Genomic DNA, 72,089 nt, shown 5'->3' on the forward strand with positions numbered 1-72,089 from the left:
TGGAACTCGGAAAACAAATAAAGCTGCAGATGCTGGAATCAGACACAAGAACAGAAATGCTGGAAGAGCTCAGCCAATCTGGCAGTGAAGCAATAGAGTTGCTGCCTTACAGCGACAGAGACCCGGGTTCAATCCTGACTATGGGTGCTGACTGCGCTATGGATTCCAGCATCTGCAGTTTTGTACATTGTCCCTGTGAGCGAATGAGTTTCCTCCAGGTGCTCTGGTTTCTTCCCACTCTCCAAAGACGTGCAGATGTGACGTTTAATTGGCTTCTGTAAGTTGTAAATTGTCCCAAGTGTGTGGGATAGCGCCAGTGTGTGGGGTGATTTCACATCAAATGACCTTTCAACAGAAATGGTTAACATCGTTGCTTGGATTTGAGAAGCAGCACAGTTGAGGGGCTTGCTGCGGGAACACAAGTGGACGCTTTCCAGCGGCTGGGCGGAGGTCCACGAAAGAATTAAGCAGAAAGGAGGTTGTAGAGGCCGGGTTGAAATGTGGCTTGAATGGAGTTTGGGAATGGGGTGCACCTCAAGGACCCAAACAAATAACATGAATGAAAAATAATTTGGGTAGCAGAGTTGGGGGATCCTGTCACCCACACCGTAACGCAGTTTTCTATATTTCGGCAAACTTACGGGGCAAGTCTTAAATTGGAATTATGCTCCTGGGAGAGCCACAGAAATTAAATTTCACCGTGCATTTATGCATGGGGTATTGCAAGAAAGTGACGCTTAGGCAAAGGATCAGTTGCGATCTCTTTTAGTGGCGGAAGAGGCAAACATGGACAAAAGGCCTTCTCTTGCATCTTATGTTCTTTTGTAGAAACAAGGAACTTCCCATACTTGTTTACCAAAGAAAGACATAACATGCTGGAGTAACTGAGAGGGTCTGGCAGCATAATTGCTAATCAGCAGGAGTCCAGCAGTACTTGGGAGACTTTGGCAGACCTAGTCTCTGCTTGGTCTCACTGATGTAAAGGAGGCCACATGGCGAACACAGAATGTAGTAGATGAGGGTAGAGGAGGTGTTCGGTGAAGCAGTCACCTAGTCTATGCTTGGTCTTGCCATTTGTACAGGTTGATACAAGAACCTAAGATAGACACAAATAGCTGGAGTAACTTAGCGGATCAGACAGCATCTCTGGAGAAAAGGAATAGGTGATGTTTCGGGTTGATATCCTTTTCAGATTCAGGAGGTTTTTTTGTCTATCTTCGGTTTAAACCCGCATCTGCAGGTCCTTCCTACACATGGTTCAAGAAACTGTCGGAAGGTAATGTTCCTGAGCCTGGTGGTCTGGGACTTTAGACATCCTTCCCACCTGCCTGATGGTGGCAGTGAGAAGAGACCATGGGAAGGATGGTGGAGATCCATAATGATAGATGTTGACTTCTTTAGGCAACACCTAGTGTAGATGCTGTCAATGGAGGGGAGAGCTCTACCTGTGATGGACCATGCTAGGTCCCCCACTGTCTGTAGCCTCTGGCATGCCTGTGTGTTGGAATTGCCCTACCAGGCCATGAAGCAACCAATCAGGATACTTTCTACAATCCAGATTTTGTTAAGGTATTGAATTGAATTGAATTGAATTGAATCCCTTTATTGTCATTCAGACCTTACGGTCTGAACGAAATTTCGTGCCTGCAGTCATACATACATCATACAATAATAAACAACAGTAAACACAAATTAACACCACCACAGTGTATCCACCAAGCACCTCCTCACTGTGGTGGAGGCAAAAAATCTTAGGGTTACTGTCTCTTCCCTCCTCTTCTCCCTCTGCGCTGAGGCGATTCCCCACCGGGCGATGGCAAACAGTCCCGCGGCTCACCGAACCCCGCAACGGGCCGGCTCAAACACCGCGGCCCGGGGGGTGGTCGAAGCTGCCGCCCTCCAGTCCAGCATACGCAGCCGCTGGCCCGCGGCTGAACCCAGGACTCACGTCACCGCCGCCAGAACGCCGTCCCAGCCACCGGAGCACCGTTCCAGCCCCGAGCCGGATCGCCCTCACGTGAGTGGCGTTCCTCCCTCGAGCTGGGCCACTCCGACGGGAGTGCCGTTCCTCCCTCGGGCTGCGCCACTCCGACGGGAGTGCCGTTCTCCCTCGGGCTGGGCCACTCCGACGGGAGTGCCGTTCCTCCCTCGGGCTGGGCCACTCCGACGGGAGTGCCGTTCTCCCTCGGGCTGGGCCACTCCGACGGGAGTGCCATTCCTCCCTCGGGCTGGGTCACTCCGACGGGAGTGCCGTTCTCCCTCGGGCTGGGCCACTCCGACGGGAGTGCCGTTCCTCCCTCGGGCTGGGCCACTCCGACGGGAGTGCCGTTCCTCCCTCGGGCTGGGCCACTCCGACGGGAGTGCCGTTCCTCCCTCGGGCTGGGCCACTCCGACGGGAGTGCCGTTCTCTCTCAGGCTGGGCCACTCCGACGGGAGTGCCGTTCCTCCCTCGGGCTGGGTCACTCCGACGGGAGTGCCGTTCTCCCTCGGGCTGGGCCACTCCGACGGGAGTGCCGTTCCTCCCTCGGGCTGGGCCACTCCGACGGGAGTGCCGTTCCTCCCTCGGGCTGGGCCACTCCGACGGGAGTGCCACAGCCCCTCGCAGGAGAGTCTCGGCCCCTCGCCAGGCCGTCCTCACGGGGGCGCAGTTCCAGCCCCGAGCGGGGCCGCTCTCACGGGAGCGAGCCCAGGGCGAGTCCTGACAGGCTGCCTCCGGAATCCCGAGGTCGCCAGCTCCGCCATTAGGCCTCAGCGCAGACGGAGGCAGAGAGGGGGGATACGACGAAAAAGTCGTATTCCCCCCAAGGGAGAGACAGCAAACCCCGTTTCAACCCCCCACCACCCCCCCCCCCCCACATAAACACAACCTAAAAACCAAAAACGCAACTACACAAAACGAAAAAAAACAACACAAAAAAGTAAAGACAAACGGACTGCAGGCGAGCCGCAGCCATTCCCAGCGCCGCCACTTCCGGTATTCAAAGACATGCAAGCTCTTTAATCTTATAAGAAAGTAGAGGTGCTGGCACACCTTCTTCATCACTGTATCCATGTGCCTAGGACAGGTCATCCGTGATATTAACATCCAGGAATTTGAACTTGTTGACTATCTCCATCACCAACCCACTGATGTAAAACCTAGTTCTTTAAGCTACATTGGGATATCGTACACTAGCCTATTACCTGCACCTTTGAATTTAAAAAAAATGCTGCAGATGCGAGGAACCTAAAATAGAAATAAAACATGCTGAAAAAGCTAGCATCTGTGGGAAGAGAAGTAGAATTAACTTGTCCAGTTCCGGCAAAGATTCTTCAACCTTAACTATTACCTCTTCCCACAGATGCAGCAATTATTTCCCGTATTTTATGTTTTAATTCAGCATCAACATTTTCGGGATGTTTAGTTTAGTTTAGTTTAGAGATACAGCACGGATACAGGCCCTTCGGCCCACCGAGTCCGCACCGACCAACGATCCCCACACTCTAACACTATCCTACACACACTAGGGAGAATTTACATTTGTACCAAACCATTTAACCAACTAACCTACACACCTTTGGAGTGCGGGAGGAAACCGAAGATCTCGGAGAAAACCCACACGGTCACGGGGAGAACGTACAAACTCCGTACAGACAGCACCTGTAGTCGGGATCGAACCCGGGTCTCCAGCACTGCAAGCGCTGTAAGATAGCAACAGTACCGCTGCGGCACCCAATGAGATAAACTACCCAAGGCCAGGATCGAACTCCAGTCTCTGTAGCTCTGAGGCAGAAGCACTAACAGCTGTGCCACCATTTCAGCCTTCCCTTTCCTCCCCTCCCTCCCCTTCCAGGTACGTAACTCCCGTGGCTTTCACACAACAATATCTTTATTTATTTAGTATCCATAACATCCCAAAAGGCCGAACAAGACGATAATCAAAAAAAACAAACAAAAACCCAAAGTAAGATATTTGTCGGTTGTATAAAGCAGTAAGAATGAGAATAAATGTTAGAGCAACACAGAGACTGCAAGGAGCAAAACAAGTTCAAGTGAATGAATTCAGCCGATGGCAAAGTTGGACTAAATCACTAATATTGGGACAGAAATATATGCTGTTAGCCCCCAATACTCAATTTGGTACCATAGTTGACAGTCATCACTAACTCAAACCACAAATTGTTTGTGCAGTTCAGAAACCGAAGTGTTACATTGTTATGTTTCTATCTTTGGGGTATTTGAAGTGTATACTTCTGTTTTATAGCTCAAGTCATATTTCTCTTCAAGAGCCAAGCTGTGAAAGTTGTCACCCTCAGACAATGCTGCACTATTTTTCAATTCTTGGGATGTGGTTATTTTTAACGTAACAATTTATTGCCTACCCTTCATTAACCCTTGAGAAGATGGTTACGACCCTTTTCTTGAACTCCTGCCATCCCGTGTGATGGAGTGCTCTTGGTCTGAACCCAGCGACATTAATTTTGACAGGGCTTTGATACAACTGGATGGCTTGCGAGGCCATTTCATGGGACAATTAAGAGCCGATCACATCTCACTGGGTCTGACAATACCACGTTCTCCCTGTTACTTACGATCAGAAACCAGATTTGTTACTTTTCTTTAAAGTAAGGAGACAATCTGTGTACATTTGAACGATCTCTACGTGCTCTTGGTCAAGATGAAAAAAGAAATCCCTGATACATCAATTCTCGTTGTTAATAGCAGCAATTTAGAAATGGTCATATTCTAAATATACTCCGTTCCAAGCTTCAATCACACTTATCCTCTCGGCATTTTGATTTGACCTTTCTCAGAGCTGATGCTGATGATGGTTAAAGAATGAATTCTCCCCTGAGAATGTGGGGCCCATTTAAAACCCCGAAATTCTAGTGTGTTGCTTGCTGCAGCATCTACCAGGTAGACAGAACAAACCATACATCTTGTGGGGCATTCACAGTATTTTAGTTGTTGCCTGGCAACTCTTGAGGTTAACTCTTCAGTGAACAATTGCTGCCAATGGACTGTTCAGATGAGACGGTAACACCCTGACAGTTTGCCACATAAAGACAAAAGTGCTGGGGTAACTCAACATGTCAGGCAGCACACCTGGAGAACATGGATATGCGACATTTTGGGTTGGGACCCTTATTCATTCTGAAGAAACGCCCCACCCAGAACTACATATCCGTGTTCTCCAAGGATGCTGTGTTGCTCCAGCACTTTTGTCGTTTGTCGTAAACCAGCATCTTGCTTTTAAGGGCCGGTCCCACTTGGACGACCTAATCCACGAGTTTAGAAGACCCTAGACAAGTTGAAAAAAATGTCACGGTCGTGTTGACTCGCCGAAGTAAAAGACCTCCTACGACTATATCTACGACCTCCTACAACCCCCCTCGACCTCAGTCTTCCACACCTAAGACCAACTACGACTAGCTACGAGTGGAAAATTATCACATGATAAAATGATGTCATGTTTGCATTTTTTTCTCGGGCCAGTTTCCGACCTACGACTACCCACGACTACCCACAACTATCTACGACCTACATACGACCTACCTACGAGTAAAAAGTATCAATTTTTTCCATGCCGACCTTTTTTTTACTCGTGGACATTTTTTATCAGGCTGGAAAAATGCCGCGATCTACTTGAGGCCACGAGTACGCGGAGACCACTCACGAGCATGAGGAAGAGTTACGAAGACCTCCTACGACCTCGTGGTGACCATGCTGCAAGTATGAGTCAAGGGGAAACTCGGCAGAGGTCGCCAATTAGGTCGTGAAAGTGGGACAGGGGCTTTAGTTTAGTTTAGTTTAGTTTAGAAATACAGCGTGGAAACAGACCCTTTGATCCAGTGTCCACGACCACCAGCAATCAGCTGTATACTAGTTCTATCCTACAGGGTACACAAAAATGCTGGAGAAACTCAGCGTGTGCAGCAGCATGTATGGAGCGAAGGAAATAGGCAACGTTTCGGGCCGAAACCCTACACACTGGAGCAGATTTACAGAAGCCAATTAACTAACAAACCTGCCCGTCTTTGGAATGTGGGAGGAAACCAGAGCGCCTAGAGAAAACCCACGCGGTCACACGTGCAAACTCCAGACAGACAGCACCTGCAGTCGGGGTCGAACCTGGGCCTCTGGTGCTGTAAGGCAACAAGCCTACCTCTGCGCCACTGTGCTGCCCTCTTCAATAAATCTGATACTTTTGGATTTATTTAGCTGATCGTCTCCCACTAGGAAGTTACCTGTAATTTATTTAATTCTGACTTGCTCTTCCTTATGACAGAAGCTGCAAGTCCAGGGAGAACATACAAACTACGTACAGACAGCATCTGTAGTTAGGATCAAACCCGGGTGTCAGGCATTGCAATGTGGAAACTCTACCACTGTGCCACTCTATCTACCATCTGTCTGCCAGACACTTGTTGCTGTTGTGATATTTCTTCCTTTCCCCTCCACTCTCCAGCTCTGCTGCCCTACAAATTCTCTAATCCTGGCATCTTATGCAGCAGCTCTCTCAATCATCTCATCATTGTGGTGCCTGTGCCTTTAGTTAACCAAGCCTAGAGTATTAACATTCTTTCCCAGTGCATTTCTCTCTATCCCACTCTTTTAAAACTTACGTCTGTAAGACAACCTTTGGCCACCTTTCTTCAATCGTCTCCTCACGTGTTTGTTAACAACTTTGTGAGCAGCCTTCAGACATTTTACTACAATGATTGTTACATAAAACAGGGACATTCCCCTGAATTTTTGGGCAAATGTTTCATCCTCAGCTGGCATAGCCAGAAATTACAATTTATCTGGGCTAATGCCATTTTTTAAAAAATGTTTCTGGGACTTTTTCAATGCATAAAATCGAACATTTGGCTGAAATCACAGAAATTCGGAAGCAAAACCCATGCCTTTTTTACACTGGACTTGATCTGTTCCTGACTTTGGTCTCTCACAAGGCGTTTGCGATTGTGCTGACCCTTTGCTTTTGTTGTCCTGTGACCATTCAATGAGCCAGAGATGTCTGCAACGGGCAACAGGGCTGTAAGCTAAGACCCTGCCCACAAATTACCCCATGAAACAACTGGCGAGAGGCACAGTCAATAAGCACAAAAATAATAACAAATATTAAAACCAGCTACAACTTATAGAAATTAATCTAACATTTTTTAATATTATTTAAAGTAAAACATAAAGTCTTGGCTTCATCCACCTTTTTAGTGAAAATCAACAACACCATTTAAATGAATGGTGTTTTAAAAAAAAGCTGAGAGGCCAGATGTAAAGAAAGCCCATAGACTCGCTGATGAGTGTAAGAGCAGAATAAAAGGCCAGATGTGCCAAATCGGACCCCTGGTGCATTCTGTGCGTTCACAGTGCATTGCATAGAGTTGGGAGGTGTGGAAGACACTGTAGCTAGCCAGCAACGCTCTCTCTGTGGATAGACACAAAATGCTGGAGTAACTCAGCGGGACAGGCAGCATCTCTGGAGAGAATGAATGGGTGACGTTTCGGGTCGAGACCCTTTTTCAGACACCAGATCCACGCACTCAACAAACGCACTTGCTCTGACTCTCCCGCAGCTCTGGGCCTCACTCATCCAGACATGCAATGGACCCCAACTGCACTTCATTCGACACCAGAACCACGCCCTCAACAAACGCACTTCTCTCCAGAGATGCTGCCTGTCCCGCTGAGTTATTCCAGCTACGGTTGAAACCAGCATCTGCTGTTCCTTCTCACACAATCCTCTCTCTGCGATCTGTACGGAGCCAGTTTGAATGAATTTTCTACACAAGACCTTGTCTTTGTTCCTTTAACAAAATGAAGGAAGTTATATAAAAAAAATACAATTAAAGTCAAAGGAGCAAAGGAGAAAATCTGTGACCCCAGAACATGGTATTAATTTGAGCCTTTCATCTAACATTACTGGATTCAATATTTTAGTGTAGGTGATGTACCAGAACTGAGGGAAATGCTGACAGCAAATCATTACTAACACACACAGCTACTCTTTGCAAGTTTTAGCTTATATTTATTTCTACGGTCATCAATCTCTGGTAACAACAATTTAATTTATTGGTTTATTAGTAGACATGGACAGGTGATTAAAAAAAAAACTCTTCTTGAAGTGTTGATGCAAGCATGGTGGTTGTGTTAGGTATGTAATGCTTCTATTGCTATTAGTTTATATTGGCATGTATACAGAGATACACTGAAAAAAAAAGTTCTGCATGCTATCCAACCATATCATACTGTACATGATGGAACCTGGTTAAGAAACAGAGTGCAGAATATTGTGCAACAGCTACAGAGATTGTGCAGATTAATAAAGTGCAAGAGTCATAGTAAGGTAGATTGGAGGATTAGGAAGTCATTCTTAGGAAATGAGAAATCCATTCAAAAGTCTGATAACAAAGTCGATAGAAGAAGATGTTTAGAATCATTGAGTGATACAGTGTGGAAACAGGCCCTTCAGCCCAACTTGCCCACATGGGCCAACATGTCGCAGCTACACTAGTCTCACCTGCCTGCACTTGGTCCATATCCCTCCAAACCTGTCCTATCCATGTGCCTGTCTAACTGTTTCTTAAATGTTGGGATAGTCCCAGCCTCAACTACCTCCTCTGGCAGCTTGTTCCATACACCCACCACTCTTTGTGTGAAAACTCTTTGTGTCAAGAACTCTTAGTGTTCTTGAATTTGGTGATATGTTCTTTCAAGCTATATTTTCTGCCCCACAGGAGGGGGTGGAAAGAACGATGAGGGTAAGCTTCCCAGTGGCAGCATTAAATTATGGAGTCACTGGGGGGAGAAGTTGGTTCATTCACAGCTATGCAATTTCATGCTGTCTTGGGCAGAGCAGTTACCATGCCAAGCTATGAATGATTGGGTTAGGATACCTTGTATGTTGTATGTGTAGACATTGGTAAGAGTCATTGGAGACAAGTTGAATGTCCTTCTCCTTCTGAGGGAGTAGAGGTGCTGGTATGGTTTTTGACCTCAAATTAATCAAGACATTAGTGGGACTTGCAGAATCAAACTAAAAATGATGCATCGCCATCTTGATTTCATTGCTGCTTTGGTAGAAGTAAAGTATACCCAGAAGGGTTTACGCATAATTAGTTCTCGTAGTGCAGCAGTCAGAAGCCCTTGTGGTTTAATGTAGCCTTTAGCTATGTAGCACAGAGCACTTGATGCAAGGCAGTTTGGACAGGTAGAACAGATCAATGAGCAGCTCCCAGCTGGTTGGAATGAACATGGAATATTTTCGTACAGTACTACAGACACACCAGACTAACAATAAGGGAGAGGAACTGCACGGTTGACTCCAGCATTTCAGATTAGTTTGTAGACATCTGAAGAAGTGAAGCTTTTGAGTACATAGGGATGATATTGAAGAACAATAATGAAAAGGCACAGTGTGTCAGAGGTTCCTGGTCTTTGCGACAATACCAATGCAATTTTAATCAGGAGATCCATTCAACATTGGGGGGGCATGGTGGCGCAGCGGTGGAGTAGCTGATTTACAGCGCCGGGCACCTGAGTTTGATCCTGACTACAGGTGCTGTCTGTACGAAGTTTGTACGTTCTCCCCGTGACCGCGTGGGTTTTCTCCGCGATCTTCAGTTTCTTCAAAGACGTACAGGTTTGTAGGTTAATTGGCTTGGTATAAGTGTAAAATTGTCCCTAGTGTGTATAGGGTAGCGTTAATGTGTGGGGATCGCCGGTTGGTGTGGACTCGGTGGGCCGAAGGGCCTGTTTCCGCTCTGTATCTCTCAACTAAACTGCTCACAGATTGAAAAGCAAGAGCGATTGAATCTCCCATTGTTAAGGTTGAAAGGAAAAGTGCATTCATAATGTTAAAAGTTATGCAATGGAAATGCCAAAATGTGCTTGTTCAAGGTGCCATTTGAACAGAGCCTGCAATGTCTTAGTTTTCAATTTAGTTTAGCCGAAGATCTCAGCGAAAATCCACGCAGGTCATGGGGAGAATGTACATACTCTGTCCAGACAGCACCCAAGGTCAGCATCGAACCTGGATTTCCAGCACTGTAAGGCAGCAACTCCTACCGCTGCACCACCGTGAAGCCCCTTCAAGGAAATCTAATGCTAAATATTTCCTATTCTTTCATCGTGGTCCACCCCCCAAGTTGATGTTCTTCCCACCTATCGCGAGTGTGTTGACTGTAATTAACACTGACAACCCTCCAGAAAGTACTGAGACATCTAGCCTAATCCTGCCACAATGTAGCGTTCAAACGAAAGAGAGTCAGATTGGCAACGGTAGACTCAGATCTGTGATTAGAAATTAACTCATGCACAAATGATATAAGATTACTGGGAAGATCTTGATGGGAAAGAGTTGCCTTAAGCATTTATATGGTATTCAGATCATCTATTCAAAATGAATTACAATTTCTTTCACAGATCATCATTAGCTATGGTTCCACAGATTTGTGGCATACACACCTCTCCATGATTTGTCCTTTCAATCAAGTACATTTAATTTATTTAATCTGATGACATTATTAGTGTACCAAGATGGCTTAGTTGTTCTTAAATTTTCATATACCTTCTTGACGTAGTAAAGTGGCTGTCCCACTGCGGCGACCTAATTGGCGAGTTTAGAAGAGTTTAGGAGAGTTTAAAAAAGTGTCATGTAGAAGACCTCCTTCGACCTGCTTCGACAATGTTGAAGACTAGCTTCATCTAGCTTTGGAAAAATTGGACAACGAATAGTGGAGAGTGAAGACGACCTCCTTCTACCTCCCTTCGACTATGTTGAAGACTATCTACGACTACCTTCGACTACCCTCGACTACCCTCGATTACCTACGAATAATAGGCCGACCTACTACGACCTACTTCGACTAAACCTATGAGTAAAAAAATATCGATTTTTTTCCATGGCGACCTTTTTTTACTCATGGGCATTTTTCAGCATGTTGAAAAATACGCCGCGACCTAGCTGAGGCCTCATGTACGCGGGGACTACTCTTGAGCATGAAGGAGAGTTACAGAGATCTCCTAGGACCTCGTGTCGACCATGCTGCGTATATGAGTCGGGGGCAGCTCTTCCAAACTTGCCAATTAGGTCGCCGCAGTGGGACAGCACCTTTAGAGGCCAAATGGCCCATCAAGTCAATGCCGGTTCATGGAACAATCCCAACAATACTCTCCCCTCATTTATTTCTTTGTAGTCCACCTTCTCACATATGCCCATTGACACCCCTCTGATTCTTTTGCCACCCACCAACATCATGAGGTAATTTACAGTTGGCAATTAACCTGCCACCCTTCATGTTTTTTGGGATAAATTCATAGATTCTAGGAGCATAATTAGGCCATTCGGCCCATCAAGTCAACTCCGCCATTCAATCATTGCTGATCAATCTCTCCCTCGTAATCCCATTCTCCTGCCTTCTCCCCATATCCCCTGACACCCGTACTAATCAAGAATCAATTTATCTCTGCCTTAAAAATATCCATTGACTTGGCCTCCACAGCCTTCTGTGGCCTTCTACAGTTTACTGAAGAAATTCCACCTCATCTCCTTTCTAAAGGAAAGTCCTTATTCTGAGGCTGTAACCTTTAGTCCTACACTCTCCCACTAGTGTAAACATACTCTCCATATTCTCCCTATCCAAGCCTTTCACCATTCGATACGTTTCAATGAGATCCCCCTCTTTCTTCTAATCTCCAGCAAATACAGGCCCATTGTCGTCAAACGCTCATCATCTGTGGCAAAACTGCTCTCATTGAGGTTTATCATATTGTTTACAGAGCACTATGTGTCCAGATTCAGCTGCGCTGCTGCAAGTAAAGGCCCTGTCCCACTTTCCTGAGTGACTCACAAACTCTCCCGAGTTTTCCCTTTGATTCGAACTCGGGGAATGTCGGGTAATGTTGGTAGCGAGCTCGTAGGAGCCCGTAGGAGTCCATAGATGTTTCGTAGTGGCTCGTAATGCCAACCGTAGGAACTCAGGGCATCAGGTAAGTCGGGACGTTTTTTTTCAACATGTTGAAAAATGTCCACGAGTTAGAAAAATAGCCCCAAGTACCTACGAATGGCTATTACCGTAATTCTCCGAGTTCAAATCAAGGGGAAAACCCGGGAGAGTTCGTGAGTAACTCGGGAAAGTGGGACAGGGCCTTAAGAATTTCATTGTTCTGTTTGGAACATATGACAATGAAGCACTCTTGGCTCTTGACACAAGGTCCTCTCTCAGACAGATGTGAGGGATGTCGTTCAAACTATTTTCAAGAGCAGGAGATTTTCAAGAGCAGGAAATCAGATTTTCAGGTGTTATCTCCAATTCAAAGAGAGTTTTCTTTGTAGAAATTAGTTGCCAAGTTTACACCATTACAGCGGTGACTATACATCAAGAAGTTTTTCATTAACTGCTAAGTGCTTTGAGACAACCTCGAGACACTGAAAGGCACTGTGGAAATACAAGTCTTTCTTTAACACTATAGAAATAGGGCAGAGAAAAATAATGGGTTTTTGCTGCATTAATTTGAGGTATTGAATAAAAAATAGAAAAAAAAACATTATCACATTAATCAACATGATGCTAGCGGGCAGCTATTTTTCCCTAATGTCAATGCTTGGAAAGGAAACGTAGTTTGCTAATCGGTACAGAGTGTTCTGCAGGATTTACCAGACTGGAGTAAGGTAAGGGATTCTGGCTGACCTTATTCCAGCCCTCTCTAGCCATCTGAGTCCAACGGAGCATGGTGTAAACCAGCATCTGAGTTACTCCAGCATTTTGTGTGTATCTTCGGAGCATGGAGAAGCTGTTTTATCGGCAACGGTCTACAAATAAAACATAGATCTATCGCGGGGTTTTAGTATTGAGCTCTGCCCATTATATTGTGGGTGGGATTTAGGACGTATGTTAGGGCGTGTTTGGAGCTAAGTTTCTTGCGCAGAAGCTTAGCTTTCAGTTTAGTTTTGGACCAGCATGGGGAAGGCATACCCTTTGACCATGCAAAGTGCAACGGATGACTAATTTCCTTTTCTAAAGCACAATAATGAGCTTCGCCGAACACCTCCGTTCGGTCCGCAATAACCAACCTGATCTCCCGGTGGCTCAGCACTTCAACTCCCCCTCCCATTCCGAATCCGACCTTTCTGTCCCAGGCCTCCATGGCCAGAGTGAGCACCACCGGAAATTGGAGGAGCAGCACCTCATATTTCGCATGGGTAGTTTATACCCCAGCTGCATGAACATTGACTTCTCCAATTTCAGGTAGCCCTCACTGTCTCCTCCCCTTCTCAGCTCTCCCTCAGCCCTCTGGCTCCTCCTCTTCCTTTCTTCGTCTCACCCCCACCCCACATCAGTCTGAAGAAGGATTTCGGCCCAAAACGTTGCCTATTTCCTTCGCTCCATAGATGCTGCTGCACCCACTGAGTTTCTCCAGCACTTTTGTCTGCCTACAATAATGAGCCCATTGGGTTTTTACAACAATATCAGTGTTTTCTCGATCACCATTATTTTATTTAATTGAATTTTGATTCAGGTGATGATGATTAGTGGTGCAGGCCTCGAAATGTTAATCCGGTGATGTGCAACATAGCTGCTCTAGTTTAAAAAAAAGACACAACTCAGCGCGTCAGACAGCATCTGTGGATAAGTGATGTTTTGGGTTGAGGCACTTTGTCAGATTGATTGTAGTGGGGTGGGGGGGGGGGGGAAGAAATGCTGAAAGAAGGGGCAGGACAAAGCCTGTCAGGTAATACGTAGGGGGGTGGGGGGCTTGTGATTGGCAGGTGTTTGGACAAATGCCAGAGTTAAAGGACAGAAGGTGTGAGACAAAATGATTGAAGTTGTGAATTGTGAATCTGTAGGAAGGAATGTTGGTGGAAGGGAAGGGGATGGGTACGAGTCTAGGTGTGGCACAGAGGTGGGAGAGGGAGAGAATTTTGTAGTTACCTAAGTTTGGAGAATTCTATGTTCATATTGTTGGGTTGTAATCCCCCCAAACAGAATGCTCATGTATTCTAGTTAACACTGTGTACCATTACGTTTTGAATGATACCTGCAATCTCGGCAGAGATGACCACGATTTCACTTTGTACAATGCACTTGCCTCCGCTGGGATGAGGAGGTATTAGCAGGACATTCTGATGGAGATCCAGTCACTGGCAGTGGACCAGCATAGGATAGTTATGGCTCTGTTGCACTTCCAATGTGTTCAAGAACAACTTTGGAATGAGATGCATTTCTGCAGAGAGGAAGGGAAAAAAACACATCCAGATGAGAACTAAGGGAAAACCGAAGATCGACACTAAATGCTGGAGTAACTCAGCGGGACAGGCAGCATCTCTAGATAGAAGGAATGGGTGACGTTTCAGGTCAAGACCCTTCTTCAGCCCAAGCAGCTTGAAGTTACTTAAAGTTAAAAATAGAATGAATTATGTAACCTCCGATCTAACATTGACCTCTTCTTGGTTTGTTATTCTTATGGTATTGACTTTCTGATGCTGACTGAGCGAGAGAATTGTGCTTTCACTTGTCAGCTGATAACATTCCAGGAACTTTTAAGTTTAATCATGATTCAGGTCAATAACAATGTTAAATCCCTGTTGCATTTGGATCGACTATAAAGAATAAGCAGAGTGAGTGGATTTACAGTCCAAAGCTGTGGTAGCTTCTGCGATTCTCGTGACTTGAGGGGAAATTTGGTTTGGTTGTTTGTTTACATGATATTGCAATGTGAACAGAGTGCTCCAAGTGGGGCAGCACGGTGGCGCAGTGGTAGAGTTGCTGCCTCACAGCGACAGAGGTCCGGGTTCAATCCTGACCAAGGGTGCTGTCTGCACCGAGTTTGTACGTTCTCCCTGTGACCTGCGTGGTTTTTCTCCGGGATCTCCGGTTTCCTCCCACACTCCCAAAGACGTGCAGGTTTGTATGTTAATTGGCTTGGAATAATTGAAAATTGTGCCTAGTGTGCGTAGGGCAATGTTATGGGCCTGTCCCACTTAGGCTATTTTTAGGCAACTGCCGGTGACTGCCATAGTCGTAGCGGCTCGCCGAAAAACCGGTGACTGAGCCCCCGTTCGACATAAAATTTGAAATAGAATCATTACTTTAACAACAACAAAAAAAGTCAGCATCGGCGACAACCTGGTGACAAGCTACGACAGCACCTACGTCAGGAGAAGTCAAGCTACGCTCATAGGCGTCAAGCCGACTGTTTTGAACATTTCAAAATCCAGCAGCGGCCAGAAAAACGCCCCGATTCTTTGGGCAACTGAGGTCACTACTCACGACCATACAGGCGACACCCCAGCGACCATGTGGCGACAGCCTAGTCGCCTGAAGTTGCCTAAACATTCGCCTAAGTGGGACAGGGGCATTAATGTTTGGGGGTCGCTGGCCAGCATGGACCCGGTGGGCTGAAGGGTCTGTTTCCATGCTGTATCTCTACATTAAGCTAAACCAACCTAAAATGTGCTGTTGGCGTCGCTATAGGGCCTCAACTGCTCGATGCCAGTCCAATGTCATTCGCTGGCTCTCAAGCAGGATCTCCTGCCAACCCCGTCTCAACCAGCACAGGTGTGACATCTTGAGATTCTTTGGCTCTTTCTCGTGCAACCATCGCCGCCTCTGCTGAAGCTGCAGGTAACTCTCACAACGCCACGATTGCCATCTGTGTGAACAAAGGAGTAGCAGATGCACTTTGTCTACAAAGTGTTTTTTTTCTGGTCAATTATTTCAAAGGAAGCTGTGCAAATAGAAGTCTGACTGCTAAAGATGATGATGCACAGATGTTACATCGGATGGCACAACGTCTGATGCATATTTGATTATTTCCTGCTGAATAAAGTTTGCGAAAATTTAATTAATTTTAATTTTAACTGCATTTTCCACTCGCCCTGTCTTACATCACTCCATTTCCCCACGTTCTACCCCTTCATTACTCATACTCTACCTCTTTTCCCTTTGCTACTTCTCCCATTCCCAGGTTCTGCCTCACTCCATTCACGCAATCATTTTCTCCTCCATTTATTCCCTTGCCCACACAATACCCTTCATGGTTTTCCACACTATTGGCTTCCCCATTTACCACACCAAGCCTCTCTCTACATTTCCCCAGACAATACCATTTTCCAGTTGCCCTGGAGAACATGTACTGCCTTTTTATTTTAGTTTAGTTTAGTTTAGCTTCGAGATACAGTGCGGAAAGAGGCCCTTCAGCACACCGAGCAAGCGATCCCCACACATTAACACTACCCTACACATACTCGGGACAATTTACACTTATACTGGGCCAATTAACCAACTAAAAGCCCTGTCCCACAGTACGCGTTCATTCCAAGAGTTCTCCCGAGTTGAAAAAAACTCAAATTCGTGGTAAGCACGGAGAATAATAATAATAATAATAATAAATTTTATTTAAAGGGCGCCTTTCAGACATCTCAAGGACACCTTACATAGATTAACAGGAATATAAACTTATAATCAGAATAAAATAAATAATAAAGACATCACAGAAACACAAATTAAAAACAGAATTCAGTCCAAAAACGAAAAATCAAAAACACAATGTGAAGAGAGAGCAGCGGCAGCTAAAGCGCGCCAGCGTCCACTCTCCCCTCACGGCAGCCATCTTGGACAAAGACTAACAGGATTACCATATAGACAAAAAATCATCCCCCCAACAATGGATACCACTGTGGGGGAAGGCACAATGTCTAGTCCCCAACCCCAAGTTCACCCCAAAGTCAGGCCTATTGAGGCCACCGCAGTTGCCTCTACGGAGGCCCGATGTTCCTGGCCGTTCTCACCAGGTGATGTTGCCCCGGCGTCGGGAGAGTCCTCTCAGCGGCTGGGTCACCTGGAACGGCCGCTTTCTAGCTGGAGACCGCGGCTTCCGAAGCCGACAAGGCCGCGCCGGTTTGGAGCTCCCAGGCTCCTGATGTTGAAATCGGCGCCGCCCGCTCCGCTCCGCAGACCCGCAGCCCGGAGGAGTTGAACACGGCGATCACGGCTCACCGGAGCTCCAGCGCGTTGATCCAGCGCGGCGACCCAGGCAAGGCATCGCCCGCTCCGCTCCACGATAGCGCTCCAGCGCTGTGCCGCCACCGAGGCCGAGGTGCTGGGCGGTCCCCGCCAGGAAACGGCGCTCCAAGCCCGCTGGTAGGCCACGAGGACGGGTCGACCGGCAGCCCGGAGAAAAAGCTGCCTCACCGACCAGGTAGGGACCTAGAAGTAAAATTGATCCCTACCCAGTAAAATTGACCCCTACCCAGAATGAACGTAGCGGGTACGTCGGAGCTCGGGGACGTCTCTTAGCAGCTCGTAACGCTAACGGCAGGTACTCGGGAAGACTCGCTAATGGCAGGGAAGCTCGGGAAGACGTGTGAAGATTTTTCAACATGTTGAAAAATGTCCACGAGAGCCCTGAGTACCGACAAGCGGCCATTACCGTAAATCTCCGAGTTCGAATCAGGGCAAACTCGGGAGAGCTCTTGGAATGAACTCGTACCGTGGGACAGGGCTATAACTTGTACGTCTTTGGAGTGTGGGAGGAAATCGAAGATTTTTGAGAAAACCCACGTGGTACGGAGAGAACGCACAAACTCCATGCAGACTGCACCCACGGTCAGGACCGAACCCGGGTCTCTGGCACTGCAAGAGCTGTAAGGTAGCAACTCTACCGTTGCGCCACCGTGCCGCCCCAACTACTTTGGTTTAGCAAAGCAGATAACTTCACACTTCTCTATGTTATACTGCATCTTCCACGTATATTCCCTTTCACCCGACATGTCTCAATTACCTTGAAGCTTCTTTGCATTCTCCTCACAACTCACAGTTTTACCCAGCCTCATGGCATCAGCAAAACAGAGAAATATTTTGTTTGGTTCGCTAATCAGATTCATTAATACCTGTTGCGAATAGCTGGAGCCCAAACATTGCTTGCTGCAGCACCTCACTATTCATGGACCACCATCGCACATTTAGACCCATTTATTCCTCCTGTGTTTTCTATCTGACATTAAATTTTCAATAGACGTCAGTACATTACACCCGAATTCCGCTTTCTTTAATATTTCATACTAACTTTTGATGTGGGGCTATATCAAAGGCCTTTTGAAAATCTAAATACACCACACCCACTGTTTCTCCTTTATCTATTCTACCAGTTGCATCTTCAAAAACTCCAAAGGTTCATCAAACATGTTCTCCCTTCTGTAAATTCATATTGACATTTTCTCATCCCCTTGATAATTTCGAAGTATCCTGTTATCTGAGATTCTAACACTTCCCTGCTAGTTCAGCTAACTAGTTTTTCCTTTCCTCTCTCTTTTTTTTTTAAATAGCAAGGTCACATTGACCATGCACCAATCTGCAGGAGATATTCAATTAGCTGTAAAAAAAATTTAGAACATGACAACCAATTATTCCATTATTTCCAAAAGGGTCTATTAACAAATGGGGTTGTAGATTATCAGGCTGCAGAGATTGTTTGGCTTTCCATCCCATTAATTTCTCCAACATTTTTTAAAACTGGGATTAATTCCTTCTTCACATTAAACTACTGGTTGTCTTGCAATTGTGGGAAGTTATACATGCCCTCTTCTGTGAAGATGAAACCAAAGTGTTTAGTTTATTTGCTCTGCCACTTTGTTCCCCATTATAAATTCTCCAGTTTCTGTCTCTGAGGGCCTACATTTTGCCTTCACTATTCTTCCTTTTGACATATTTGTGGTAGCTATGACAGTATAATTTTTGTCCCTTGAAAATTTACACACATACTTGAATAGTGTAATCTCATACCCTATTTTTATTCTCTTTATCCACCTTCTTGGTGCTTTATCATTGAATTCTAAGGCAAATTATTTATTTTTTGCTGACAATTGTATCTGACTCCCTTTGGACCTTTTCTTAACTTTAACGTTATTAACCACGGTTGGTTTAATTTTCCTTTTGTGTTCTGTGCTGGAAAAGTATGTATTGTTAACATTTCCTGCATTCATCACTTAAATGTTATCCATTGCCAAACCAATTCATTCTTTATCTCTTGGGACAATTTACAGAAGGCAATTAATCTACAAAACCACATGTCTTTACAATGTAGGAGTAAAGTGGAGCATCCGGAGAAAACCCGCGCGGTCACAGGGAGAGTGTAAACTCGATGCAGGTGGTACCCATGCTTGTTCTTCTCAAGCATTGAATGTCATTGGATATTCAGTTCCCAGCCTTGGTCACCCAGCACTCGTGTTCCTAAAATAACACTGCGTGAAGACGCTGATGCCTCTAGTTTCAACTCTCGTCACAAAGAGGGTGATACGTATATGGAACAAGCTGCCTGAGAAAGCGGTTGGTACGGCCACTATAACATTAAAAATACATTCAGACAAATAGGTGATGCGGACATTTTTTGAGGAATATGAACCTTTAGTTTAGTTTAGAGATACAGCACAGAAACAGGCCACCCCAGCTTTTTGTGTCTATCTTCTGCTGCTGTAATTATTTCTATATGCTGTTTGCTGGTCCGATAACTCTCCATGCGTGTTGGGTACAAAAGCATGGCAATCAATGTATAAACCAAAGAGGAACAGCAAACTTTAAGTGCTAAGTACACATTTGGCACCTGTTGTTCTGAGTCGATAATTGGAGTCACACTGCAATATTTCCAAGAAGAGTTGGAAATAGTTTTAAAATTGTTCAGGCTCAATTTTTGGATGTGATCTGCGCTCCAAAATTAAGGGGGCTAAAAGAAGTTAGCACAAAACACAGGGTGCAGTGCCAAGCTTGATTCCAATAACAAGCCTCCTATTATCCCATCTATCTCTCGAGATAAGTTCATCCAGAGCTTTTGTGAACATTCAGGTATTAACGGTGCAAAGTCCCCATCTGGTGTTAAATGATGCGGCTTTACACGGCAGCAGGGCCTTGCAGAGCATAATACCTTAATCCAGGCAGGCAAAGAAACGGCTGGTTTTTTTTTGTTGACATCCAGCTCAACTTTAGTCAAGTCAAGTCAAGTCAAGTCAAGTTTATTTGTCACATACACATACGAGATGTGCAGTGAAATGAAAGTGGCAATGCTCGCGGACTTTTGTGCAAAAGACAAACAACCAAACAACCAAACAAACTATAAACACAATCATAACACACATATTCTTTTACATAATAAATAATGGAAGGAAAAACGTTCAGTAGAGTTAGTTCCTGGTGAGATAGGTGTTTACAGTCCGAATGGCCTCTGGGAAGAAACTCCTTCTCAACCTCTCCGTTCTCACCAGATGGCAACGGAGGCGTTTGCTTGACTGTAGCAGCTGGAACAGTCCGTTGCAGGGGTGGAAGGGGTCTCTCATGATATTGTTGGCTCTGGAGTTGCACCTCCTGATGTATAATTCCTGCAGGGGGGCAAGTGAAGTTCCCATAGTGCGTTCGGCCGAACGCACTACTCTCTGCAGAGCCTTCTTGTCCTTGGCAGAGCAATTCCCAAACCAGATGGTAATGTTCCCGGACAAGATGCTTTCCAACGCCGCTGCGTAGAAGCACTGGAGGATCCTCGGAGACACTCTGAATTTCCTCAATTGCCTGAGGTGGTAAAGGCGCTGCCTTGCCTTACTCACGAGTGCTGAGGTGTGTGATGCCCATGTCATATCCTCGGAGATGTGGACTCCCAGATATTTAAAACAGTTCACCCTATCCACAGGATCCCCATTTAGTCCCAGCTTAACCAACTGTTGAACATATAAAACATATCAAATGTTTCTCAATATTTCTTGCATTCACAAACATTGAAGGACATTTAGATGGCACACTCCCAGTATGATTCCCCGGAGAGATGCAGTATTTTAATGGTCTGCCATTGTATGTGGTCCGCGTTGGATAATTATTAGCACAACCTCAGTTAAGAAAGGCCTACGTCCAGGATCAGCACATGTTGTATTTAGTTCAAGAGTACTTTAGACTGTATGGTTAACGCTAATCTGTGCTTGGTAAACGTGCTGTGATCATTCTGGTAAAGAATGCCTGTGAATATTTGTGTAAAAATGCAAGAAATAGGATTCCTGTTGTGTATTTATCTTATTTCTGAACTTGCTAATGTAAATGGTCACTGTGTTTTTATCCAAGCTTCACTCAAAGGCTCACGTCCAATACTGAGAATCTGCAACCAAAACCAGCAAACGTAAACTAAATTATTTATTAATCAAGATGGAACATCCAAACAATTGAGCGGCATGGTGGCGCAGCGGTAGAGTTGCTGCCTCACAGCGCCAGAGAACCAGGTTCGATCCTGAACCACGGGTGCTGCATGTATGGAGGTTGTACATTTCCCCTTGACCACGTGGGTTTCCTCCGGGGTCTCTGTCTTTCTCCCATACTTCACAGACGTGCATGGTTAAAGGTTAATTGGCTTCTGTAAAGATTGTGAATTGGCCATAGTGTGTAGGATACTGTACTGTACGGGGATCACTGGTCGGTGCGGACTCGGTGGACCGAAGGGCCTGTTTCCGTGTTGTATCTCTAAAACTTAAACTAAATGGTTGCCTCTCCCCAAAGTGTTGTTCTCTGAACAGTCCCTCTTCTTATTGAATTGATTCATACCCACTTTACTTGAAGGTAGACAAAAATGCTGGGGAAACTCAACGGGTGCGGCAGCATCTATGGAGCTAAGGAAATAGGCAACTTTTCGGGCTGAAACCCCACTTTACTTGAACTGCCTGCTTCCTTAAATGGTGGAGTAGTTGTAGCAAATGCAATGGATTATTTTTTCAGTGCTGGACATCTCAAATTCTAATTCCTTTAGCCTTGCATCAGTACCAAAATCAAAGTCATGAAAGACTTCCTATATGATTGTGACAATGGGAATTACTTTCTTGTTTTGCATAATTCCTCTTTAGCTTTTCCCGTGATTTATTCACATTATTCTGCCCGAACACCTTCTCATTGTTGCTTAGCAGTGAGGGGCAGTACTAATGTCTGTCCACTCATTGCAGTCTGTAACCAGAGAATCATCGTTCAAGGCTACCCTGAGAGACTGTCAAAAGGTTTTATCAATAGTACAATACATAATCATCCATAAGAATGATGATTAAATTAATAATTGAAATTAGTTAATAATCAGCGTGGGGGCAGGTCAGCCACGATCACGCTGAAGAGAGGGAGGGGCTTGAAGGGTACGATGGCCCAGTCCTGCTTCTCTTTTCTTAAGTTGTCGGAAAGAGCTGCGTCTGAAGAAGGGTCTTGACCCGAAACGTCACCGATTCCTTCTATCCGGAGATGCTGCCTGTCCTGCTGATTTACTCCAGCATTTTGTGTCTTTCTTCATTTATTTTAGTCATAGAGTCATGCAGCATGCTAACAGGCTCTTTGGCCCAATTTCCCTAGGCCGCATCTACGCTAGTTCCACCAACCTGCATTTGGCTCATATCTTAAACCTTTCCTATTGATGTACCTGTCCAAATGTCTTTTAAATGTTGTTAAAGTACCTGCCTCAACTACCTCCTCTGGCAGCTCGTTCCATGTACCCATCACTTTCTGGGCAAAATGTTTATTATTATTTCTTTTCCTGCTTTTTGTATTTCATGGGAGCCAATATGAGGGAGTAGTGCAAGTATCTTGTCACGAAACTCTAGGCATCTCAAATAAGGGACAAGTTTGATGGACAATCTTGTTTTCCCTAGTTAAGATTTAGACACCAATCTATCCCCAAAGCCTTGTTACTCATTATTCTCTCTGTTACAGTGTCAGTTTCCACGTACTCTAGTGACATTCAGCTCTCCCTCACCAATCGCTAGATCCTCTCAAAGTGCCAGATGGCTCATCTGGTGGATGAACTGTTGGATGAGCAGAAATTCCTCCCATCTAACTGGGAAGACTGAAGTCTTGTTTCCAGAACCCATCACAAATAATCTTCCATTGCCACTAGATCCATTCCTTCCCCTGACAACTGTTGTAATAATGCGTGTCAGATTTGACATGGATATGAGCTCCTAATTTCAGTGCCATCAGAAGAACATGGCCACCTCTACAGCTCTCTTCCCTCATTCAAGGCCATGGTTTGTAAGAAGTGAATACAAAAGTGGTATTACTTTCCCATCCACTGGGATGATCTTAGATGGGGCGTTGTGGTCAGCATGGGCGAGTTGGACTGAAAGGCCATGCTCCACGACATTATGATTCTAACTGGTGTGAACAGTTGATATTGTGGGTCAGGATGGTGGGCAGAGCAACCTGTTTCCATGCCTGGATACTCCCAAAATGATATGATACAAGAGAATGGAAAGAAACCGTGCTGGGGAAATGGGGAAGTGTAGACACTGTTTTAGGATTATAATGGCAAATATTAGAACAAGTCTTAGATTTATTTCATAACAGAGCAATTTTTATATATCTGAAATAGACCTAAGGGCGGCACAATGACACAGCGGTAGTGTTGCTGAATTACAGTGTCAGAGGCCCGGGTTCGATCCTGACTAAGGTTTACTGCCTGTACGTAGTTTGTATGTTCTCCCCATGACCGCGTGGGTTTTCCAGTTTCCTCCCACACTCCAAAGATGTACAGGTTTGTAGGTTAATTGGCATTGGTAAGAAAATAGTAATTTGTCCCGAGTGAGCAAGATTAATGCTAGTGCATGATGGTTGCTGGTTGGCGCGGACTTGGTTGACAGAAGGGCCTGTTTCCGCACTGTATCTCTAAACTAAACTAAACTAAAGTAAACTAAACTGGATGCTGAATGGGGTTGTTGCAGCACTGATACAGAATCACAGAATGTAGAACAGATAGCCCATTTAGTTGAGGGCTGCCATCCTCTAATGATTTGAAAGATAAAAGTTACCAAATTAATATAATTCCCCTGCTTTGACCCTTGATATTCCTTTGTAATAAATACTGGGATCAGATGGGTAAAAGGTGTACTTCAGACAAGCCTAGCCGGAAAATGGAAGGACAAATTGTCAACATTCGGCATTTCATGTTGTAGTGCCTCTCTAGTGAGTCGATTTTTTATTTTTATGCAAGAAATAAATGATTTGTTGGTGTCACAAATGATGATTACTGTCTCCATCTCTTGTGATTCAGAGACCTTTATCACTCACCCAGGATATCTATAATGTCAAGAGGGGTAATATGCTCCTCTTCATAATTTCAATAAAAGCATATGCGGCACATAATAAAACATTGTGCCTGCTTTGTAAAATGTATTGACTAGCAAGTTTGGTCTGTGCTCCCTTGAGTCAAGGTAGCAGCAAAGTTTAATTATTGAGCCTTTACTCGCTGGCGTTTAGAAGGATGCTGGGGATCTCATTGAAACTTACCGAATAGTGAAAGGCCTGGATAGAGTGGATGTGGAGCGGATGTTTCAATAGTGAGAGCATCTAGGACCAGAGGCGGTAGCCTCAGAATAAAAGGACGTACTTAGGAAGGAGGAGGAGGAATTTCTTCAGTCAGAGGCTGGTGAATCTGTGGAATTCATTGCTTGAAGGCTGTGGAGGCCGTCAATGGATATTTTTAAGGCAGAGCTAGATAGATTCTTCATTAGTACGGGTATCATGGGTCATGGGGAGAATGAGGTTGAGAGGGAAAGAGATGCCATGATTTAATGGAGGAGTAGACTTGATGGGCCCAATGGTCTAATTCTGCTCCTATCACTAATGAACATGAGAAACGGCCACTCAAAGTGTAGTTACTTGATCCTGTTGCCTTTGAGTAATTTTTCATCTGACAAATAGTTACTCTTTAAAAGGGAAGTTCCTAATTTAGCCAAACCTTTATGTGGAGAACAGATCCCGTAGCTAACATTTGTGTGATTGCTAAATCATTAGAAGACTAAAGTAGTGGGTGCTTGCGAGCAACAGTGAGAGTCATGGAGTCATACAAGCCCTTCAGCCCAACTTGCCCATGCTGACAAACATGCCCCATGTTTCTAGTTTCTAGTTTCTCCAGCATTTTTGTGTGCCTATTTCCTTCGCTCCATAGATGCTGCTGCACCCGCTGAGTTTCTCCAGCATTTTTGTGTGCCCCATCTACTCTAGCCCTACCTACCCAGGTTTGGCCCATATCCCTCCAAGCCCATGCACGTCTCCAAATCTTTCTTAAACATTGCAATGGTACCTGCTTCAACTACCGCCTCTGGTAGCTCGTTCCAGGCACTCACCGGCCTTTATGCAAAAAAAGTTACCCCCCATTCAATCTTTCCCTTACCTTATACTTATGTCCTCTGATTCTTGATAATTCAGTTATTCTGCTTTAGGTTATTCCACAACCAGCTACGAAAGGTACTGATAGAAGATCATTAAACAGGTACGTTTCTCTCTTCACAGGCAAATGCCCAGTTAGTTTAATTTAGTATCACGGAGGCTAAAGCATCCAGGGTATTTGACATGTTAAATTATATATTTAGTTCTCTGCTGAACACTGGCAGTGTTTGTGTCGTTTCTGGATCTGGCCATGCTGTTGACAAAGAAAGAGTTAATCTTCATTTCCTAATGCTTCATTTTCCTCCCTATCTATTTGGGAACTGTTTGAGGGGCCAATAAATGAATTACCATTTCTGTTGATGTGCCAACTTGCATTGTCCACGGGATTTAATTTCTCCTAGTTAGTGCTCCAAAATCCACACGAAATGCGTCTGTGAGTCGCATTAGCACAACTATTAGCCTTCGCAAGTAAACGGGTTAACGACATGGTATAAAATAAAAGGAAAAACCGTTGTGAAAGTAAATGAATCAACAGCTCATTAAAATAAACGAGTTAAAACAGTGCAGAAAATAATTCTTTCATAGATGCATTACCTGGTGTGCAAGAGAAAATTAAATCTCAAAATGTCATTTAAACCACATTAAAATTGATTAATATCTGGTATTAAATAGTGTAGTTATCCGTCAGCAAACGCCACACATGAACGAGAAAACACTGTGCAATGTGCTGCAGGCAGTGTGCTTGGAGACCTCATCTATAGTTCCTTTTCACCCACTCAGGGCCAGTAAAGTAAATTCTAATGTCTGCAGGACTGCTGAGAGCATACACCAGATTGTTGGTTAAAGTGTGACACATATTGTGTGATTTATTGGTGTTTTCTGCTTTCTGCTGGAGGGTATCCCAGAAGACAGTGATAGATGCCTGTCTCCTGCCACTTGGCTGTGTTTTGAGAATTAGAGACGTGAGAGAAGGTGCGGCACGGTTGCGCAGCGGTAAAGTTGCTGCCTCACAGCGCCTGAGACCTGCGTTCGATCCTGACTACGGGTACTGACTGTATTCTGTATCTGTAGACTGTACTCTGATCCCTCCCACCCAGCTCACCACATCTTCCACCTGCTGCCATCAGGAAGGCGCTACAGCTCACTGCCCGCCAAGACATCTCGATTTAAAAACAGTTCTTACCCACACGCAATCCGAATTCTGAACACACTATGACAACAGCACATATCCTCCCCATGCATGTACTGTATATTGTATGATGTTGTGTTTTGTGTTATGTTTGACGGGAATCAGCCTACCTTGTAACATCCTGTACTGAACCTGAATTCCACCAGTTTGACTGTGTGGTCATTAAATAATCTAATCTAATCTAATCTAATCTGAGTTTGTATGTTCTCCCCGTGACCCACGTGGGTTTTCTCCGGGTGCTCCAGTTTCCTCACACACTCCAAAGACGTACAGGTTTAAAGGCTAAATGGCTTGGTAAAATTGTAAATTCTACCTAGTGTGTGTAGGATAGTGTTAATGTGCGGGGATCAAACAACACAGAAAAGGAATCAAACAACACAGATGTGTGTGAGGTTGATTATTTGACTGCTTTACGGAGGGCCACAACCTGGTACGTTGTCTATCCATCTCCCTCCACAGATGCTGCCTGACCTGCTGAGTACCTTCAGCACTTTGTGCTTTGCGCAAGATTTCAGCATATGTAGTTCCTTCTGTCTGCTTTAAACTGTTTTTGCCAATGGGTTTGGTCCACACAAATCTATTCCCATATCATCTCCACATCTGGTTACCTTACTTCATGAATCTTTGTCCAGCTTCCTTGTACATACCTCAGGGCATTCCTGCGGAAATGAGGGCACAGGAACATCGGCACCACCTTCCTGAGCCATAACAGTTGTTGAGAATATTAAGGGCATGGCATGTTTGGTTTGGTTTAGTTTAGTTTAGTTTAGTTTAGATATACAGCACGGAAACAGGCCCTTCATCCCACTGAGTCTGCGATGACCCTGCCCATACACTAGGTCTATCTTACACACTAGGGGCAATTTACAGAAGCCTATTAACCTACAAATCTGCACATCGTTGGAATTTGGGAGGAAACTGGAGCACCCGAAGAAAACCCACATGGTCACAGGGAGAATGTATAAACTAGGATTGAACCCGGATCTCAGGTGCTGTAAGGCAGCGACTCTTCCACTGCGCCATTGTGTCATCCTTTTTTACTTAAATTTATTTATGGTAAACCAATCCACACAATCTTTTACTGTCACTGGAATAAAATAATTCTGCTATCGAAAAATTAATAATGTACATAATATGGCTTAAAATACCTCCTCCAAAAATGTTGGCATTGAATTTTCTGTACGTGCTTGTACAAAATATTCTCTGGGTAAAGAATGTTTTGATGAGTTCCCTATTGGATTTATTACTGACGATCCTATATTTGTATTCACTGTCATTAGACTCCCTCGCAGGTGGAAACATTTTTTAGGCCATTAAATCCTGGCAAAACCCTGAAGATTTCTGTCAAATTCCTTCTTCAACCTTCTGTTTCCTGTTCTTTCTGCTCCAGTGCTTTGTAGTGAGCAGAATTAGAAGATGTTTGGACAAATAGGTACATTTTAAGTAGGTTACAATTTCAGAGACGTTTTTAGGCGGCACGGTGGCATAGCGCCAGAGACCCGAGTTTGATACTGACTACGGGTGCGGTCTGTACGGAGTTTGTTCATTCCCCCCGTGACCGGCGTGCGTTTTCTCCGAGATCTTCGGTTTCCTCCCACACTCAAAAGACGAATAGGTAAGTAGGTTAATTGGCTTGGTGTAAATGTAAAAATTCTCCCTAGTGTGTGTAGGATTGTGTTAATGTGCGGGGGTCGCTGGTTGGTGCGGTTTCGGTGGGCCAAAGGGCCTGTTTCCGCGCTGTATCTCTAAACTAAACTAAACTGAGCTAGCACCCTCAACAGGAAAGAGTGGTGGAGAAGCGGAATTTTAAGGAGATAATTTCTAAGTTTAGGGCCGACACAGGTTCCGATAGGGTTCGATCATGACCTCTGTGTGGAGTTTGCACGTTTTCCCTGTGTCTGAAGAAGGGTTTCGGCCCAAAACGTTGCCTATTTCCTTCACTCCATAGATGCTGCCTCAACCGCTGAGTTTCCCCAGCACTTTTGTCTACCTTCCCTGTGACCTTGTTCTGTGTCTAGGATGTGAAAGTCGGCTGATACAGAACTCATTTGAATTGGTGATTGATGGTCTGCCTAGACTCATTGGGCCGAAGGACCTGTTTCCATGTTGTGTCTTTCAATCAAGTTACCTCAATATACCAATAAACAATGTCGTTTGAAGTAGGCTCAACATCATTGTACAAAATTAATACCAGAACCCAGTTTATAACTGTCAGAAAAGATTTAACAGGATACAGCTCTTTTCCAGAAGGCTAACATTTGTAAAGGTCATATCAAAAAGTAAGCCAATCACAAGGGCTGACTTCTAGAGGAATTGAAATTAAAATTAGGAAGCCTATATCGACTCTTAGTTTGGTTACATCACATTTAGTGTACTGTATAAAGAGAGGAATGCAAATCTGGTTGCTATATTATGAATGAACATAAACCTACAGGAGAGTGAGACAAGAATGAGACTGGAAGAAACATAGAAACATAGAAAATAGATGCAGCAGTAGGCCATTCGGCCCTTCGAGCCTGCACCGCCATTCAATATGATCATGGCTGATCATCCAACTCAGTATCCTGTACCTGCCTTCTCTCCATACCCCCTGATCCCATTAGCCACAAGGGCCATATCTAACTCCCTCTTAAATATAGCCAATGAACTGGCCTCAACTACCAGTATTGAGCCAGACTGGGTCTCTGTTCTCTGGAGGAAAACAGGCAGAGGGATGATCCAACACAGACTGTGACTGAGATGAAATGTTTTGATATTGTGGAAACAGAAAGAGTGATTTGATTTGAGGAGCAGAGTTTAACAAGAAGATGGACACGGAAAGCTGGAGTAACTCAGCGGGTCAGGCAGCATTTCTGGAGAAAAGGAATAGGTGACATTTTGGGTCGAGACCCTTCTTCAGAAGAATAGGCTGAAGAAGGGTCTCAACCCGAAATGTCACAAATTATTTCCTCCAGATATACTGCCTGACCCGCTGAGTTACTCCAGCTTTTTGTGTCTTTCTTTGGTGTAAACCAGCATCTGCAGTTCCTTCCTCCACAGAGTATAACAAGAGTCCATCAGTAAAGTATCGAAAAGGCATGAAGAAACCAATTTAGCAACTCAGGGTAAACTCCTGTACTTTTAGAGTGCTATGAATGTAGAACTTAATCCCACAGGGAATTTGAATTGAAAGTATAGATGTACTTCCACGGAGGTTGCTCAGGCAAATGGGAGAAGGCTATGGTGATAGATTTAGAATAGCAAAGATGGGAGAAACTTTGAATTAGAGTATGTTCACCAGCAAAGACCGGTTGGGGTAAATGACCTGTTTCTGTCACATGTAGGGCAGTTAGGTTGTGCAGCTGGTAGTACTGCTGCCTCACAGCTTTATTTAACCTAGGTTGAATGCTAACATCCAGGGCTCCAGACAAGGAGTTTGTACATTCTCCCTGTGACCTGTGCCTTGGATTTCTCCCACTTCCCAAAGATATCTAATTGTTGACTGTAAATTGATGCTAGTGTGACTGGATAATGGGGAGTTGCCTGTGTTGAAAGAAGAGGTTACAGGGAAATGTGAAGGAATGGGACTGATGGGATTGCCCTGAGAGCCAGTGTAAACTCGATGGGCCAAATGGCCTTCAAGCAATTCACACCCATCTTGTGAGGAAATAAGACAAGGGGCAGTGCGGTGGCGCAGCGGTAGAGTTGCTGCCTCACAGCTCCAGAGTCCCGTTTTCGATCCTGAGTACGGGTGCTGTCTGTACGGAGTTTGTACGTTCTCTTCGTGACCTGTGTGGGTTTTTCTCTGGTTTCCTCCCAACACTCCAAAGACGTACGGATTTCTAGGATAATTGGCTTGGTAAAATTATAAATTGTTCCTAGTGTGTAGGATAGTGTTAGTGTGTTGGTCGGCGTGGACTCGATGGGCCGAAGGGTCTGTTTCCACGCTATATCTCTAAAATTATAATAATCCTTTATACCAGTGGTTCTCAACCTTTTTTTAGTGATGTACCCCCTGTGAAATATTTTTTCAGCCAAGTACCCCCTAACCAGCGAAAAAATATAGGCCTACATATATGTAGGCCTATATTTTAAAATCTCACGTACCCCCTGGAGTGTCTTCACGTACCCCCAGGGGTACGCGTACCCCCATTTGAGAACCACTGCTTTATACTATAATAGTATAATAATAGTATATAACAAAACTAAAATAATAACTTTGTAATCCTTAAAGTAATGACCGAAAATGATCTGTGTTTCATAAGCTAGACAAAAAGATGTTTCCTTTCTGATGCTAGAAATCTGAAATCAAAGTAGAAAGTTTTGCAGATACTCAGCATGGCTGTCAATGTTTCAAGTTGATGACCTTTCATTAGAAAGCCTTCTACTTCTGTGGGAGATCAAAGCTTGGAGATGTTATGCATAAGGTAAGCACTAAATAATTCTGTCTAGGAATTCTGTCTAAAACTCAGGAAAAAATTGCTTACCAAAGACATTAGTCGACAATCGGGCAGGACTGTGGTGCAGCGGTAGAGCTGTTGCCTTATTGCCCCTGTCCCGCTTGAGGAACCTGAACAGAAACCTCTGGAGACTTTGCACCCCACCCAAGGTTTCCGTGCGGTTCCTGGAGGTTTTTGTCAGTCTCCCTACCTGCTTCCACTACCTGCAACCTACGGCAACCACCTGCAACCTCCGGGAACCGCACGGAAACCTTGGGTGGGGCGCAAAGTCTCCAGAGGTTTCCGTTCAGGCTTCCTAAGTGGGACAGGGGCATAACAGTGCCAGACACCTGAATTCGATCCTGACTACGGGTGCTGTCTGTACAGAGTTTGTACATTCCCCTTGCGACCATGTGGGTTTCCTTCAGTTTCCTCCCACATTCCAATGACATGCAGGTTTGCAGGTTAATTGGGTTTTTGTAAATTGTTCCCTAGCGTTTACGATAGAACCAGTGTACGGGTGATTGCCAGTGGGCCGAAGGGCCTGTTTTCATGCGGTCTCTTAACTAAAAGTGGCTGTTTAAGAGTAAACTGAATAACTGCTTGAGTGAGAAAGGAGCTGAACGTTACAATTAATATAGTTACAATGGATCAGACACATTGCCACAAACTAGTTGGGCTTAATGGCCTCTTTTCATCCTGTGAACTCAATGTCACTCTCTGGAAGCCAAACTTTAAGAAATTACGCATTGTCTTTGATCGGAAGTACTATTCTGTGAAGGTGACATCGCAACGCAAGTACAACTACTGCAACTTACATTCACAGCCAAGTGCAACTTTGAACTACTCCATCCACTGAAAACACTGACTGCTTTTGACAAAGCAGCCAGTAATTGATTTTCAGGACCAAACAGTGAGCCAGCATCATTTCCAATTAACAGTGCTGTCTAAAGCAGAGAACAAAGACTGAATAAAGGTGAACGCTGATGGTTACATGGAAGATTGTGTTAGCCCGTAGGAGCTACTCGGCAATACTGGCAGTAAATTAAAGAAGGCTTTGTCAGATAGTGAAGAATAGATCCTATTTCCCTGTTAACTGTAATTTGTTCAGAATGATCAGTCCCTTGGGAAATGCGAGAACACATTTTCCTGATACTTTATATCATCGCTGAATCTCAAGAGGATAAAACACTGCAACTAGATGAAAGCAAAGTCTTCAATTAAAAAAAAAAATCAGTTTCTGGGTATCAATCATCTTGGATGGCCAGAGAACTTGACACTTATTTATTGATGATATGAAAATGCATCAAAGCCAGTGTATTGTATTTTTATGGAGTGCATTTCATAGCAGAAATGACTGGATTGACTCAGGACACATCATAAAACCGGGATAGAGAAGCTCAAGGGGTTTTATTAACATCACTGCAACTTCGAGATTGAGCCGTGTAACTGCCTTGGTACATATTCCACACCGTGTGTAAAGAAAGGCAAACTTATATTGATATAGATCTCCCAGAAGCATCTTAGGGCTTCACATGCAGTGAATTACTTTGACGTGCTGTCATGTGGCAGTTTCTTTCTGCACGGCAACCCAGATGAATGGCCACAATTGCAGCAGATGCTGATGACTGAAGGAGGAACGATTCCTTGGCCAGCAAGAAAACTTCCTGCTCTTCTCAAATTTTTAGTACCGCAGAATCTTTGAACATCCACCAGACTGACATCACTACCCCTTCAGTAATGCTACACAACCTAAGAGCTGCTCTAGAGTGTCATCCTGGATTATAAGCTCCTATCATGGGCCTTGAACAACAACAAAAAACACTTATTGCGATTAAAGTATTCACTTGTATGAAGTTACTACAATATACTTGATAGTAGACACCAAACTTCAGATTAGGTAGAGTAACGGAGAGACCAAGGTAAAGGGCCTGTCCCACTCAGGCGATTTTTTTGGGCGACTGCCTCAAAATTTCAAACATGTTTGCGACAATTTTTGCAGTCGTAGGTTGTCGTAGGTTGACGTAGGTTGTCGCCAGGTGTCGTAGGTGAATTCCAATAAAATAATTCTGCATTGTATATTCTATGCAGCTCTATAATTCAATTGTGTAGGAAGGAACTGCAGATGCTGGTTTCCACCGAAGATAGACACAAAATGCTGGAGTAACTGAGAGGACCTGTCCACTGTCAGAGTGAGGCCCAATGCAAATTGGAGGAACAGCACCTCATATTTTGCTTGGACAGCTTTCAACCCAGCAGTATAAATATTAATTTCTCTAACTTCAAGTAACCCTTGCTTTCCCTCTCTCTCCCTCCCCACACCACCCTAGTTCTCCAACTAGTTTCACTGTCCTTCTGATTAATTTTACTGATTGTATGCCTCCTTGCCACCTTCCCCTCAGCTAAAAATAAAATATTCTACATTTCCTTACCATCGTCTGCTTTGATCTGTCATTTTCACACCTTACCCGTCGATGTCTCTAGACTCCCACGCCTCTGACTCTCAATCTGAAGAAAGGCCTCGACCCAAAATGTCACCCATTCCTTCTCTTCAGAGATGCTGCCTGTCCTGCTGAGTTACTCCAGGATTTTGGATCAATCTATAATTCAATTAACAGTTTTTAATTTGACATTATTTCTCCATAGCTCAAGAGTCCTTGTGGTGCAGAGAGTCCCACAATCTTGTTACATTAAGAGTTCTAATACTTAGGCCTTGTAGCAATAATGGATGTATTTCCATGTAAGGATGGTTTATGGTTTGGAGGGGAATCCGCATGTGGTTTTTATTCCCATCGCCTTGTAGCACTTGTCCTAATTAGTTTAGTATAGTTTAAAGATTCAGCGCAGATCAGGCCTTCTGGCCCACCAAGCCCACACCGACCAGTGATCCCCATACACTCACACTATTGGGGAAATGTATAATCTTTACCAAAGCCAATTGACCAACAAACCTGTACGTCTTTGGAGTGTGGGACGGAACCGGAGCAGTGACGGAAACCCGCACAGGTCACGGGGAGAATATACAAACTCCGTACAGACAGCAGTCAGGATCGAACCCAGGTCTCTAGTGCTCTGCCACCGTGCTGCCCAGTATTTGACATTACACATTTGGGACTTACTGTCAAAGATGCCTTGATGATTAACGGCAGGTTATCTTGTAAATGGGAGATGCAGTGGTCACAGAGATGGAAGAATTAAACATTTTGAGTGGTCGATGATGAGTGACATTGTAAATACACGGAAACTGCAGCCGCGACTGGTGGCTCTGACTGCCTTGGCTGGGTTGAGGTTGTGGAGTGAGGATTGACGTAAGATCTCCAGCTGCAAGGGCGAGAGTGAAGTTAAACCTTGACGTTAACGTAGTCATGGACTGAAGTTCGAGCAGCAGAATGAGAGAAATAGCCAGTGAACAAAATTGCAACAGGGGAATTCTGGTGTAAGGGATGAATCTGAAATCGGATTCAAGCAGCACAACGAAAGTTTCACTTCATTGCTCATTAGAAAAGTCTCCACTGTGCTGAGGAGAATGAAGATGGGCTTGGTTTTCATTATGATTCTATTTGGTCTCTTAATGATTTGATGTTCAATCCAATGTTTTCGTTTTGCATCTTCATTTTACACTCTGTACACACATTCATCTTGTTTCTATCTCCATTTGTTTCTTATTTTTAAATTTTCAATGGTTTGTCCAAATATGCAGAATAAGGTTCTGCAAACCACAATAATTGTCCGATAATGCAGGAATTCTTTGTTAGATTTTAAAAATCAGATTCCAGTTTGTTATCCCCTATGGTTGAGAGAAACTTCGATTGAGCTCCCTCCTTTCATCATTTTGTGAGTTTTTTACTTCTTTTCTTGCTGTGGACCTTCATGAATCATATGATTTGACAAGATATTAAGGCTCATGCTAATCATTTTACAGGAATGGTCCAAAAGCTCTTACACTCTACGTGTTGGAAATTGTCATTAAAATATTTGTGTATCAAAATGATTTTGCTTCTACACAAAAGGTTTGCAGTAAATTCACGAAGGAATACAAAGACTTGCCTATTACACATGGTGGTCTGATTCTTATTTCCAACAATCAATACAAATCAACCTCTAAGATCTGGAGTCCTGTCTTGTTCGCCCTCTTAATTCTATTCCATGTTTCTCTTAAGATAACACAAAATGCTAGAGTAACTCAGCGGGTGAGGCAGCTTCTCTGGAGAAAAGGAATAGGTGATGTTTCGGGCCGAGACCAGACTGAGAGTCAGAGAGGGAAAACTAGAGGTATGAAAAGGTTCTGAGGTTTCTCTTTCCCCTGACTATCAGTCTGAAGATGGGCCTCGACCTGAAACATCACCTATTTATTTTTCTCCAGAGATGCTGCCTAACCCGTTGAGCTACTCCAGCATTTTGTGTCAATCTTTGGTGTAAACCAGCATCTGCAGTTCCTTCCTACACTTTGTGTTTCTCTTATTGCCTTATCTCATAGAATCTCTTTCTTCTGGAGTTTGCTCCTTTCGGTTGGCGGGAACACAGGCTTTTTATGGTTCCTGGAATAAACATCACTGAGAGATGTGGGGGCAGTAAAAATGATTTAAACTATCGGTGAACAGTTCATGCATGGATTTCCTTGACATCCTCCTTTAGCCCCCTCCTTCCTCTTGGTTACATGTTCTCTCTGTTTTCTCTCTGCCCTGTTCCCTCTCTCATGTGTTTACAAGGGTGGCCACTGTGGCACAGCGGTAGAGTTGTAGCAGCGCCAGAGACCCGTGTTCGATCCCGATCACGGGTGCTGTCTATACGGAGTTTGTACGTTCTCCCCGTGATCAACGTGGGTTTCTCCGACACTTCCTCACACACTTCAAAGATGTACAGGTTAATTGGTTTGGTGTATGAGTAAATTGTCCCTAGTGTGCGTAGGATAGTGTTAATGTGCGGGGATCGCTGGTTGGTGCGAACTCGGTGGGCTAAAGGGCCTGTTTTTGCGTTGTATCGCTAAACTAAACTAATACTAAACATAAGGCGGATGTAAATTCTCTCGGAGCAGAGAGATATGGAACATGGAAAGTTAATGTGATAATCACGCGGTAAATTAGAACATGGTATTTATTCCAATTATAAAATCTCAGGAATTTGAGCTCTTCATTGTGACCTGCGTCTGTCATTACAGCCTAAAGGTCTCCTTTGCTCCTTGCCCCTCTATAAAAGCTAGCTTACTATCACACTATTAGGTTTCTCATATTTGAACATTAGCACCATCCTTTCCTTCCCATGTGAAGATTCTGCAGGTATTCAGCAGATTGGCGAGTGCAATTCATTCATTTATCATCTATACTTCAGATCAAAGGCGTCCATCTTAAAAGCTGATTCCAATTTTATCTCCAAAGACGCTGCCTGGCCAGCTGAGTGTTTCCAGAATTTTCTGTTTATAAACTAAATTTCCATTCTTAATTTGTATTGACCTTATACCTTTGGTTGCATTCCTTCCAAATTTGGACAGAGTTCCCATTCAGGATCGTTGAGGCAGGTACTATCGCATTGTTTAAAAAACATTTAGATAGGTACTTGGATTTAGAAGGATATGGGCCGTTTTAACGCAGGCAGGTGGGACTAGTGTAGATGGGACATATTGGCCGGTGTGGGAGAGTTGGGGCAAAGGACCTGGTTCCATGCTGTAAGACCCTATGGCTCTAAACAAATAGGTGGTACGGTGGAGCAACCAGTATTGCTGCTGCCTCTCAGCTCTAGCAACCTGGCTTTGACCCTGACTGCCGGTTGCGTCTGCGTGGAGTTAGAATATTCTCTCGGTGGCTGCATGGGTTTTATCTGAAGTGGTCTTGTTCCTTCTCATATTAACTTGGCGTCATGTCCGGCACGGACATTGTTGGCTGAAGGGCCTTTTCCTGTGCTGTGCTATGTTCAGTCAGAGGAGATAAGATTAACTTGGCATTTTGGGCTGAAGAGCCTGTTCCTGTACTGTACTGTGCTATGTTCTGTCAGAGGAGATTATATTAAATTGACACCATGTCCGACATGGGCATTGTGGGCTGAAGGGTCTGTTCCTGTGCTATCAGAGGAGATTACATTAACTTTAGCACTGACTTTGTGGGATGAAGTCACATTCAAGTCAAGTCACATATATTTATATAGTACATTTAAGAAACAACTCTCGATGGCCAAAGTGCTTTACATTTGTTATAAGAATAGTATAAACAAACAAACTACATACATATAGCCCTCGCTCAGTGGACGTCAGGAAAGGCTTGGGAGTATAGATATACGTTTTTAGTCTTGACTTAAAGGAGTCGATGGAGGGGGCAGTTCTGATGGGAAGGGGGATGCTGTTCCACAGTCTAGGAGCTGCAACTGCAAAGGCGCGGTGGCCCCTAAGCTTATGCCTAGACCGCGGGATATTCAGCAGCCCCAAGTCGGCCGATCTGAGGGACCTGGAGGTGGAGTGGTGGGTGAGAAGACTTTTAATGTAGGAGGGGGCAAGCCCATTGAGGGCTTTGAAGGACCTGTTCCTCTGCTGTACAGTTCGATGTTCTATCCCAGAGATGTGCTGGTCAGTAATTACCTTCCGTAAACTCCCCCAAGTGTAGAAGGGAGAATCAGGGGAGGATCAATGGGTGTGTGAAAGGAAAACAGGTTATAAGATAAAAAGAGGATGGGTAGCATTGCCTCAAGAGACAGCATAGACTCAATATGCTGAATGGCCTCCCTCTATGTTTGTAAGGAGATAGAAAATAAATTTCAGGAGCTGGTGTTCCTTGGCTAATTGGCAGACGTGACTGCAATGCTAACTGGAGATGGAAGCTGTGGTACAACAGATTGACTTACAATGATGTGGATACATGCCATTGAGAATCATGGCTGGCCAAATCGTTATTTGTCCAACATGCCAGAAGATTTCCTCAAATAAATTTTGATTCGCATGAAATCTGCTATTGTGTCAAATGACTAACACTTCCCTGTTTAGGGATTCAAAAGAAAACCATTCAATTTACTTGGATGTTATTAAGTATTGAGACGTAACATGTATTTAATTTAAGCCAATATTATTATTTCACAGTTGGAGCCAGCTTGTTCTCCCAAGCTAATTTGTTAGGATTTAAATAACACGAGCGGCACAGAGGCCCTGCGGTAGAGTTGCTGCCTGACGGCGCTTGCAGCGCCAGAGATCCGGGTTAGATCCCAACTACGGGTGCTGACTGTGCGGAGTTGGTACATTCTCCCCGTGACCACGTTTTCTCTGAGATCTTTGGTTTCCTCCCACACTCTAAAGATCTGTGCCAATAATCTGTGCTGTTCTATGTTTGATGTTCTATGTTCTGTTATACAATACAATACAATTCAATTTATTGTCATTTGGACCCCTTGAGGTCCAAACGAAATGTCGTTTCTGCAGCCATACATTACAAAACAAAAAGACCCGGGACACAACACAGTTTACACAAACATCCATCACATCGTTGTGATGGAAGGCAAAAAAAACTTATCTCTCCACTGCACTCTCCCCCCCCATGTCAGAGTCAGAGTCAAAGTCAAAGCCCCCGGCTGGCGATGGCGATTGTCCCGCGGCCATTAAAGCCACGCCGGGTGATGCAAGGTCGTGCACCGGGTCTTGGTGTTAGAGCCCCCGGCGTGCTCTCGCAAAGTCCCGCGGCCATTCCAAGCCGCGCGGGGCGATGGTGTAAGGCCCCGCTCAGGTGCTCTTCAACCCCACAACTCGGGCGGGAGAAGTCGCCGTTGCGGAAGCCCCCAAAAGCGGTCTCCCAGCAGGGACCCGCGGGCTGCCAGTGCCGCCGTCCGCCAAACCCGCAGTTGCAGCCTCCGAAACTCCGGAGGTCGGGTGGCAGCAGCGCTCCACCACAGCTCCACCCGCTCCGGACTCGGCCAGCCCCGTGACGGTGAGTAGTCGGCAGCTCCGCAGCTGGAACCCCAGGTCGTTCCTGTTGGAGGCCGCTCCACGTTGCAGCCGCAACGACAACGGAGACCCGACAAAGAAAAGGTTGGGTCTCCCGTGCAGGGGAAAGATTTTAAAGTTACCCCCTCCCCCCCACCCCACCCCCACTCCCCCACACACATACCCCAAAAAAAAAATAACAAAAACTACATAAAAACGAGACAAAAAATAATAAAACACAGACGGACTGCAGAGGCCGCTGCTGACGAGAGTCGCGCCGCCCACCGAAGCCTCAACAGGTATTGCAATATCATGAAGTTAGTACATACTGGTAACTTGAAACATATAAGATTGTTAAGGGCTTGGACACACTAAAGGCAGGAAACATGTTCCTGATGTTGGGGGAGTCCAGAACCAGGGGCCACAGTTTAAGAATAAGGAGTAAGCCATTTAGAACGGAGACGAGGAAACACCTTTTCTCACAGAGAGTGGTGAGTCTGTGGAATTCTCTGCCTCAGAGGGCGGTGGAGGCAGGTTCTCTGGATGTTTTCAAGAGCTAGATAGGGCTCTTAAAAATAGCGGAGTCAGGGGATATGGGGAGAAGGCAGGATGGGGTACTGATTGGGGATGATCAGCCATGATCACATTGAATGGCGGTGCTGGCTCGAAGGGCTGAATGGCCTACTCCTGCACCTATTCTCTATTGTCCATTGTCTATTGGTACCACAGTGCGCTGCTGATGGAGAACATATTTATGTTGATGAATATGTTGTTCACCATGAATGTTGCTTTGCTCTTTCTTGCATTTGTTCCATGACGGCATGCAAACCATGATACCAACCAATAAGTCAAAACCAGAACCCCTCTGAGTGAAAACCAATGTCATCTTTTCTCCAATCTTCCCACTCTTCCTGTTGTGCTGTACTGAATTTCCAACAGACTTTCTGTGAGACTGGAGGCAATCTTCAGAACTAATGGAAAATCGTTCATATTATGATGAGCACACAAAAATACCAAGGTCACCAAAACCTGAGTTGTCAAGTGGAAGTTTGTGGACAACAGATGCATTTGAACATTGTTGAAAGTTGAGGTCCATGCCATTTTGACATCCACCATAGCATGTGAGAGGACACTCATCTTCAACTTGCCCCATCATAACACACTTCAAGGTTTCCAGGTCAGTTTATTGTTACATGTACCAATTAAAGTACAGCGAAATTCGAATCACCATACAGCCACAATTTAAAAAAAAAAAAATCCACATTTTCAAAATACTGGACGCGTGATAGAAACATAGAAACATAGAAACATAGAAATTAGGTGCAGGAGTAGGCCATTCGGCCCTTCGATCCTGCACTGCCATTCAATATGATCATGGCTGATCATCCAACTCAGTATCCTGTACCTGCCTTCTCTCCATACCCTCTGATCCCCCTAGCCACAAGGGCCACATCTAACTCCCTCTTAAATATAGCCAATGAACTGGCCTCGACTACCCTCTGTGGCAGAGAGTTCCAGAGATTCACCACTCTCTGTGTGAAAAAAGTTCTTCTCATCTCGGTTTTAAAGGATTTCCCCCTTATCCTTAAGCTGTGACCCCTTGTCCTGGACTTCCCCAACATCGGGAGCAAGAAAATAATAAATGTGAATAAAATATTATTCCTAGTGTCCACCTACATCACATTGAAATGTCACACAGTCGTACAATGTTTTTTACAATGTTTCTTTTTCTGAATTTGTTCTCACACTGCTCAATCTGAAAAGATTCACAATCAATCTGCATGATGTGTATATAATACCCTTCATTGCCAGGGTGAGGCCACATGCAACCTGGTGGATAAGCATCTTGCGTAGCTTACAACACAACAGTATGAACATTGTATCCTCCAATATTAAGTAACATACACCTCCCCCCCTCACCTTCACCACCTCCCCTTTCTCACCCACCCCCACCCTGTGCCCCACCAGGACTCGCACCTATTTGCCCCCCCCCCCCCCTCTCTGCTTCCACCTACATTCATTCCTCTAGCTTCACAGTTCACGACTCTTCAATCTCTTCTGTCTCACACTTTCTTTTCTTTACATCCTGGACTTTGTTCAGCCATCTGCCTATCACAGTGGCACTGCGGTAGAGTTGCTGCCTTACAATGCCAGTGACCTGGGTTAGACCCTGACTACAGGTACTGTCTGTAAAGAGTTTGTACATCCTCCCCGTGACCTGTGTGGGTTTTCTCCGGGAACTCCGATTTCCTCCTACAGTCCAAAAACATACAGGTTTAGGTTAATTGGCTTGGTAAAATTATTCCTAGTGTGGGTAGGATAGTGTTGGTGTGCAGGGATGGCTGGTCGGCGTGGTCTCAGTGGGCCGAAGGGCCTGTTTCCACGCTGTGTCTCTAAACTAAACTAAAACATCCCTCACCTGTATCCACCTATTTATTACCTGCCAGGCTTTTTCCGGCCCATGCTCTATTCCAGCATTCTTTCCCCATCACCTACAATCAGTCTAAAGAATGGCCCTGACTCAAGTCAAGTCAAGTCAAGTTTATTCGTCACATACACATACGAGATGTGCAGTGAAATGAAAAGTGGCAATGCTCGCGGACTTTGTGCAAAAAGACAAACAAACAAACAACCAAACAACCTATAAACACAATCATTAACACACACATATTCTTTTACATATTAAATATTGGAAGGAAAAACGTTCAGTAAAGTTAGTCCCTGGTGAGATAGGAGTTTACAGTCCGAATGGCCTCTGGGAAGAAACTCCTTCTCAACCTCTCCGTTCTCACAGCATGGCAACGGAGGCGTTTGCCTGACCGTAGCAGCTGGAACAGTCCATTGCATGGGTGGAAGGGGTCTCCCATGATTTTATTGGCTCTGGAGTTGCACCTCCTGATGTGTAGTTCCTGCAGGGGGGCGAGTGAAGTTCCCATAGTGCGTTCGGCCGAACGCACTACTCTCTGCAGAGCCTTCTTGTCCTGGGCAGAGCAATTCCCAAACCAGATGGTAATATTTCCGGACAAGATGCTTTCCACAGCCGCGACTCGAAACATTACCTATCCATGTTCTCCAGTGACAAATATATTGTTGCGTCAACATCAGAAAACATTAGCGGGTGCAGCAGCATCTATGAAGTGAAGGAAATAGGCAAAGTATTGGTCCGAAACCCTTCTTCAGACTGAACCTTCCTTCGCTCCATAGATGCTGCTGCACCCGCTGAGTTTCTCCAGCACTTTTGTCTACTTTTGATTTTACCGCATCTGCAGTTCCTTCTTAAACAATCGGAAAACATCAAAATCATCTCTTCAGTCGGCGATGTAAAGATAGTTCCTGAACAGACAACGAACTGCTGGAGGAACACAGTAGCTGCCTGGCCCACTGATTTACTCCAGCACCTTATGTCTTTTTTTGAATATAATTAATGTTGTTGGATCATAATTGGTTGATACCAATAATAATTACAAAGAAATGAAATATATCACATGGGAGAAAATGCCTTCTCATTGTTCTTTCATAAGGATTAAAGATTCCGTGAGTATGAGGAAGCGCATATTATATTACAGATGGGAACTGCGATCGTTTGATGTAAACGTCAAATGTTTCTTGGTTCTCTTCCTGAAACTAATTCCAAATTAATTTGGCGACCTGTTGTTCACTGATGTGCAATGAAGTGTCAGGAGGCTGAGGGCTGATCTTGTAGAGGTATATGATATCGCTTAAATAAAAGGGAAAGTTTATAAAACTAAGTTAATAAATAAAGCGTAGAAGGAGGAATGGATAGGGTGAATGCATTGAACCTTTTCCCCTGGGCGGGGATTTCAAGAACAAGAGGGTGTCGGTTTAAGGTGAGTGAGGTAAGATTAAAGAGGAACTTGACGGACAGTTTTTTTACCCAGAGGGAAAAGAGCTTTGGAAAGAGCTGTCAGAGAAGTGGCTACGGCAGGTACAATAAGAAGCTTTAGAAGACATTTGGACAGGTACATGGATAGTATAAGCTTATATGATATGGGCCAATTGCAGGTAAATGGGGCGAGCTTAGATAGAGCATCTTGGTTGACATGGTTGACTTGGGCTGAAGGGCCTGTTTCCATGTTTTTTGATTCTAAGGGAAGCTTAACATATTTATGATTTGCAGATGAAAGGACTGCCAAAACCATAACTGGTTATGTTATCGAAGATAGACACAAATTGCTGGAGTAACTCAGTGGGACCCTTCTGCAGTCTCGACCCGAAACGTCACCCATTCCTTCTCTCCAGAGATGCTGCCTGTCCCACTGAGTTACTCCAGCATTCTGTGTCCATCTTTGATTTAAACCAGCATCTACAGTTCTTCCCTACACTGGTTATGTTATATATACCAAGTAGGGCACATACTGCATCACATCACATTGTTAAAGATGTTGATGGTAGTAGAACAGGTTCAGGCGATCTTTGGTCTGGCCATAGTTTCTGCCATGCCGCGATGCCTATGATGAGCGTTTGTCGGCACTGGGCCTGTACTTGCTGGAGTTTAGAAGAATGAGGGGGGACCTTATTGAAATGTACAGAATAGTGAAAGGCCAGGATAGAGTGGATGTGGGGAGGATGTTTCCACTAGCGGGAAAGTCTAGGACTAGAAATCATAGCCTTAGAATTAAAGGAAGGAGATGGGGAAACATTTATTTAGTCAGAGGCTGGTGAATCTGTGGAATTCTTTGCCACTGTAGAGGCCAAGTCAGTGGATATTTTTAAGGCAGATATAGATAGATTTTTGATTAGTACAGATGTCAGAGGTTATGGGGAGAAGGCAGGAGAATGGGGTTAGGAGGGAGATAGATCAGCCATGATTGAATGGCTGCAGAACTGACTTGATGGGCCAAATGGCCTAACTCTACTATTACTTATGACCTTATAACTTATGCCAATTGATAGTATGACTGACTAAATTGCCCTGGAGGAAGCCACCTCACTCCAAAAGTGGCTGTTTAGGTCCATCCACCACTTTCCATTGATCACTTGGGATTGGCTTCAAATTCTGCCATTCCACGATCACCAATACATTCTAACAGCAAGAGGTTAATATCAGCAGCCAACATCAGTATTTCGAGACAGACAAGGAACTGCATATGCTGGTTTACAAAAAAAAACACAAAGTGCTGGAGTAACCCAGTGGGTTGGGCAACATCTCTGGGGAACATGAATAGGTGATGTTAAAGGGGCTGTCCCACTTGGGCGACCTAATCTGTGAGTTCTGGCGAGTTTGCCCTCGACTCATACTCGCTGCATGGTCGACACGAGGTCGTAGGGTCTTCGTAACTCTCCTTCATGCTCGAGAGTGGTCTCCGCGTACTCGAGGCCTCAGCTAGGTCGCGGCGTTTCTTTCAATATGTTAAAAAATGCCCGCAATTTAAAAATGATCGCCACGGAAAATATTGATACTTTTTCTACTCGTAGGTTTAGTCGTAGTAGGTCGTAGAAGGTCGTAGTAGGTCGTCAGGTTAGTCGTAGGTAATCGAGGGTAGTCGAAGGTAGTCGTAGGTATAGTCATCATAGTCAAAGGGAGGTCTAAGGGAGGTCGAAGGAGATCGAAGGAGGTCGTCTTCACTCTCCACTATTCGGTGTCCCATTTTCCCGAAGTTAGTCGTAGCTAGTCGTAGCTAGTCGAAGCTGGTCTTCAACATAGTCGAAGGAGGTCTTCAACATGTAATTTTTTCAAACTCTTCTAAACTCACCATTTAGGTCGCCCAAGTGGGACAGCCCCTTAGGGATCCTGACCTGAAACATCACTTATTCATGTTCTCTGGAGATGTTGTCTGACCCGCTGAGTGACTCCAGTGCAATGTGTTTTAAAAAAATATCAGTATATCTACATCAACTTCAGCTTGTTAAGTTGAGGTGGAGAGAAATTTGGATGCAGAATACATCATGGTACAAAATAACGGCAACTTATTTAGTAACTTGTGTTTCAGTTGTTTCGAAGCTTATCCACAATTACTTTCACCAGAGAGCCAGGGGAAATATTTTGAGGACAATTTTGAACCATAATGGACTTTACACAGACAGTGATAGCCAGAGATTATATAGATTCATTGTAAGACTCAGATAGTTAGATTCTCTAACAGCTTTACTTTTACAATTTGGACGTATAAAGAAAATGCTGGACTGAGTATACCAAGGCAGTCTTGATGCCTCCAACTGAAGGCAGGTGGCTGCTGTTATCCATTTGGTGAGGTTGGTGCATTTGTTCAGCTGCAGTTATTGCAAAGTAGAAATGCGATTTTTTTTTGCCAAAACTTTTATATTCTTGTAAAATATTTCTTTTCAAATCAGTAATGCAGTTTATGGTTCGAATTCACAAGAGTAGTGGTGATTGAACTGTTTTGGTGTTTACGGGGCATTTAATATCCTATTTATTTTATGTTTTGTCCGCTGTGGCCCATTTTGTAGCATTTTTTGCTTCGAGCTGCTGGTTTATGACCTGCTGCAGAGAATTGAACAAATAATCCAGTCTCGCACTCCATTACCATGGTGAGGGAGTGCTGTGCTGATGGAGGTGCCATTTTTCCATGAGTGATGAAGTCAAGACCTTGCCTTCTCTCTTAAAGAGATGTAAAAGATCTTTTCTCATGATTGTAAAACTGTCCAGTACCCACGCCATATTTTTCCCTTGATCAAAATTGTATAACAATTTGCAGATCATCTGAGCATTATTATTCTTCATGGGATTTTGCTCTGCTGGCTGCCATATTCACTATATTACAATGCTTATTCTTCAGAAATAGTTCACTGGTTGTGGAAATGGTGACACATTCAGTGTTAGTGTGAGGTGCAACGGAAGTTTTTTCTTTCCGATCCACTTTCCTCGCTCTACTTTTATCCTTTAATTTTGCATGATCTTTGCTCATGTGGCACGGTGGCATAGCGGTAGAGCTACTGCCTTACACTGCCAGAGACCCAGGTTCGATCCTGACTACAGGTGCTTGTCTGTACAGAGTTTGTACATTCTCCCTTTGACCTGCATGTGCTTTCTCCGAGATCTTCAGTTTCCTCCCACGCTCCAAAGATGTACAAGTTTGTAGGTCAATTAGCTTGGTATAAATGTAAAATTGTCCCTAGAGTGTGAAGGGTAGTGTTAATGTGTGGGGATTGCTGGTCGGTGCAGACTTGGTGGGCTGAAGGGCCTGTTTCTAGAGAGATCAAAATCTTCAGAGCAAAGTAACGGAAGAAGGGTTTCGACCCGAAGCGTTGCCTATTTCCTTCGCTCCATAGATGCTGCCTCACTCGCTGAGTTTCTCCAGCCTTTTTGTCTACCTTCGATTTTCCCGCAGCTGCAGTTCCTTCTTAAACGTTAATTACTCCTGCAATCCATTACATTTTCTACCAACGGATTTCTGCATTTTACTCCCAAGTTTTTTTTTCCAGAAGAATTAGTAACGACACAAATAGTGAACCTTAAATTTTTTGGTTGAAGAATGATAAAAGAGTAATTCTTCTTCGACAACTGAAGATTGATGTTTGAGAGCTGCCATGTGCTGAGCTTTCTATTTTCCAATAGGAAAAAACACACTGATAAGAGAAGCCAAGGAGAAAGTCTGCAGTGAGCAGTTGGATAAGAGTCCTGGGGAAAGATAATGATCAAATGTACATCAACATGCTTGAACAACAGTGTAAATTGATCCAAATGTCAGTTTTACAAAGGACATCAATTGTACTAAATTAATTACATTTGCGCTATAGTAATACATTAAAATAGTTGCCAGCCAACTGGGTGGATACAGGAACTAATCAATTCTATCTCGAAGGGATTGCCTTTTGGAGCATGAGTTTAAAACAAATTCAAACATGCCTTCGATCAGATGCTTTAATGTTTCACCTTGAATATTTCCTGGAAATATGCTGCATGTTTGTGAACAGAAAAGATGATTGATCTCATAATAAATGAAGTAATGTTACGCCAAATGATTACTAAAGCCCTATCCAGCTAATTGCAGACTTATCTGAAGCAGGTCAGCCCAAACATGCACACGAAACTCCCATGAAGCAAAAGTAAAGTATTTTGTGTAACAATAATAAAAAATAATAAAGATAATATTGTCAATACTATTATTGATTGAACAGGGTCAGCAGGGATTTATGAAAGGCAGACATTATTTGTCTAATCTATTGGAATTCTTTGAGGATGCATCTGGTAGAATAGATGAAGATGTAATTCATTTGAATTTTCTGAAGGTTTTTGAGCAAGTCACACACTTGGCTGCTGACCAAGTTTCCAAGCATATGAAATGGGAGGACATGAAACAGTGCAGTAGAGGAACATACCCTTCACCCCCAAAGCCTGTGCCAAACATGATGCCATATACACTATTCTCATATGCCTGCACATGATCCATATCCATCCATTCCATGCATATACATGAGTCTATCCAAAAGCCTCTTAAATGCCACTGTCATATTTGCCACCACCACCACCACCGCTAGTAACGCATTCTACTCTTAGTAAGAAGCTTGCACCACACATCTTCTTTAAACTTTGCTCCTCTCAATTCAAATCGATGCCTTCATGTCATTGTCATTTCTACCCCAGGAAATAGTTTCTGATTGTCAACCCAATCTGTGCCTCCCATAATTTTATATACTTCTATCAGGTCTTCCCTCATCCTCCATAAAAAAACAAACCAGAGAGTGGTGAGTCTGTGGAATTCTCTGCCACAGAGGGCGGTGGAGGCCGGTTCTCTGGATGCTTTCAAGAGAGAGCTAGATAGGGCTCTTAAAAATAGCGGAGTCAGGGGATATGGGGAGAAGGCAGGAACGGGGTACTGATTGGGGATGATCAGCCATGATCACATTGAATGGCGGTGCTGGCTCGAAGGGCCAAATTAATGAACATTTGCATGTAAATATGCGAGATTGTAGCCAATCAGTAGCTAATTTCCGTCTCTAGTCCCTGTCAATAGCTATGCAGCTCCCAGTATTGGCAGCACAAGGCAAGCAAATAATCATATGACTCACGTGTCAAATGTTCTGTCAGACCCTGAGTTGTCTGGAAGTGAGGATGGATAGTGAAATTGAAGACATACAAGTACTGCAGTTGGTTGAATAAAGCTATGCATAAAGCCACTTTCTTGTTCCCAGTTATTGCACGTATTAATTTATAAATATCAGTATCATTGGCAAGGCTGGCATGTATCCCCCATCCTGAATTACCCGTGAGAAGGATGTAGTAAGCCACCTACTTTGGATGGCAGTCATGGCCTCCAGTGTTGACGGTGGAGTTTGCATGTTTTCTTATGCCTGCCCGATTTTCTCTTGGTGATCCTGTTTCATCCCATGTCCAAGTTGTGTGGATTGTATGGTTAGTGTAAACTGCACCTAAACATGTGGATGACTGGCAGACTCGGGAGGGGGTGACGGGGATGTGGGGATAATAGATGGTGGGGAAAAAATGGCAGAGATATAGAATTTATAAATACATTTTAGAAATTAAAATAAAGTATCATTCATTCATTCATTCATTCATTCATTCATTCATTCATTCATTCATTCATTCATTCATCTTGCTCTATGAAGGACCCAATTCAAGGGCAAGTAGGGATGGGTCAAATGTGGTTCTTCAATCTTGTAGCAAAAATCTGAACTGTTGGAGTGTTTGAGTCTTACTTACTTAAGGGGCTGTACCACTTGGGCGACCTAATTGGCGAGTTTAGAAGAGTTTAGGAGAGTTTGAAATAATGTCATGTTGAAGACCTCCTTCGACTATGTAGAAGACCTCCTTCGACCTCCTTCGACTATGTTGAAGACCAGCTTCGTGTAGCTACGACCAGCTATGACTTCGGGAAAATTGGAAAATTGGACACCGAATAGTGGAGAGTGAAGACGACCTCCTTCGATCTACTTCGACCTCCCTTCGACTATGATGAAGACTATCTACGACTACCTTCGACTACCCTCGATTATCTATGACTAACAGGCCGACCTACTACGACTAAACCTACGAGTAAAAAAAGTATCGATTTTTTCCATGGCGACCTTTTTTTACTCGCGGGTATTCTTCCACATGTTGAAAAAACCGCCGCGACCTAGCTGAGGCCTCGAGTACACGGGGACTACTCTCGAGCATGAAGGAGATTTACAAAGACCTCCTATGGCCTCGTGTCGACCATGCTGCGAGTATGAGTCGAGGGCAAACTCGCCAGAACTCGCGGATTAGGTCGCCCAAATGGGGCAGCCCCTTTAATGCTATTCTGTAAAAAATTCCAGATTTTTTTTGCACTAACATTGAAGATAAAGCATGTGTAGGTCGAGACCCTTCTTCAGTCTCTGACAGATACTTCAGATTTTGATAGAGACTCTGAAGAAGGGTCTCGACCCGAAACGTCACCCATTCCTTCTCTCCAGAGATACTGCCTGTCCCACTGAGTTACTCCAGCTTTTTATGCCTCTATTCGGTTTCAACCAGCATCTGCAGTTCCTTCCCACACAATATTTCTAGATTGTGTCAGGAGGGAACTTGTTGATTTGACATGCTCTTTCTCTCAACCTCTTATCTTTGAAGCAGGACATGATCTTCAATAAATTAGCATGATTTGATTATCTCACCCACTAATTCCATTTCCACTTCTATCCACCATTCACAACTCCCTCACACAGTTCCCTGGCTATGTCATCACATCAAATAAAATTGTTAAAAAAGCTGCAAGAATGACAGGGGGAAGAAAATATCAAAGGGATGTCAAAACTGATTCAAGTTCTTTGTACATTGACTGATTAAAAAAAATGTGTATGTTTCTTCAATCAAGGTATATGGAAGTTGGCTGGGAAAATAGACTCAAGTCAAAGGGTAGCTATGATCTTACAGAATGCAGATCAGGTTTGAGGTGGCATTTGGCTTTTTGGTTTTATTTCTACAGTTCACAATTGACTTGATGGTGTGGCCATCCAGAAGTTGTTATTTAAGATGAAGTTTCTTTAATTACTAGAATATCTTTCTTTCATTGTCTGTTCACTCCCTCGTCACTAAACTGTCTAGCTGAATGGCTAGATAGAATCAACGGTCAATGCTGCTTATATTATTCATTTTGGTTTTGTTTATTGTCACGTGTAACGAGGTACAGTGAAAAGCCTTTGTGTGCATGCATGTTGCATGTGTGAAGAGCTAACACAATGAGATTATTTTACATACAACTAGTCCAATAGAGTATTTGCATTCCCCTGATCCCCGATTAGCAAGTGTACAGAAACAGTCTACTGAGTCCGTATGCAAGAGGCTCCAGGTTTTGGTGCCATTTTCAAAGTCCACTCTCTAGTTCTTGTTCCAGGCGACTCCCGGGCTGTTGCGGGGCCTCCAGCCATCTCCTTCCTTGGATGCCACGTCCTTCTCCTCGCCCGTCCACCTCTGTGCCCCGGGGGTCCTCCTGCAGCCGACCACAAGGTTCCCTCTCCTCTCCGACTGCTTCTCGCCTGTCTTCGCTGGCTCCATCCTCTGGTCTTCAGTGGACAGGCAGGGGGGAGGCAAGGAAGATCTCCTCCTTCCAGGCTGGCGGCCAGCCTGGTCCAACAAGTTTAGATAGACTGGGTTTTGGTGAGTGCATCTCACTATTCAGATTCACCACTGTAGTACACATTTCTTGAAATACTTACCCGACTTGAATCTGAGGGCTGTCTGATGGGATTCTGAATAGTGTGTCCTTCCGTAATTGTAAGAGCTTGCACAGTTGACTGCTGTTATGCAGAAAGGCCACAATAAACCCTTCCTAAGAAATGTCTGTGGTAGCTTGTTGAAGCTGTTGTGTTCATGATGTTTAACATTGTTAAAAGTAAAAAGAATATTAACATTCTTTAATCGGTCAGAAAATGCAATCATTTAAAACCATTTAAAATAATTAAAAACATTTGTAATGAACATACATAATTATAAAGAAATACATTTCATTTGGATCTTTCTACTTCTATTAGAGCCAGATTATTAAATATATTCAGGAGATTGAGCAACATTTCTTTGCAGTTCTTAGAAAGGCATCAAGGGATATGAGGAAAAAGCAAGAACAGGGTAAGAAATATGGATGATCAGCCATGATCATAGTGAATGGTAGAGTAGACTTGAAGAACTGAATGGCCTACTCTTGCTCCAGCAATGATTCACGGGCACATAATCTACATTCAAACCTACATCCATTAACACTCACGCTGCCTCGGCAAGGCTACCAACATAATCAAGGACAAATCTCGCCCCAGACACTCCCTCTTCTCCCCTCTCCCATCAAGAGGTGTGAAAATGCATATCTCCAGATTCGGGGAAATCTCAGACAATATTTAATCTGACTTTACTTGACTTTATCTTGCACTATATTCCCTTTATCCTATCTGGGACGACAGATGGCACAATGGGCTAAGTGTTCGGCTGGCAACCGGAAGGTAGCCGGTTCGAATCCTGCTTGGAGTGCATACTGTCGTTGTGTCCTTGGGCAAGACACTTCACCCACGTTTGCCTGTGTGTGAATGTGTGTGAATGTGTGTGAGTGATTGGTGGTGGTCGGAGGGGCCGTAGGCGCAGATTGGCAGCCACGCTTCCGTCAGTCTGCCCCAAGGCAGCTGTGGCTACAGAAGTAGCTTACCACCACCGAGTGTGACTGAGGAGTGAATTAATAATGCGATGTAAAGCACCTTGAGTATTAGAAAGGCGCTATATAAATCCCATCCATTATCTCTGTACACTGTGGACGGCTTCATTATAATCATATGTAGTTATTTCCCCTGACTGGATCGCACATAACCAGAAAGCTTTTCACTGTACCTCAGTACATGTGGCAATAAGCTAAACTAAACTAATTCAAATGTAAGGTCACTGATTCTATGTCAAAGCAAAGGAGCCACAAACAAATTTCAAGCATAAGTGCTGGGAATTTCCGCAATGTCTGTGTTCTGAGGTCTGGCCGCATATGAGAATGCAAATTAATTGGCAAGTACTGTGAAGAAGTTTAAGGCATCCACATTTTGGCTCTGCTTTGGATCAGTCCCAAACATGCCAGCAAGTCGTGCCATGTCATGTCAGCCATGCCATATCAAATTTTTGAGTCATAGAGTCATAGAGTGATACAGTGTGGAAGCAGGCCCTTTGGCCGAACTTGCTCACACCAGCTAACATTTCGCAACTACACTAGTCCCACCTGCCTGCGTTTGGACATGTCATGGGGGTGACACCTGTATGGTCGTGAGTAGTCACACAAAAAGTCGTACCTATTTCTGGTCGCCTTTGGATTTTCAACATGTTGAAAATTTTCGGCAACCTATGACGTGTGCTGGCAAATCGCTGAAAAAATTGGGTAAGTGGGACAGGCCCTTAACTGTTTCTTAAACGTTGGGATAGTCCCTGCCTCAACTACCTCCTCTGGCAGCTATTTCCGCACACCCACCATCCTTTGTGTGAGATGTTACCCCTCAGATTCCTATTAAATTCAGATTCAGATTCATGTCATGGAATCTCAGTACATGTGATAATAATAATAAGTAAACAAAACTAAATTAAGCTAATTCTGGAGATTTGGAGTTGTTAATTTAGACTGACACATCAGTACAGCATTGCAGGCGCGCTGTCAGTGGTGCTATTCTCAACTTGAGACATTAAACATTGTTAGTGTTTAAGAAAGAACTGCAGATGCTGGAAAAATCGAAGGTAGACAAAAATGCTGGAGAAACTCAGCGGGTGAGGCAGCATCTATGGAGCGAAGGAATAGGTGACGTTATGGGTCGAGACCCTTCTTCAGACCCTTCATCGAGACCCTTCTTCTTTGTCACCTATTCCTTCGCTCCATAGATGCTGCCTCACCCACTGACTTTCTCCAGCATTTTTGTCTACCTTAAACTATGATAGGATCAACAAACTTATCAGGAAGGCTGGCTACATCCTGGAGTTTGATTCATGGGAGGTTGGTCTTGGAGGGGAAGATGCTCCTCAAACTGCAGAGCATCCTGGACAATACAGCTCACACCCTCCATGACACACTGGTCAACCTGAGGAGTATCTTCAGCAGCAGACTGGTTCCGCCAAGATGCAGCACAGAACGCCACAGGAGATCCTTCTTCCCTGTGGCTATCAAACTTTACAACTCCTCCCCCTTCTGCCATGGGTAGACTGAGATTGAGGCTGACTCCCCCCCCCCAATCTTTGCACATTCACCAAGCCTTTCCACTCGTTACTTTAATTTCATGTTTCATGTATTTTATGTTTTGTGTATTTTGTGTTTTTATGACTGTTGCAGATGAATTTCCCTCCTGGGATAAATAAAGATGTATGGTATCGTAAACCATGGCCAAGCTGGTCGATCCAGCCACAAGCTAATGATGCAGTGGCACACATAAGCAGTGTGGAAAAACTGTCTGTTTCCATGCAAACATTCCACTTTTACCCTATAACATCAAAATAAATTGATGCTACTGATTATTTATTATCTGGTTATTTATCCTTTGGAAGATTGGATGATCTTGCCATATTTTCCAACCACAAGAGATTATAAACCCAATCATTTTACTCTCTGTTCAAAGGTCACCCCATTGCAAGAATCAATCTAGTGAATTTTTGCTGCAAGTATATCCTCCTTTAAATTAGTGGAAAAAAGACCAGGGGCAGTCCCAAAAAGGTCTTTCAATTAGATGTTTTTCCTTGTAATTTCCTGGTCATGAAGGCCGCATACATACACCTCCCTAAATGTCTACTGTGCCTGCATGTTATCTTTAAGTGAGCCTATCTTAGCTTAGAGAGAGCTTTGAGATACTGCGTGGAAACAGGCCCTCTGTCCTATCGACTCTACGCCGAGCATCTGTCATCCATTCACACAAGTTCTATCCGACACACTGGGGGGAATTTACAGAGGGCCAGTGAACCTATAAACCCGCACGTCTTTGGGAAGTGGGAGGAAACTTGAGCACCCAGAGGAAACCCACGTGGTCACAGGGAGAAAACCCCGCACAGATTGAACCCAAGTCTCTGGCGCTGTGAGGCAGCGGCTCTACCTGATTCATATAAAACACACACATGTCCCTCCAAACACCAACATTTTTCAATCACTTACCATTCAAAACACTTAAAACATGCGCCTAGATTTTCCACTAAAGTAGATGACTTCATATTTATCCACCTTATTTTCCATCTATCCATTAACCTGCAACCTCCCTGCATACTCCTCACAGCCTACAGTGGTACCTAATTTTACATTACCTTGTAACTATATTGCACTTGATTCTCTGAACCAAATGTAAATTGTGATCTGCTGGGGGCCCAGCATTTATTCCCTTGGATCCACTCTGGTTGTAGCTTCCCAACACAAAAAAGGTCCATTTATGTCTCATCCATTTTATATCAATGAATCAATCCTCAATCCTCACCAATATTATGTGTTACAAATTTATTTATGTAGCACTTATGTTACACTTCTAAAGTTCAAACATCAATTGCTTCCTCCTTTCATATTTTGCAAGTTACAGATTCATCAAACATGATTTCTCTAAACACAGCTATTATTACTTTCGGACTTACCTGCTATCAGATCCTTAATAGTAACTCTGACCAACTACTGAGGTCAGGCTAACTGCTCTGTGTTTCTCTCTTTCCTGTCTCCATTCTTCAGTTTAGTTTAGTGATGCAGCATGTTAACAGGACCACTGAGGCCACGTCGACCATCGATCGCCCGTTCACACTTGTTTTATGTTATCTCACTTTCACATCCACTCCCTACAGACGAGAGGCAATTTACAGCCGGCAATTAATCTAGAAACCCGCATGTCTTCGTGTGGGATGTAGGGGGAAGCGGACATCCGGAGGAAACCCACTCGGTCGTTTGGAGAACCTGCAGACTCCACACAGACAGTGCCCGTGGTCAGGGTCGAACCTGGATCTCCTGCACTGTGAGACAGCAGCTCTCTCAACAACCCCACTGTGTACATTCTTAAATAGTGCAGTAATATCTGTTACATTCCAATTCCTGGAGGGTAGTAAGGTCGCCACCTCATTTTTGTGTTCACCCCGTGCATTTTCACCCAGTAAAACCCTGGCAGTGTGATGTATTGTTACCCAACAACTAATTCAATTTGGAAAAGCAGGATTGATGAAGCCTCACTAATAATCCATCAGCACAACATTCCATAAGTACACCATCCCTTCCAGTTTACATTAGAAAAATGAATTCAATCTCTATTGCATATTGTATTTAAAAACAGACTGGTAAGATTAGGGCTGAATAGTTATTTGTACGTTCTCCCATTACAGAGAACACAGCGAATAACACTACAATCGCAGCGTACTGTCGTTTATATCTCAATTCCTAATTTATTCATAAATTAATTACCAGGAGAGTTAAAGTCAAATTTCAAGCTTAATAGGTATTACCTGCGCAGTTGTGTGTTGCCCAATTAAACAAGGCACTATCTAATATGCAGAAAGCAGTTAGTAAAACAGAGTGGAATTTGAAGGTGTTCTTTATATGCCTCGGGGATCTTTCAATGTGAAGCAACTATTTTCATTTGCCAGCTCACATTTTTTCACCAAGTTGGGAATTAGTAATAAAACATTAAAATATCGCATTTGATTAATTATCTCCAAGATTAATGAAATTTTGTTGCATTAGTTGCCTTCTCTCTTGAAAATTTAGGTGAGCAGTAAACTCTAAAGGAAGCTGACAAAATCTCATTACTGGCGCTAACGAGATTGTGAAATCCAGAGTGTTACATTATCAGCGGCAATCTTGGGTTTGATTAGGAGCATTCTTTCCACCGAGAGAGAAGCTTGCCTGTTCAAGTCCCGTTCCAGGGACTCAAGCACCCAAATCTAATCTTCACTTCCAGTGCAGTGCGGAGGGAACACTGCTCTGTCAGAGATACCTTGTTTTATTATAGAAAGAAGGCGGCACGGTGGCGCAGCAGTAGTGTTGCTGCCTTACGACACGCCAGACCTGTGTTTGATCCCGACCACGTGTGCTTGTCTGTACGGAGTTTGTACTTTCTCCCCGTGAGCTGCATGGGTTTTATCCAGGAAGCTCTGGTTTCCTCCCACACTCCAAAGACGTACAGGTTTGTAGGCTAATTGGTTTGGTGTAAATCTTAGATTAGATTAGATTAGATTATTCCTTTAATAATCCTTTTCAGGAAATTACAGTGCCACGACAGCTTCAAGACAAACATAACACCACGCTTTCATACATAACAAGTTAAAATACAAGTTAAAATACAATTAATTTAAAAAAAGTGCAGTTATTTATGCTCATTATAAAGTCTTATAGCAGCTGGTAAACAGGACTTCCTGTATCTCTCCGTTTTGCACATTGGTGCAATCAGCCTCTGACTGAAGATGCTGAAAAGGATTATTAAATCTAGTGTGTAGGATAGTGTTAGTGTGTGTGGATCACTGGTCGGCGCGGACTCGGTAGGCTGAAGGGCGTGACATCTGGGTGTCTTATCATGTGGTGCGCCCTGTCACGCGCTGACGTTCGCTGTCCTGCGGGTGACGCCCGGTGACGCGGGTATATAAAGCGACGACATCCATTAAAACGTTATTGGTCCTTAGATTTATTGTAGATAAGTTCATTTCCAATGTGATTATTATACGTCGGTGTAACCTTCTTGTGTTGTGAAGGCGGGTGATGCGGAGTGTCGTAGCTTGATGTGACGGTGACGAGGAGTATCGTACAACTTGACGGGTTTTAGGGCGTCAGTCACTGACATTCGCAGTCGCTGAAAAAATCGCAAAGTGGGATCGGCCCTTTAGGAGGTGTGATTGGATTATCAGAGCATGCTGATGGTTGAGTGAATGAATGTTTGGGGTTGAGGATGGGATGGTAATCAAGTGGTTTACTTCATCTTGGATGCACTATGACTAATAATTGAGAACAGTACAACAAAGAACTGGCATTTTGGCCCTTAATGTCTGTGCCGAACATGATGCCATCTCCCCTGCCTGCATGCAATCCATATCACTCCATTCCTTGCCTATCCATGTGCTGATCTATAGCTACCTACTAAACGCCAGTATTGCATCTGCCTCCACCACCACCCCCTGGCAAGACGTTCTAGGCACTTACCTGTACAGTACAGAGTACAACCTGCTATCTGTACAGAGTTTGTACGTTCTCCCCATGACCTGCGTGGGTTTTCTCCGAAATCTTTGGTTTCTCCTCACACTCCAAAGATGTACAGGTTTGTACGTTCATTGGCTTGGTATAAATGTAAAATTGTCGCTAGTAATAGGATAGTGTTAATGTGCGGGGATCGCAGGTCGGTGCAAACCCGGTGGGCTGAAGGGCTTGTTTCCGCGCTGTATATCTAAACTAATCAAAGTTGCCTGCTCTTGAAAATTTTCCCCGAATAGTAACAGGTTTTGTTATTTCCTTTTCATGTTTGACAGTTTTATTTTTTTAGCTTCAGGGTATTAAAATATATGAAGGTTCACTGCTTGAGACAATTAACTCGCTGTGACATAACTAAGTCTGCATCAAGAAATAATTATCTGAAATGCATTTTCATTAAAAAATATATATAAATCTAAGTATGTCAGCAAAGCATAGCCTCTCCTAAAGTTGAAATACATGAAGGGCAATTCAGACATTAACAGTAACAAAAGAATCTTCACCATTAATATCCAGCATAAAGAACCGATTTATAATTTTTCTGAAACTTTATTCAGAGGTCATATACTGAGTAGTGGTTTTAAAGTTGGTTGAGTCACTTGTATCCTTACTTTTTCAGAATTCAATCAGCTTTCATTTGAATACTTTCAAATGTCAGCCAAACCATTTTATTTTCCTGGCATTTTCACTACACCGAGATATTACAGAATAATTTTCCCTCCTTCCATTTATATTTCTGTTCAAATGTTCAAGGAGATAAATCCATTAAAAGGCCATCGCACTTTAGTGACTCAAAGTGTTTAGATTTGGTGTGGGGGAAGGCAATGCCTTTTCCCTGCCAGCTGCAAGCAACCTTTTTTGTTCACTTCTGGACTATGTGACCTTGCCTCTTGCAGATCTGCCAGTGTCAATCTGGCCTTATCTTCATTAGCAAAGCCCTGCAAGGCATGAGGACCTCGTGGGAGTAAGCACTATCGCCTGGAGAGGCAGAACAAGCCCCACTCTCAAAACATTAGAGATAAAAGATTTGACAGTGGGATGAATCATGGCTTCTCCCGTCGCATAACCAGTTGTCAAGCCAGACAAATACTACGAGTGTTCCTGAGTGGAAATGTTGGGGCAGAACGTAGAACGATTCTAGACAGGAACAGGCCCTTCAGCTCACAATTTATATGATATACATGATGCCAAGGGAGGGTCCAGGACCAGAGTGCACAGCCACAGAATAAAAGGACGTATCTTTAGTATTTGGGGTGAGGAGAAATTTCTTTAGCCAGAGGGCGGTGAATCTGTGGAATTCATTGCCACAAGCGGCTTTGGAGGCCAAATCATTGGGTATTTTTAAAGTGAATCTCGATAGGTTCTTAATCCGTAAGGGCGACAAGGGTTACGGGAGGAGGCAGGAGAATGGTGTTGAGAGGGAAAATTAGATCACCCATGATTTAATTTTAGTACCCGGAGAAAACCCGTGCGGTCACTGGGAGAATGTACAAACTCTGTCCAGACAGCAGTCGTATTCAGGATTGAACGTTGGTCTCTGCGCTGTAAGGCAGCAACTCTACTGCTGTGCCACATTGACGCCCCCGAATCGATTGTGATGATTGAATGACAGAGCACACATGATGGGCCGAATGTCTTAATTCTGTTCTTATGTCTTATGGGCTTATGGTGTCACTTAATCTCCTCTGCCTGCACTTGATCCATATCCGTCCATTCCCTGAATATCCATATCTTAAAGCATCTTAACGGTCATTGTAAGTGGTGCTAGGGACTAATAAGGAGCACCCAGCCACGACAGGACTTCCATTTTGCAGAAATGTAAGTGGAATTCTGCTGCACTGATGCAGGGATAGCCTGCCGTAACACACCAATATGCAAGCCTTAATACCTGAAATCTGTATCATTAACTTTAACCTGCAAATAATGTCAAATTGTTTTAAAGATTGGCATGAAATATTCTTTAAATGTCTTAAAGCCGGCAGGTGCTGCTTATTAATGACCAGATCTCCATGTAACTGAGACCCGGAAAGTTGCCTCTCCTTGACCTCCAGAAATGCTTCCTGACCCGCTGAGTCACACCAGCACTTTTTGCTTCTTTAGTAAACCAGCATCTGCAGTTCCTTATGACTCCATGTAGCTATTCACCGCTTGACTAATTTAGAAGCCTGTCATCTCACAATTCTTCACAACTTTCAATACTTTTATGCAACAAAGCACCGCAGACACACACATAGCAAAGCATTGAATGGAATTGACTTGAGAGAGAGAAATGGCCTAGACTTGTGGAGGATTCTTGCTCACCCATTGCACCTCACTCACCTTATTACAGTGCCCTTCACATTTATCAACCATTTGAGCAACAAGAATACTCTATGGGATTTCATCTTTACTCTTGCATGCACCAGGATATTTAGAACTGGAGTAAGATCATCATCATCGTTGCAAACATCAACGGGCACGGTGCCTTACAATTCTATGTACGACAGTGATCGCAACTTCTACTGAAGTGTGGATGGCCATAGGCTCGCTCGGAGCTCATCCACCTTTTGACAGGTCTTGTTTTTGGTCCTGCTGGGGGTCCACCGCCCCCTCCTCACCTGGCAAACCAGGTGGGGTAGACCATCCGACCATGGAGCAGCTAGCGCGGGATTATACGGTACCCATGGTGGGGGAAACTCCCCCCGACCTGACATGAAAAGAGTAAGAGATCGAATCCAAAAGCCTTTGAAGTCAACAATAGATCAGTGGGTCGCATTTTAGTCTTTCAGTCTGAGGTTGTGAGTTCAAGTCCCACTCTGGGAAGCTGAGCATGATGTTGTAGACATGCTGGATTATCTCTGCTTGATACAATGCCCTGTGTCGCTATTTCAACGAAAGGCAGGAGAGTATTTACCTCCAATCTTGGACGTCTATATATTAAATTACATTATAAATGACTACAATTTGGCAAGTATTTAATTAGCAGTAGTGGGTCTTGGTTCATCCCAAGATTTAGAGGACAAGTCTTTTATTCAACTTTGAAACAAGAATATTACCAAATGGGTCTCGCTGACATGCTCTGAAGAAAAGAATTTCGGTGAAACATTTATGGCTGTAGAGCCTAATTTATTAGACAGTTTAGTAATTTGTTACAAGGCCTTTGAGGCCTTTTAACTCTGAGACTGAATGGAGATTTGAAATAATTATGAATATGAATTGAGAATGAGCTCATTGCTTGATATGCAAGTCATTATCTATATCAGTGGGATGCTGAAGCGTGCCTGTATATTTCCACAAGTCAGAACCATTGAAACAGTTGGGATCAGATATTTTGACAAGAATACGAATGAATGACATACTTGAAAAGAGCACTGTGATTAATGCAGAATTACAGTACATGTAGGCACTGTTCCCGTCCATTCTCTTTTGTTCTTAATGCCGTAAATTGGTTTTGAAATGTCAGTGCAGATCGAAAGGATAAATGGCAATGTCGCAGTTGTCCTCTCCATTCATTGTCACACCTATCTTGCTCCAGCCAGCCTCCCCGTCACATATGTGTTAAATGATGTTCTGGCCACATTCTCCCTATAAAAGAAAGACATACATTTACATCCCTAAATGACTGAAGAGTTTTAAAAAACACCAGGAATAAAAGTGGAAGTTGGTCATGTGGCTGCAGGGCCTGCCTTGCCATTCTATAAAATAATAATTTTTCGTTTTTGTTCAGTGCCATTTCCCTGACCTAATCCCATATCATTTTTGTTCCCTTAATGTCAAAGAAACTATTACTGAGCCATAGAGCCTCCACAGATTTCTTGGGTAGGGAATTCCAAATATTCATTACTCTCTAATGAGAAAATTTATCTTTCTTGTCCTGAATGCCTGACTCATTATTTTGAGACCATGACCCTTGGTTCTGGGCAGCCAAGCCAGGAAAACATCACGTCTGTATCTAACTTGACAATGCCCTAGAAATGTTGTATGCTTCTCCTAAATTATGAAGAGTTTATATTCAATCTGATTAATCTCTCCTCAAAAGATAATCCTTACCCATTCCTGGAATCAAATTGGTGACACTTTGTTGCGTTTACTCCAGGGCAAGTTTTGGATGACAAATGAGACTTAAACATATTATTTTTGATCGAGTCTCACCAGGACCTATAAGACTTCTTTACCCTTGTACTCAAAACATCCTTTAATAAAGGACACTTCAGTAGTTGCTTAAAATAGATACAAAGTGAGTCAGGTTTCAGGGCAGGATCTTTCTTCAGACTGATAAGAAAGCAATGTTTGCTTTCCTTATTGATGTCTAAGCATCCTCATTCATTTTCAGCGACATGTACAGAACATCTTTCACTTTCTAATTATTTAAAAGAATGAGCTGCTTTCCCCTCCACATTACATATGGGCCACCTTCTCACCCGTACACTGAGCCAATCTATTTCCCCATGTGGTACAAACATTACTGGTCACTTATCGGACCATATTGTCCAAGTCTTGAATCATGAAGACTTGTACTGCTTCCTTTTCTGAGAAACTGTAATTGAAATTGAGCATAAGCATCTTCTCTACTGACCCTTTGATGGGAGGAATGTCTCGAGTGAAGCAGTGTAGAACATTTCCCGATGGAAGTCCTGGAATAATATCCTGATCTGAGATCTGAAGAAGGGTCTCGACCCTATTTCCTTCGCTCCATAGATGCTGCCTCACCCGCTCAGTTTCTCCAGCAGTTTTCTCTATCCTGATCTGAGATAATCGGCCTCCAACTATTGAAGTTATCTTATTTTATGTGAATTAGTTTCCCTCTTGATTGCAATTGACTTTTCATACCACTTTCAAAATTAGATCTAATCACACTTCAGATTGTCTGTCTACCTTTACTCTGTTTTAGTATCATTTTATGTCATAGAGTGCATAGTATAATGGCGCAGCAGTAGAGTTGCTGCCTTACAGAGCCAGAGACCCGGGTTCAATCCTGACTATGAGTGCCATCTGTATGGAATTTGAATGTTCTCCCTGCGACCACGTGGGTTTTCTCCAGGTGCTCTGGTTTCCTCCCATACTATTCGGCACAGACTCAATGGGTCGAAGGGCCTGTTTCCGTATATCCGTGTATCTCTAAAGTCTGAAGTATGGAAACAAGCCCTTCAGCCCATCGGGAAGTGTTGACCATTAGCCACCCATTTATACCAATCCTAAATTAATCCCATTCTACCAATCACCCACGAGGGACAATTTATAGCAGCTAATTAACCTCCCAACCTGCACATCTTTGGGATGTGGGAAGAAATGGGGAGAACAGGCAGAATATGCAAACTCAGCACAGACCTCACTCGAGTTCAGGAACAAACCCGGGTGTCTGGCAAAGTGAGGCAATAGCTCGACCAGCTGTGCTACTGTGTTGCTTGTGTGACAGTACAAATGGAGACCCTCTGGCCCAAGATGCCTGTCCTAGTCCAGAGGTGGAGTTATCTAATTAAGCTCAGACAGCTGTTCTTTCCTGATAGCAGAATAATAATTTTCTTTCAAGTACTTATTCAATTCTTTTTTGAAGTTACATTCATTCACCTTCAAAACCACAGTACTCGCTGGGAAAACTGTTTGCTCATGTCAGCCTTGATTCCTTTGCTTTTCACTTCAAATCAATGTCCTTTGGTAAATGATCCTCCTGCCATTGGAAACAGAAGCTCCTTGTTTACTCAAGCTAAATCATTAATGATTTTGAACACACATCATATCTTCTCCGCACCATCTCAAAGGAAAACATCTCATCTCCAGTTTATCCGGAGAGCAGTCTCTCCCTGAGGAACACAAAAATACTGGAGAAACTCAGCGGGTGCAGCAGCATCTATGGAGCGAAGGAGATAGGCAACGTTTCGGGCTGAAACCCTTCTTCAGACAAAACATCGGTGGAGCAGCGGTAGAGTCGTTGCCATACAGCGAGAAACACCCATGTTCGATCCTGACTACGGGTGCTGTCTGTATGAGTTTGTACTTTCTCCCCGTGACCACGTGGGTTTTCTCCAGGTGCTCTGGTTTCCTCCCACATTTCAAAGACGCACAGGTGTGTAGGTTAATTGGCTTCTGTAAACTAGTGTACGGGGTGGTTGTGGTCAGCGTGGACTTGATTTGCCGAAGGGTCTGTTTGCATGCTATAAAATCTCTGACTATAAACTAAATGCCACACAGTCTCTCCCTGAGGTTTTTTTGGCCACTTTTAATAATTTTTAATAACAAATAATAATCAGTTTCAAATCCTTTCCAAGTCGTCCCATGCAATATGATGAAAAAAATGCAAAAGATGGCCCAGGAATTGGATCAAGTTTTGAAAAACAATTGTAGTGGAACAATGGAGAAACAGCAAGGTTTCAATAGTTCTTTCATGGCATTACTTTGATACTTTATTCAGAAGCTAGGCACTGTGATGGTCTGGGCTACATCCACAGCTCTCCACTATTTCATGTGGTCTTTTGCACAACTGTTCCCAAACTAAGCTGTGTTGCCACCCGACAATATGCCTCAGAGTGTAAGAAAGAACTGCAGATGCTGGTTTAAATCGAAGGTTGGCACAAAATGCTGGATTAACTCAGCGAGACAGGCAGCATCTCTGGTGTGAAGGAAATGGGTGATATTTCAGGTCGAGACACTTCTTCAGACTGAGACTCAGGGGAGAGGGAAGCTAGAGATATGGACGGGTAAGGCGTGAAAAGGACAGATCAAAGCAGACGATTATTAAGGAAATGTAGTATGGTTCATTGCTGGCTGAGGGGAAGATGACAACGAGGGACGCGAATAGTAAAATTAAACGGGGACAGTGAAACTAGGCTAAAAACTAGGGTGGGTGAGGGACGAAGAGAAGGGAAAAGCAGAGGTTACTTGAAGTTAGAGAAATCAATATTTATACCACTGGATTGTAAGCTGAGTTGTCCTGACACCATGTTCAGAGTAGGTATGGATCAAAGAGAGGCCTCTCTTTGTCCTGCATCATTTCATGATTCTTCTTGTGAAGATCTTGAAGGACATGTTCGCCAGGATGATTTTGAGTGCCATCCTATCTTTAAGAGAACAATTCTTCAAAGGCTTGAAGTTGCTCTGTAAAACATCCATGCTGGTGCGCACCTCTCCAGGCTGGTGTGCAGAACGAGAAACCTCATTGAAGATTGCATATGTTAGTAACAATCTTGTTCACTCTGTGCAAAAGCCGCTAGCGGTGGAGCCATCCAAAGAAAATAACATGATGTGTGACTGCCACTGAGAGCCTGAAATGTCGCAACATGCCATTTCCTGACCTCATGTCCTCTTACCTCTCCGTGGGATCAGTTGTAAATCTACTTGTCTGAATATATGGGACTGTGTGACAGACAGGCTGCCTGTGTACTGCTTGCGGTTATGAGAAATAAATACACTTCAAGCCTGCAATGAGTTAAAATGCTTCCGTAAATATTTCTACAGATAGACAAAAGGCTTTGTTTGTCAGCTTCCTTCTTTAGAACTTGCCTTGTTAATTCCACAATTGCAATTAGAATGTAAATACAACAATGGCACTTAGCCTGAAAAACTACCTCATTAATAGAATGCCCTTGATAGTTACGTTGACAATTAACTTTGTCCTAATAACTTGTGTGAGACAATCTGAGATCACATGTTTGGGTTGTGCCTGACCTGACTAATTATAACATCTCCCATCATGTTTCAGCACTGCAGAAATACCTTTTTGTTTTCCTGCAGCGAGTTTACTCCGACAGCGTTTGCATTAATTTTTCTCAGCAGTACCTATTTACAAGGGAAATAAAATTCAGTTCCAATTCCATTGATTCAAATGGATTTGGATTTCCCTAGTATTTACATGGCAGACACCTTCTCAGGCTGTTCCGGGTTCTGTCTGTATTGAAGCTTTGGCTTCTTCCTGCTCCTTTTCGGACACATACGATTTCATTTATTTATAGATATTGTTTATGACACTTTATAAATATTCTTGTTTTGTTTTTTGTATGCTGTTTCACACTTGCTTTTTATTCTTTTATTCTGTTCGAAATAAATAATAAAATAATTATTGTTCAGTATGTGCATTATGTTACTCGATAGGGCAAGAGGTGGATTTGACTCGTATTATGAGCAGGAATACAATTCAAATGAGTGTGTTTTGCAAGCAGGGCTGTTTAAATTAAGATCAGAGCAAACAAACCCTCACGAATTACACAACAGATCCTAATTTGAGAGATTGTAAATTCCGCGGTAATGCCAATTAGTTGCTGTCATGCAAACTGCAGTTTAAGTGATATCAGAATAGACAGTTTAACAGTTTGTCTTGTTAGAACTACATTTTACATTTCCACTGCCAGCCTCAATAGGAAACCCGTCTCCATCCATCTCAGGGAAGTCAAATACTGTTTGATTAATGGGGTAGAATTGATGCAATTGACAAGAAATCGTACGTAACACAACTATTGTAGAGTCCTTCTGCTTCACCTCCTTCAATTAAATGGTGCTTTTGGGTCTGAATATACCTTTTATAAGAAAGAGTTTCAGCATGTTTGATTTTTCAAAGAAAATATCGAACAAAAGAATGTCATCAACATTGACAATACAACCTGGAGGTTTGATAAACCCTGCATGAAGATCAGTAAATATGACATATTGCCAGGAATTTCATTATTTCTGTTTTACATTCATTCGTGGAACGTGGCTGTTATTGGCAAGGCCAACATATATTGCTCCTCTCCACTTGCACATGGATTGAATATCATTGCAAATAATTTTTAACACATTCTTGAAATCTCTTCGGGACCAGGAGCGACAGGTTTTCTCCCATGAAGTGCATAGTTGGAGCAGATGCATTTTTAACTACTCGCTCATAGTAATATTAAAAATCATTTCAGTTAAATGGGATTCTGAAAATAAGTTGCCCATATCTGTAGCAGTGACAAAGTTACTGAACTTGTGAAGAACCATCACTTTCCTGGTGACCTTTATGGAAGGAAATCTGCAGTTATTACTGCAAAATGATCTGCAGCTATTTCACTTGTGACTCCCAACCCAGAACTATGTGGTTGACTCTTCATTGCCCTTGTTACAATACAATACAATACAATACAATTCAATTTATTGTCATTTGGACCCCTTGAGGTCCAAACGAAATGTCGTTTCTGCAGCCATACATTACAAAACAAAAAGACCCGAGACACAACACAGTTTACACAAACATCCATCACATCGTTGTGATGGAAGGCAAAAAAAACTTATCTCTCCACTGCACTCTCCCCCCCGATGTCAGAGTCAGAGTCAAAGTCAAAGCCCCCGGCTGGCGATGGCGATTGTCCCGCGGCCATTAAAGCCACGCCGGGTGATGCAAGGTCGCGCACCGGGTCTTGGTGTTAGAGCCCCCGGCGTGCGCTCGCAAAGTCCCGCGGCCATTCCAAGCCGCGCGGGGTGATGGTGTAAGGCCCCGCTCAGGTAATCTTCAACCCCGCAACTCGGGCGGGAGAAGTCGCCGTTGCGGAAGCCCCGAAAAGCGGTCACCCAGCAGGGACCCGCGGGCTCCCGGTGCCGCCGTCCGCCAAACCCGCAGTTGCAGCCTCCGAACCTCCGGAGGTCGGGTGGCAGCAGCGCTCCACCACAGCTCCACCCGCTCTGGACTCGGCCAGCCCCGTGACGGTGAGTAGTCGGCAACTCCGCAGCTGGAACCCCAGGTCGTTCCTGTTGGAGGCCGCTCCACGTTGCAGCCCCAACGACAACGGAGACCCGACAAAGAAAAGGTCGGGTCTCCCGTGCAGGGGAAAGATTTTAAAGTTACCCCCTCCCCCCCACACCACCCCCACCCCCCCACACACAAACCCCAACAAAAAAAATAACAAAAACTACATAAAAACGAGACAAAAAATAATAAAACACAGACGGACTGCAGAGGCCGCTGCTGACGAGAGTCGCGCCGCCCACCGAGGTTCAGGTCAAGGATAGTTAATGATAGACACAAAATGTTGCAGTAACTCAGCAGGACAGGCAGCTTCACTGGTTTGAAGGGATGGGTGACATTTTGGGTCGAGATCCTTCGTCAAGACTCAGAGTCAGAGGAGAGGGAGACAAAGAGATAAGGAAGGGTAAGGTGTGAAAACACGACATCAAAGGAGATGAAGGTCAAGGAAAATGTAGAATAGATGATTGTTAGCTAGGAGAAGGTGACACCAAAGCAAGCAAAGATAAAATGACAGTCAGACTGGTTGGAGAATTGGGAAGGTGGGAGGGATGGAGGGAGAGGGAATGTTCATACTGCTGGGGTGTAAGCTGCCCAAGCGAAATATGAGGTGCTGAGCCTCCAATTTGCGTTGGGCCCCACTCTGACAATGGACAGAAAAGTTGGTGTGGGAATGGGAGGGGGAGTTAACATGTTTAGCAACCGGCAGATCAGGTAGGTTTAGGCGGGCTGAGCGGATAATTAAAGATGGGCATTAAATGTTGGTGCATACTCATTTCCCTGGAATTAATTAAAAAATACTATTTTTTAAATTCCAGACATTTAAACTCTCGACTGGTATAGGTTCTTCAGGTCATTATTATGTTTAGTTGAGTTTAGTTTAGTCTAGAGATACATCATACATCACTGAGTCCACACCGACCATCGATCACACTTTCGCTTCCACTCCCTACACACTGGGGGCCAATTAACCTATGAACCAGCACGTCTTTGGGATGACATGCAAACTCCACATGGAAAGCACCCAAGGTCAGGTTCAAACCTGTGTCTCTACTGCTGTGAGGCAACATATGCCACCTTATGATTGCATTGCTTAAATAACAACAACATTATAACAACATTCAAACTGTGATACTGTTTGAATTAATAATTTACCTTTTTTTTAAATATTCTTTCATTTCTTAACCCTCTATTAGATCAGCTGCAATTTGTCTACTGAGAAATGTAAGAATATATAGCTGGCCTATCAGCAAATGCACAGAAAGTACAGTAATATACTGTTGCAATCCGTCAAAGAAAAGGACTGGAAAAATATCTGGGAATGGATCAAAAAGTATATATCTGAAGGTAGGTTCAGATGATTACTCAATTTAAGTGATTTTTATATTATAAGACCGAGGATGGAGGTTATGATATGTGCTGAATTGTGTGGACCTACGGGAGAATTGTTCCCTTCTTTTGCTTGCTTGTTTTATAGGTTGCAAAAATAGTCGCATAAAGCTTTGCTGGTGATGGATAGTCTCTCTCCATGTGTCTTGAGTGAGTTAGCTGGATCTATGTGTTTAAGAAGGAACTGCAGATGCTGGAAAATCGAAGGTACACAAAAATGCTGGAGAAACTCAGCGGGTGCAGCAGCATCTATGGAGCGAAGGAAATAGGCAACGTTTCGGGCCGAAACGTTGCTTATTTCCTTCGCCCCATAGATGCTGCTGCACCCGCTGAGTTTCTCCAGCATTTTTGTGTACCTTAGCTGGATCTTTGTCAGGACACGTGTTTGTTGCCTACAGTGAGATTTTAGTTTATTAAAGCTAATTGCAGCAATTGGTTTAGATTTTAATACATCACTCTTTTGGAGTAAGGCACCTTTCCATTGCTGGTTACGATGATGTCTCTCCTTCCTGATTGAAAGAAAAACAACTTTGACAAATTAAAAAAATACAAAGCCTCTGATAAAATAAATCTCTATTATTGAATCTTTCATTATTGATATTCCTTGCTAATTAATATCCAGCATTTTTACTGTGTGTTTCTATCCTGAGGTTGGAATGGAAAGCTATACCATAGTGCATAGTGCTTTATCCATCAAATTATTTTTATTCTTGGATAATCTTACGTTCCGTTATTATTTTTATCCTGTGGTTTTTTGAATTTCTTTATCCTGGTGATGACTGAGTTAACATCTGAGGAGCGTTTGAATTCTCAAATTGTTTCTGATTTTTTTGGATGATCTTACGTTCAGATTATTTTCACCCTGTTGCTTTTTAAATTGAGATGATTTAAAATGTCATTTTTTTACATAATGGAAACGTCAGATATTTAATAATTATTTAAATCACTTAAGTCGTACACCTTTTGTATGTAAATTATTATAGATTTTTTTAAATAAATTCTTGTTGAGAAATATTGATACTCCTGCATGCACAGATCTGTATCCATTGCCAATTTATAATATTACAATTATAATACAAGCAATTATATTGGTTAACAAACAGATACACAGCTGCTACTTTTATTGATCAGCCACAGTCCTCTTGGGTATTCCAGGTAAGCATTTTGACATTTTTGAGATGTCCTATCCATTGCTACGCTGAACTATTTATACCTTGGTTGCCAAGGGAATCACAAGTGTCCTTTTCATGAGAGAGCAGCCTGTTTTCTAGTTAACCAGCTTAAAAGTTGTCCCTGCAACGGTCTTGGTTTTGCTAATGTTATCTTCGTAGGGAGGTGGTTGCTAATTTTGTGGTAGACTGCAGATTGCATGCGTTGGAACAATAGGTAGCCATATCAGCTGCACAAGGTCAGAACGTGGCAGTCAGCCCTGATGGGTTTAGCTATTATTTTGCAGCAACTAGGATTGACACATATATGCAGTGAACAAATTCTAAACTTAGACAATAATGGGCACTTAATGCCCTTTGAGCTGCATATACTGCTTTACAAGATCAATCATTAGAAAACGCTTCATAACATTCCATAGAAACTGTATTAGCAGGCAGTAACTGTGTCCCTGTTTATAGATATGCCATTTATTAAGCTTAAAACAGTCAATAACATGGAAATCAAAATTATAACCTGTTGCTTATTTATAATATTTTAACGTGATAGATTCAAAATGCAAATGTATTTTAAACGCTGCATTTGTGGTGGTATGATTCCTTAATATTTCCATCATTTTAATATGCGAGGCACTTTGACTAAAGCAAGGCATCAAATACTGTATTTGGAAGGACCATAGGGGGAAAAAAAAAGATTGAGAGATGGTTACGAACTGTGTGTCTTGCAGTTATCATCAGACAATGTAGGGTGACATTGTGGCTTAGCGGTAGAGCTGCTGCCTCACATCACCAGAGACCTAGATTCGACCCTGACAATGGGAGCTGTCTGTACGGAGTATGTACGTTCTCCCTGTAACCATGTGGCTTTTCTCCGGGTGCTCTGGATCAAGTTTTTCATGTACCTTGTTGTGTGTTGTGACTGTTGGCAGACCAATTTCCCTCTGGTGATGAATAAAGTTTTATTGTATCGTATCCAGAGATGCTGCCTGACCCGCTGAGTTACTCCACCATTTTATGTCTATCTTCAGGTTTGTAGGTTAATTGGCTTTGTCAAAATTGTAAATTGCCCCTAGTGTGTAGGATAGCGGCAGTGTACGGGGTGATCACTGGTCGGCATCAATGTTCCAGCCACTAAAGGGATGGTTCTCGTTGGATGTTGAATTCCTCCCAGCATTTGTTTGACATGCTTAAACACAGAAGAGGCCAGACATGCTCAGAATTGTCTAATGGTGTGCAATGCCTTGACGACACGTGAAAAATTCATGATCAGTGCGGGATACTCAGGCAAAAACAGTTCACGCAAGGCAAGCAAGACCTCTTTCCATGCAACCTAAAGGGTGATACTCTCCACCTGTCATCCCCACTCTGTGCCAATGCCATAATTGAATCCTGAAGGTCCTGAGCTCCATGTTGCCACTGATATGTATAAATGAATGGGTGACGTTTAGAGTTGAGACTCATCTCCAGAGATTCTGCTGAGATACTCCAGCATTTGGTGTCTATCTTCAGTGTATAACCAGCATCTGCAGTTCCTTCCTACATATATATAACTCTTTTTTTGTTTATTATATTGTTTATACAGAGTACTATGTTTACATATGTGATGCCACAAGAATTTCATTGTTCTGTCTGGGACATATGACTATACTGTCATCATCAGCGGTCTCTCAAAATGAGTATGACTGTGAGGACACATGTGCGTGACTTTGTTTAACGTGGGGAGACTGGTGCACAGACAGCCACCACATGGTCCTTGACAGATCTGGGTCAGGATCCAGTGGCATGGAGTCCAAGACGACTGGAGACCCTTTTCTGCTGCAGCCTTCATCCGCCTTCCCAGCCGTTGTGACGCTCCACTAAGGTCAGCCATCGTCCTCTGTCTGTTCCACAGATTAGGTCTTGGTTGGATTGCTCTTTGTCAGAGACCTCCTCCTCGACCTTACCGCCATGGGTGGCCCTACCAGGAGCATAGCTCCAGACAGCATCGCTCTCAGGATCTCAGGTCCACACAAGCTTCTCCACCACGACAAGGTGACAATCTACGGAGAGACAAGAGTGTGTATGACAATAACAAACTCTTGACTCTTGACCCTTCCCCGGAGGAACAAAAAGCCCACCACACACTGATCTCCTTAAACCCACCTGACTTCCTCTATTTGCTTACCCGTGGTGGGGCTGAGATAGGAAAGGCTTCTGTACGCTTTTGGTCGCAGGAGTCCAGGCCTGCTGCAGAAATGCCATGAATCTCAAAAACACTGTGGGATATTACTGGAGGGAGCTAATGGACAATGGATGCAAGTTAAACGCAAAGTGCTGGAGTCACTCAGCGGGTCAGGCAGCATCGCTGGAGTCACTCAGCGGGTCAGGCAGCATCGCTGGAGTCACTCAGCGGGTCAGGCAGCATCGCTGGAGAAAAAGGAGCAGTGACGTTTCGGGTCGGAACTCTTCTTCAGACTGAAAGTGTGTGGGGGGGGGGGAACGACAAAGCCAGAACAAATCAGGGCCAGCAATCGATGACCAAGATGCACAACATACAGCATGATGGCTTTACACAATGACTGGAATGTGCACCTTGTGGGGCGAGGAATACTGTAGGTTCAGAACCAAAAATGTGCTTTCTGCTGGGAACAGATGAACAAATACTTATGACCAAACTTTTTAATAGAAATTATGCTTAATTAATGAATTAATATGTTTCTTGCAAATAGATTTGAATCAACTCTAAAATGTGTCAGTAAATTAAAAACTGGCATTGCACACTTAATAATATATTGCCATAAAACTTTAATTAAGCATCTGAATTATGTAGGGCATTATTCCATAGTTAGGTCAGGTTATTTTTAAACTGTAATCATTACTTGTGCTGATATTTCAAAGATTGTGTTTCTCTCCTGCATGACAGACCCCTTGACTGAATGTGAGTTGCAGACATGTATTTTACTTTAGCCACCCTTAAGCACGTTTTTATGAGATTTTTCCCATGAATGGCCTTCATGAAGTCGTTAGATCCGAATGTTCATTCATACAGTATATTGAGTCACGGCAGCGAGATGGTGAGTTGAGGAAAAATGTATTCTACCAGACACGGTGGTGCAGCGGTAGAATTGCTGCTTTACAGCGCC

Source organism: Amblyraja radiata, chromosome 39 (assembly GCF_010909765.2).
Source record: "Amblyraja radiata isolate CabotCenter1 chromosome 39, sAmbRad1.1.pri, whole genome shotgun sequence".
Taxonomy (NCBI): domain Eukaryota; kingdom Metazoa; phylum Chordata; class Chondrichthyes; order Rajiformes; family Rajidae; genus Amblyraja; species Amblyraja radiata.